This window comes from Anolis sagrei, chromosome 3, assembly GCF_037176765.1.
Source record: "Anolis sagrei isolate rAnoSag1 chromosome 3, rAnoSag1.mat, whole genome shotgun sequence".
Classification (NCBI taxonomy): Eukaryota; Metazoa; Chordata; class Lepidosauria; order Squamata; family Dactyloidae; genus Anolis; species Anolis sagrei.
Window position 1 is genome coordinate 250,052,006 of NC_090023.1, and position 72,089 is coordinate 250,124,094.

The 72,089-nt window shown below is 38.2% G+C and overlaps 1 protein-coding gene across 1 annotated transcript; it reads right to left on the reverse strand.

Annotated features, from left to right (window-relative positions):
- Positions 1–3,385: 3,385 nt before the first annotated feature.
- Positions 3,386–52,159, reverse strand: ZBBX (zinc finger B-box domain containing). Its single transcript, XM_060767577.2, has 20 exons — positions 52,031–52,159; positions 41,972–42,077; positions 41,415–41,528; positions 35,239–35,329; positions 33,357–33,405; positions 32,623–32,738; positions 29,326–29,421; positions 25,559–25,738; positions 24,953–25,130; positions 24,294–24,414; positions 23,672–23,811; positions 21,880–21,983; positions 19,314–19,390; positions 18,188–18,336; positions 17,215–17,489; positions 14,104–14,263; positions 12,517–12,669; positions 11,149–11,385; positions 9,889–10,018; positions 3,386–8,101 (listed from the first exon to the last, which is right to left on the reverse strand). The coding sequence occupies exons 2-20, from the start codon at positions 42,037–42,039 to the stop codon at positions 8,029–8,031; spliced, it is 2,511 nt and encodes an 836-aa protein (XP_060623560.2). The 5' UTR covers positions 42,040–42,077; positions 52,031–52,159; the 3' UTR covers positions 3,386–8,028.
- Between the last annotated feature and the right edge of the window lie 19,930 nt (positions 52,160–72,089).

Consider the following 72,089-nt stretch of genomic DNA (forward strand, 5'->3'; position numbering starts at 1 on the left):
GTATGCTCTTTTAATTTTTACTGCCACAGAATCAAAATCTCCTCCATCTACCCCTGTTGTGCTACCCCATTCAGATAATTTGGGAGGGGCACTGCAGCAAAGAGAGTACAGATGATAAATTTATTACAATCAATATTCCCAGTCACTGGCAGGTACTTTTGCTATTTTAAGAAGATGATGACATTAGGTACTATTGTTTTCAGAGACTTTGTGATAGTAGTGGAAGTGTATGTAGCCAGTAGTCTCAATGAAGACTGCTGGTAATAACTCTTAAGATATGCATGACCACATGAAACTTGATCAGGAAATAAAAAAATAAAATACATTGAACTGCAATCTTTTGTCCACCACTGAGCTTGTCTCCATCAAGACAGAAGTTATCATCAGAGAACTCTCAGGTCTAAATATATAGCTACATGCGTACACACACATCACTAGGCTTGTGCATTTCGGCTGAACCTCAATCTGTTTCTGCTAGCCAGATTCCAATGGACCCCCATATTCATTTGTGTGTGCCTCCCGAAAATGGGTGGATAGCCGGATAGCTGTTTTTGGTCCACAGCTGAAAAATGGGTATTCACAGGGTGCCTTGGAACCAAACTCTAGCAAAAACCAAGAGTCCACTGTATATAAAATGACATAATAAAATACCATCCTTTACATAAAATGGCAAATAATTCAAAATGCTAGATAGAATCAAAGATATGTTTGCCAGTATTTCCATGCTGTGGTTGGTTGAGTTCACGGATATAGAATAGATATGGAGGACCAACAGTAACAAGCAAATAAATGAACATTTTAATAAAAAATAAATGTGACAAAAATGTGCATTTCCTTTGTCCCGAGCTTCTTTCAAAAAGGTAAATAGCTAATTATTCAGCAATCTTGTATTTCTGTAGTAACCCTTTACCAGCATGCATCAGTGAACAAAACAATTGCATACCTAGAAGGCAAAATAAGGCACTTTGTTAATTAGCACACTTAATCTCCACACCTAGATAATGGTTTCCTGCCATGTTCCATTGGAAAGGATGCAAAGTGGGTTTCATAATTCCAAAGTAGCAAACCAACTAATTTATGTGTTTTCAAACACTAAACACAATGGGAGTTTTCCCAACATGATCAAGAACTACCTCATATCTGCTCTTGGCAACTTTACAGAGACATTAAGCAACCCTGAGAAAAGTGATTTGCAGGAAGTTTTATTATGCTTAACTTTTGAAATTTGCTGTTCCAGGTGAATTTTACAGATATGACCAAGCAAGTACAGTCTCTATACATTATACCATGCTGGGTTTTGGCTGTTCAGTAGAAAGGAAACTGATTCAGGATTATACAGGGAGGAGTGATGAAAAAAATGTGCACCATATGCTTAAATGCACATATATTCCTAATGCTTCTGCATGCAAGCTAGTGCAGTCCAACAGAAGAGACTGGATCTCTATAGAGCAGGGGTTCACGAACTGTGCTCTGTGGAGCATTTGAGGCTCCATGAGTGATAGTCAGGGGCTCTGTGTTGCCATGCTGCTTCCCGACAATTCCTCTTTCCTCCTCCTCCTGAGAAATGTAGGGAAATTAAATTTTGAAGCTGCCAAAACAGAAGCAGCAGCATCCTTCCAGAGCAGACCCTTTCGTCCCTGCTTCCCTTACTGCCCACACTGTTTTCTTTGCTGCCCAGACCCTACCTGCCCCCTTGCCTTTCTTATGTTGGTTAAAAATGTTCTTCATTTTAAATATTGTATTGTTTTATTTTTCTTTTGCACTACAAGCAAGATATGTGAAGTGTACATAGGAATTTGTTCATTTTTAAAAAAATATTCACACAAATACTCTCTATCCATCTGCCAGTGGCCCCGCCATTCTGTCCAATTTTAAAATGCAATGTGGCCCCCATGTCCAATATATATATACATAACATATAATTAAAAAAAAACATTTATTGGGGCTCCATGAGAAACTTTTGCTTCAAAAAGGGCTGAGTGACTGAAAAGGTTTGAGAACCCCTGCTATAGAGAACTGATTAGACAACTATTGACAACTTCCATCTCTCACTTTCACTTTCAGCATATATACACTAACATACAGAGACATCTTTTGAAATAAGACCAGACACAGAAAATTGGATTGAATAAGGAATACTTTATTTGATCTATCAATTCTTGCCAGCCTAATAAACAGTTGAGAAGGATAGGAATGCATCAAACATCTGGAGGATCACATTTCCCCTTCCTGCTATACACTTACTTTTAAAGTGACTGCATGTAATTAATTAAATTGAATTTTTAGTCTCATGTAGAATAGATCTATTGAATTGATTCCACTGATTCCATGGGTGTACATAAGGTGAGACTAAAATCAGTAAAACCTACTCATGAATATAGCACTGTCATGTAAAAAACCCAGTAATGGTCCCCTTGGAACTTTGTGAGACCTCAGTGAAAGTGTTGGTATCTATTCATTCCAGAAAAGTGCAATATTGTCAAGGCTGAAAAGTTCAAATCAACAAAAAGTTTCTAAAGACTGCATAATCCTCCCCTAAGAAACTAAGAACTCAACTGGACCACTAACTTAAATCCAATTGTTAGACCTCAGTAGAGTAGGTTATTGAAATTTTGAATAGCAAGTCAACAATGATATAAACTTTATTTATTCAGTTTCAAGTAAGTTCAATGCTTCCCAACTTGGTTTGGGAAGGCAGTCTTTAAAAATATCTTGTGCTTTGTTTAATCTTTCCCTGTGAATTATCATTGTTTATTGTTCCCCTGTGTGTGTTGGAGAGGTTATTCACCACTGAATCTCCAGAATGCACAACAAAAGAACACTAATTTGAAACACATCAACGCAACTAGAACTTTCACTCACCAAACAAATTAAACCCATTTGCCAAGGTCCCACAAGGTTCAGGGGCTTCAGCCAGCCCTTCCTTCCTGTTAAGATTTGGAAATTACTTGACATTTTCTAAATCATATCAGAGTTAATACCTCTGGCCTAACCACATGTAAAGGAATTAAGCCACTGTATTTATAGTGTGGTGGATAATGCAATGGGCGTAGTATATAGGTTGTAATTATACTGAGATTAATGAGAGATGGGGGTTTGGAGATACTGCTGCAGGTAATGAGGATGAAGAAGTTATAAAGTTTGTATATTTTGCATATACTTTGTGTTGTCGAAAGCTTTCATGGTCGGAATGCTTCTGGAACATGGTCATACAGCCCAGAAAATTCACAGCAACCCTGTATATTAGTGTTTCTCAACCAGGGTGTCAGGACTCCTGGGGGTGTCAGATGGGTCACAAAAGACCATCAGAAAACAGTATTTTTTGCTGGTCATGGGAGTTCTGTGTAGGAAGTTTGGCCCAATTCTATCATTGGTGGGGTCCAGAACACTCTTTGATTGTAGGTGAACTATAAATCCCAGCAACTACAACTCCCAAATGTCAAGGTCTGTTTTCCCCAAACACTCCCAGTGTTCACATTTGGGCATATTGATTTGTGCCAAGTTTAGTCCGGATTCATCATTATTTGAGTCCAGTGTTCTACCTGGATGTAGGTGAACTACAACTCCAAAACTCAAGGTAATGCCCACCAAACCAGTCGCCTGCACCAAGATCCCTCCCTTCCTTTCTTCAGCCCTCCCTCTGAGCATGGCCTACCTTCGGGGCCGTCTTCAGCTATTCTGACCACCATGGAGGCTCCCCTCAAGCTCCCCCAATGCCCTTGCATTGTCTGCTCCAGGCCTAAGTGACAGCAGTCCTTTGGTGGGTGGGTGGAGAGGACAATACTCTGGTCTCTCTCTTTCTACCTGTATCTCCTGGTATGGCCACTATCTTGGAAGGGGCTTATAACTTGGATCTGGTTTGCATGTTGAATAAAAAATCAGACAAGCGGTGGCTTGTTACTCGAAAAGCTTGCAAATTGAAATGGTCATAAGTTCAAATTCCACTGTATTTAGCTTTGGATAAACTAAATGCAGGGAAGGGTTAACAGCCCTGCAGTGTTTGTTTTGCTGTCTGTGCCGCTCTTAGAAGATTTCACCTCCCTTTCTGTCCCTGTGATAATTGGATTTTGAAAAATTGGTTTGTTGTGTAAATAAGGATTGGTGATAAAGCTTCAGTCGAGACACCTTTCCCACATCATAACTCTCAGAAGGAATGACTTTCCCTTCTGAGGGGTAGATTTGTCACACTTGCTTTTGCCTAACCCCTGTTCTTAACTTTGAGTCATTTGTAACTCAGGGACTGCCTGTAGTGATATTCCCTCCTGCATCCTACATTGTACACCTGTGTGTGCAAACACATCACCTGGTCCCTTATTCCTGATGCTGCCCAGGGACACGAGAAGAAGCAGCAGTAATGAAGGGCACGGTCCAGTATGAACAGGATCTTACAGATAGTATTTTGGTTACTTTTTTATTCATGGATTATCAACTTTATTCACAAAGCATTCATAATTTTGAAAGAATGTTGTATAATCATGAATAATTAAAGTGAAAGCATACAATTGAGCCAGGGGAAGTAATCTGAGAAAGGTTAATGACTTAAGAAAAGGGAACCACTACTACTCAAACCCATTTCATACATTGTTTAGAAATGTCCTTTGTTCTCACTAACAAGCAGAAAATATTCCAGTCTTGCCTTTTTACTGCAAGAGATTCAAAGGCAGCAAGCATCAGCAGGAACTATATGTCAACTCTTGCATGACAGCAGTGATTAATTTCTTTAATGATACATGTAAATGAAGCCCAACACTACTGACAGGAAAACAAACACTGACAAGAAGAGAGAGCTAATGTTGGTAACAATCTCAGAAGTACAGGAAACCAAAAAAAATGATAATTAATATTCACAGGACATTCAAGTGATTGATCATTCTACCATTCTTACATAAAACTGCATAGATAAATGAACTTTTGTGTCATTAACTTTAGCCAATGAATCCATATTTGTCAATAAAACAGCAAAATGTGAATCAAGTGCCACTGATCACAGAAGATTTTTACTATGGTGCTTGAGGCAAATGTTGAGCACACTAGAGTCCCTTTGTAAAATACACTCCGTATGAAGAGAGCCTGGTACTGCACTGTGAAAGGGGCAATGGGGATAACTCTGGCAATGAGATCTTGTTGAAAGTTAGAAAGAGGGGTTTTTGAAGCAGACAGCTGTGACCTCCCAGATGCCCTAGCAGTTACATAAGATCTAGCTAGCACAGCTAAGGTTTAAGAATTACAAGAGTTTGTCTTGGCAAATCTGAAGAACCACAGTTGTCTACTCTTGCTCCGTACTGGAAAAGTGACAGGCAAGCATTTCCACATGTAGAACTATGAACATTCATCCATTTCATAGTTCACCAATGTGTCTTGCTGACAGCTGCTGTAAAGTAGAAATCTGATCTTTCCCTCCAACAATCACTGGAAGATAGTGGTATCAGGTGATTGTCAATGACCTCTAATATGAACAGCTAACACTTAAAATAGGTGTGGCTATCACATCAACAATAATAGACTTGCACTGGGATTTCTTTGACCTGTTGTTACTTGATAAACAAGGGACCTTTACTCTCTGATGCTGGTAGTGATTTCCATTAATGAATTGTTTCATCAGTTACCAATGGTGAGGATGAGTTCTCCTACAATGCATCCTAACTTGCCCAACTGTTGGCTACAATTGAGGTCAAGAAGAAGTGCTTCTCCAGATCAAACATTCTATTTTTCCAAGCCCTAGCAATTTATAGTGAATGCTCTATTCTGGAAAATACACAGCAGCAGATGAAGACGTTCTCTCTCCCCTCACTACCTGTGCTTACAATTCTGAAGGCTCTCTCTTCACACACACACAATGCTTCACTTATCTATTTTTAAAGTTTGTCACAACATAGCCCACCAGGAATTCCCAGTAATCCTTTCTCCACACCCTTAATTTGGAAAAAAAATCAATTTAAAAAAGGTATTTTTTAAAAAAAAACACTCTTTTCTCAGGCCTTTCACAGGCTGATGGTGGCTTGCTACAGGTCACTTACATGCTGGAGAAGAAAAAAAAACAGCATGGGGAGGTCAGGGCTTTTTTTAAAAAAAAAAATGGGCAGTCGTAGCCTTGAGAGGTCTCTGGATGACAAAAGTGGCTCTTACCACTCCAGAAATGTACATCCCTATTATAAAGCATCCAACCACATATAGCCAACCATGACCTCTTTTCTATAGAGCATAATCAGGACGCAGAAGTAGAGCTGGCTAATGGACTAACAAGAAGGTATCTGTTAGTTACACAGTTGGATATAACTGCAATTTAAATATGATTAATGGGAGGCAGAAAATGGATTGCAATGAAAAAAGTGCATTTCACCAGGAACTTTCCAAAAATGTGTTTTAAAAGGCCATATGAACGCACCGGAATACATATACCAAGTCAATGGTTTAATGGTTTCCCCAGCCCTTATAACAATGACTTTTGAATCTGAGAGGTTTTTAAGGGGTATGTTGGGCAGAAACTGCCTACTTGTGGAGCTATATGACAGTACTAATGAGGAATTTTCAATGCAATGCAATCTTGCAGAAAAAATGCTGGAAATGTTACAGGTAACTTTCTACAGCAAATGTCAAGTGGCTCAATATAGCAGGAGGGAAAATGTCTGTGAGTTAGGTATGTGCATTTCCTCAAATCTACAGGTTTAATCTAATCACATTCTCTTTGCAACAATTGCCCATGGTCTCTGACATTACTACTAGAGGGGGACCCATAGTAATACAGTAACATTCAGAGAAAATAAAACTATCCTGTTTTAAACAATACTTTATACTATTTTATATGTAATGCTATATTGATATGCTTTTACAGTACAATCTTACTTTAAAGCATATATTTTCAGAAAGGATGTTACGCAGTTGTAAAAATACAATTAATAAGATAAATAGCTAGTGAAATCCTGCTCCAAAAATATACTTAGTGTCTTTAACCTGACATTTTCGTTTGGTGAAAATACAACTATTTCAAAATGATGTTTTTTGGTAGCTGAGTTTTGGTTAAATTTGATGATTTAGCTATCCTTTTTATGTTCTCTTTTTGTTCAGTTTCTGTTCAGTTCTTTTTATTGCTGATATTTTATGTATTATTATATTTTCGTATGTTTCTATTTCACCTCAGTTTCTTTCTGTAAAATAAATAAAGGGTAATTTAAAATAAGACATGTGACAGTGATGTATCACTAGATATCTAAAGAGATCTGGCTGGCCTCACTGTAAGATCTATAATGTATGAGTGCTACATTTCAAAAATTAAGGAAAGAAAAAAATATTGTGTCTTTCATGAAACAACTGTCCATTATCATGAACAATATGTATGCCTGAAGTGGTTGACTAGTCCTGTATTATGTCCTTAACCACTACTTGTTTAATAAAGATACTGCTTCTCCTTTATCCCATCCACAAGTTCTAAAGAAAGTTTCAAGGATCTGGTTTAAAACTGAATTGAGTCCTCAAAAGGAATACTTTGCTTGTTTCCAAATCAAAGGCTCCTCCCTAAACTACAAACCCCAGAATTCTGCAGGAGGCAGCAACCGGATTTAAAGTGGAATTATTCTCTAGTTTGATGAGGTCCTTGGAGGTTGGAAAGCACTGCAACTGTAGATGTTCACTTGTTACTTATCGGCACATTTATCTACTGCATTACACTAATAACTTGACAAGTTACAGCTGAAATAACAGGTCAAAATCCAGACAGCTATCTCAAGGAACAGGAAAGCTTCACAACAGCTAATCTTCTCTGGATGAACATTCTTCCTTTCCTTACCCAGCATATACAAGGTTAACTGATTGTTTACAAGAAGAGGTCATCAGAATAATGAAATAGAAAAATCCACTCTTTTTGTTGTAGTTGATGCTGCTGCTATTTTGTTCCAGGATCAACATGCACTTTATCCAATTACTTGAGATTAATTTTCTCTCAAATTTAGTTAATCCAACACCTTGGCCTGTTGACTCAAATGCAAAATTGTACCAGATTACGATTCCTCTTTCTGTAATCATTTTCTCTTCTCAATGTAATTCTATCACCTCCTGCTTGTCCCTTTGGTCTTCCTCATCATCTGTATGGCTTTCATCATACATTCTAGAAATGAAACATTATTACAAATGCTCAGTATCTCAGAAAACACACATGTAAGAAAGATAAAAATGCAAATACATATTAAATAATGCTCCAGAAGAGATATGTAATCATTGCTCTTTCTGAAGGGCTTGTACTGGTACAGATCATGCAATCAATGGCTATCCACCAAAATGATCCCAAAAGATGCAAATTAAATTTAGATGGTGACTCATCAGACCTCCTGGAGATCTAAAATGATGATGCTTTTTTTTTTTATGTCTGGCTACAGAAATGCCAGACACTGTGTGGCTACCCCTTAGTGTCCCCTAGCTACTAAATAGCCATGGCAGGAGGAAAGCATTTTTTTGGGGGGGGGGGCATTGTTTATCAAAACAATGCCAGATTTGGTCTACTGTCTTCCACAAAACAAGGATCAAAACATTTTGGAGAAGTCTAAAAAAGCAAACATATACCAAAAAACCCTTCATGATTTCAGCCAATGGTAGGAATCTGAAATTGTTCATTCTTGCATGAACAAAATAAATTGACAGTGGCTGGATCCTAAAGGGTGCCATGACTTTACAAGCCTAGAAGGCACCAGTACTATAGATGGCAATGCAGTGTCAGGGATAAACAGACTAAAAGAACCATTGAATATAATGCACCTCAATCTTGAAGGTCTGCATTATAAAATAATGTAATGTGAGGTGGCAGTGGCTGATAAAAGGCTGGTGAGAAATTGGCAGAAGGTGTGGCTTCCCACCAATCTTTTTGTCTTTTGTGACCACTGCTGGTGTCCCATTAGCTTTTTGTGACCAATGTCACTTCTCCCTCCTCTGTGTACAGTCAGAATCTCTTGTGCTCACTAGGCAGTCCTTCAAGATTAGGAGCACAATATGAGAGGAAGAGGGCTTAACATTTCTACAGCTCTGACACCTATCGTGAATCTGCAGTATTTGCCCAGCATATGCCTTTGCGTATGAGGCAATCTCCCATGACCAATAACAGCTTAAGAAGTAAGGATTTATTTTCAGGGTTGAGATGGGAAGAAAAGATTAAAATCCTTAACATCTCAATCTAAATTTCTCCCATGCTCCAATATCTTATATTTCCAATTTTAAAACCAATGAAATTCTGAATGACACCTTTATGTCCTACAACAGCTTTACAACAGGAACAAGATTAAATCACAAGTGGTTTTCAGCAGCTGTTGAATTCACATTACAAACCAGACAGAGGAACAACCACAGAAATTCCCTAATCATAAACACATGAGATTTTGTTAGAGACCTTTTAATTCAGAGGCATCCAACAAAGAATTATTATGTGCTGTATAACAATAATTTAGTAATTTCCTAATAGTTGTGGAATGTTGTCATGGGCATGTGAGAGGTTGGTAAGAAGTAACTCAAGCAGACAAAGGACTGGACGCAGAAAAAAGTGCTTGTGGTGATCTTTGTAGGCTTTGAAAAAAACTGGCTGATTTGTTATTAGAAGACAGACTCTATTTTTAACAAAAACTGAAAAAGGTTAATGCTGCCAAACCTTGCATAATTAAGCATTTCTCGGATGAGCTAATAATTGGGAAACAAACTATATTAGCCAATAATTAGGAAAAATAAATTAACCTACAGAACACCGCCATTTATCTGCCAACCACGGAGAGTAGTCATTGTAGAGAAAATTCAGCACTAAAACACCAGGCACATACAAAATACTTTTCATGTTACATGGAAGGTAAAATGCTATCCTTTATTTTTATCAATTTCTTGCATCTTTGTTTGAATTCAATAGGAAGGTTACTTTACCTTATAGCATCACCTTTGCTGTAGTTATTTATTTCATGGTTATTATGGAAATCAAGAAGGTTTTGATATGTCATCTTTGAATGTCTGTTGAAGTCATCAGAAGTTAAGCCATTCAGTTTTTCCCAAGGATCTGAAATTTTGTAAGATTCAGAAACAGGCAATGAAATTCTCGCAGAACATGAGGAATCTATCAAAGTGCGACAACTATGTATTTCAGAAATGAGAAAAATATTCCAGCTTGAAATATTGGTAGAAGCTCTCCAATGCAGTATCAGTCTGTAGTATATAAATGCCTCTATTATTATATTCTCACGGGAGCAGCCCACGCTGCCAGTTCAGCACTTTAGTGCTAAATTGGAAGTGACAGTAGAACTGCATAAAAACCAGGAAGCATCACACTGCACAAGGCTGTACACAATATCCTTATCAAATGACTGTGCCACCCTGACTGATCCTGCAATTCTCCCTATCTGCTGCATAGATTAACAGAGAACGACACAGCTGCTGTGCAGCTTGGAAATGTTACATATATTGAAGGATTTATATTTATGATCCTTCAAAAACCTGAAGTAGAACTGTCTATGCTTTGGCTTTATTTAAGACTTTATTGCATAAAGGAGGCAAACTGGCATTGAAGGAGGGCCATCACATTTGGTTCTTATTGCACAATGCCATGTAAAACTGGTTGCCAATCTGCCCTCCCTGCAAGAAATCTATCCTTTCGGGAAAATCCATCAATGGTGTGCGATTGCAACATGGTTGTGGCAATGTCTTGCAGAATGAGCCCAGCTTCTTCTGTGCAGGCATGCCAGCACAGAAGTGATGTCAGGGAGCAGGACTGTCCTGCAGCCCCACTCTCCCCCTTGAAGTAATTGATTTAAAGGGTTTTAGGAAAAATATTATTGTGAAATCACTTGTAAGATAGTTGAAAACAAAACCTTAAAGGAGCAGCAGAACTGCAGGAAGGCAGAGTTTAATTTCTAACAGGAGATATAGCTGTGGGTCTACAAAGCAATGAATTGTTACAACTGTGCAACGATAAAGAAGTGTGATGGTGGAAGTGATCATCCCAATAACTTGTCAGTATTCCTGAATGTGCAAATGTTGTGGGATAGCAGCTTCATGTAATAAAGTCCTTAGACTTTCCTAATGCTTAGGAGCTTTATTTGCTCAGAGCAATACAACCTGTTGAATTGGTATTCCCCCCACGAACACTATTACCAAAGTAACATTTCAAGATGTACATTTAAACATAATTACCTGAGTTACTTTGCAATTCGTCTTCTAAATCTGCTAAGGCTTTTTGATCGATACTGTACTCCCAAGAAGGATCATCATGCTCACTGATATCAATGCCTTCAATTTCTGAAATTTCAGAAGCAGCTCGAGATAAAGGCAAGCTATCTGGGCTTTTGGGCCATGCCTCGAGGACTGAAGAAGCACAAAAAGTGTACTTAATGGGAATGTTTGCAGAAAAGGGTCTTGGAGAAGCACTTCCTGAAGTAAACATGAAAGAGAATCTGCTGTTAATAACTTTTTAATATTTCCTTTTATACATAACTCTGCTCTAGTTCATTTTTAATTTCTGATAAAAGGTCTCATGCTCAAAAACAGTGCAGTAACTACTGTACTCTCAAAGCTAGCAACCTCAAAAGTAATCTGGACAAGTCAAAACAATATTTCAGGGGATCCTTCAACACATTAGTATAAAGCATGAATGCGGCAAAAGGGTATCTGGGAATGTGTACGTACGTGCACATGCAACAAATTTGGTTGTGGTGAGAATAGATGACAAATTTGTCATTAGTGTTGTACAATTTCTTGAACAGCTTTCAGTTTCTATTGAACTATATACAATATTTCAATCACAATGGTTTTGAAAGAGATAAATGATAGCCACAGCAGGATGTTCAAGTGTGGTGGGTTCCTGTTCAGGATTCTGGCAACCTACACATTTCCTTTTCCAGATTATTCCATTTTAGTCTCTATTATTAATTGGGCTACACAAAAATACATGTTCAGAGTATGTGTTCACTGTAAATATATATACATTTTTAATGTAACACATTTGTTGATAACTACTTCTTTCTTACAAGCTTGTCCCTGTTTTCTTTCTCAAAGATGATCAGGAATCTGAGGAAAGATATACTTGTGAATTAAGTAAATGGAAGACTTACTGAGTGAGAAAACTGTGCCCTAAAATATACTATACCAGGTATAGAGGGAGAACACAGGGTCGCCGTATAAAAATGCTGCCAGAGACTTCAATTCTAGAATAGTAGGACAGGAAAGTAGGACAATGTAGCAAAAATCATTGCTGTAACCAGGTTTGTGACAGTGCGAAAAATGTGCAGAACACTGTAAATTGATGACACTGTTCCTCATAAAACAGAGTAGAGCTATAGTTCAGTACTGAACTTTCCAAGAATAAGCTAGGCCAATGAACATGACATTTCAGAATGGATCATTCAGAAAAAAAATCTGCCACATTACTTTCAGTTTCCAGATTGCAAGATAGTATATTAAGAAAGGACTGTTGTGGCATGTACACCTTTGCGTCAAATGATAGATTTGTCCCTGGATAGTTCTGCATTTTGCTTTCAAACAATAAACAAGCAGTACTCTAACCCATGGATAAGACTGAAAGAGAAGCTCCAGGGCTTGGGCTTTGTCTTCCGCATCTACTTAATGGTCTGGTCTGCTCAATTTTCAAGACATCTTGCACAACACACTCATCAGCACATTCACTTAAGCTTAAGTGTTTCATCCACTTTTCCATCCCTAAAGTTGAAAAGACATGCAATTAAGAAGACCTTGAATATTCAGCTTAATTAAACATTTTCTACATTTGCACAGCATATAGTTGTCTTTAAACAAATCAACCCAGAATATTTGACATCGTTGCCAATTCCAGCAAAAGTATTTCTGAGTATCACTAGGGTTTTCCTTCTCTTGTCCAATCCACTCACTCTGTTACCTTAAAGACAACATGATATGAAGGGATTAAGAAGGTGCCAACAACTAGACTCCAAATGAAGAAATTTTTCAGTTTCCACATTTACATGTGTCATCTACTGATGAAATCAGTTGCCCAGGGCCAATAAAGAAATACAGGATGCACACTTTCATTCAATATATTAATCTTTTGTTGTATGCAACTACATTTTTTTTGATTATTTGGAGGCACTTAGTTTAAATATTAAACAAGTTCTAATTAGTTAGTACTTGTTTAATAGGAGCTGGGGGTGATGACGGCCAACAGGGAGCTCTGGCGTGGACTGGTCCGTGATGTCACGAAGAGTCTGAACAGTTTATTTTTAGAGCTCCTGTTGCTTTCTGTAGTAAATAACAGTGGCTAACACAGACCATATGCCATCTACCTGTCACCATTTGCTTGCCCATAGAAAATCATGATCACCATATCTAAGAAATAGAGTGTTGCAATCTATCTGATGCATCTTTCTGAATCAGCATCCCAAATAACACCAGGAACAGGCCTAAAAACCAAGCTACCAAGATTTTTTTTTTGTTCAGCTGTATAATAAAAAATAAAATGTTGCCCTTCTGAAGGCAAATGGTAAAAGTATCAATTGCAAACTTTCACATTGTCAAAGAATGCAGATGCAATGTATTTCTTCATGCCTAGTTGAAGCCTGAAGTCCATTCCATGGTTAGTCTGTATTACACAAACTTTAACTTCAAAGGTACACAAAAACAAAATACAGATCTGTTTTAAGATGGCTAAGTACCTAGCTCATTAATTTTCATTTAACAATTGGGCTGTTTACCCAAGCAATTAATGTATCCCTGCTAATGGTTCATTAATAATTTCCCAGAAAGCTTGATGCACCTTGTTCTTAAAAAAGAAACCAGGTCTCATCAAAGCTTAGCTTCAAAGAAAAATCAAGAAATCTGCAGGTGACTGAAAACAATTAAGTATAACATGGCACTACTTTCAACTTGAACATAAAGGAATGACATATTTTGTCTCCTTGCTTTTACTGCTGTAAGTTTTTCTTGTCTTTTCTCAGCAAGTCAGTTACACCAATTAATGCCAAATTCACTGATACAAAATGTCCCAGACAAAACACATGCAGATAGAGATGCTCCTCTGTACTTAAATATGTAGCTAAGGCTACCATGCCCTAAAGTAAATGTGCTCCAGATGTAAGGTATGTGCAACTGGAAAAAATTCATTCTAGATTATTACTATACCTGAGAATGAAATGTTGCTGCTTGTAGAATGCCTCCCTATATATGGAGAAGGAAATGAGTCCATCATAACCTGCTGGCAGCTTGTACCCACAGTAAAAAATCCTTCAAGTCCTTGATATGGATGATGAATAGGCTTTTCCCTCTGGGCTACCTTTAAGAACTAAGAGAGCAAAGATTGAAAAGATAACATATAAAACAGTTGTAAAGCCACCTGCTATACATTCTGCTAGGCCAGAAAAAAGTGCAGCCCATGCTGACATTATGTGACCTCCGAGATAGTTCCACAAGGACCTTCAAATTCACTTAAAATTTTAGAGCACTTTAAATGTGACTTTTGCTCATGGGGTAATCTTTTTGTTTTCTATTTATCCTTTCTAATGCACAGAGACATGTGAATAAACCTTTGCTAACCCTTCAGAATCACTCCCCCTCAATTTCCTCTCCAAATGACAACAGCAAGTTGTATTACACCATTTTGGAGTAGAAACAAAGGAAAATGGGTCTTTTGACATGCTGGGGTGTACAGCCCACATAGGGTGAAAAGTTGGTTTTCTTGACCACCTCTATGCTAGCATATTCTATCTTTCAAAATGTGAAATATTCTGCCACTTGGTGCAGAAAGAAAACCTAATCATGGTTAGGGTTAACCAGGTTTTGTTGCCTTAACTTTGAGTAATATTGTATTCTACTGAAACATCCAATTGTCATATTCTGAGTCAAGCCATCCATAGGGTGGACATGGAAATAATAACTACTTGCTTATATTTCAAGACTTCAAGCATCGCTTCATATGATTTGTTTAGTACAGAGGAAATTCAATGCATTCTTAATCTAAATTAGAATAATAGAATTATAGAATTGGAAATGACAAAAAGGACCATCTAGTCCAATCCCTGTCATGCAGGAATACACAACTATAACATTCCTGAAAGAAGGCAATCCAATCTTTTTTTAAACATCACAAAAGGGCAGTCCATTGCTCTCCAAGGCAATCTATTTCACCGTCACACTCTCTTAAGAGTCAAGAGGTTCTTCTTAATATTCAGGCAGAATTTATTTTCTTGTAACTTGTTTGATCTCCTGCATTATATCTCTTCAGATCTTTAAATATGGCTGCTCTTTTCAAGGGCTTCTGTCAGATAAGCAAACTTAAAATCAAAGCTTCTATGATTTGCATAGTTTAACACCAGTTTTACATCCTGGATGACAGTCAGCTCCTAAGCATAGTATAACATGCCGCTATTGATCTATAGCTTCAACATTAAGTATATTGTTTAGTTTTCATAAGGATATTAAAAGGCTAAATTATATCATATGTATAGTCTTGGTCTTCTTCACATGTCACATAGGTTTCAGCAGCAGATGTCAAGATACAGAAATCTGCTTAGTTGCACAGATTGAAAATTGTGTATAAAAATGAAATATACAGTATATATAATTTAAAAGGTCACAAACTTGGAAAACCACAGCTATGCTAAGCTTCCTTACATTTGGGGGGGGGGGGGATACTGTAATACATTCAATGCCACCTATATCTTCAGAGATTGTACTAAAACATTTGGAATTGCTTTTGGGCATCAAACAGTGTTGTCCTGCTTTTCTTCAATATGTCCCTAATAATATTCCAAACTCCTCAACAGTTGGATAAGACCTCATCTTATCTATTTAAGGGAAGGAAAAAAGTCTCATAAAGCAGAAAGGTTAAAGTAGACAACAAGTAGTGTGGCTTCTGTTTTTAATTTTTACATTTGTGCAAAGGTTAAAGAGGCATTATTATAAAGTTTAGGACAATTTTTGTGTCAGGACTAATTCTGAAGAAGAAAAGCAATACAGAACTAAGAAATCTGAGCCATCCAGATGTTGACCATGTTCTTTCACCACTGGTCAATGCGGCACTCCAGTGACACCTGGATGGCTAGGGGATCCCTGAGAACAGTAGAGCAAATTATTTATCTGATTTTTTTCCTAATGATCTCACCTATAGATTTGTGGTTCCACCCAGACAGAACATACCTAGGTAGACTTTTTCAGCATGACCTAACTCAAAGTGCTGTTTTGGGAATAAAGTGGGGAAGGAGGAGAGCCAAGCATGCCTCCTTCAGTTTACTGAGTTTGGTGGGGATTAATTGTAATAACAAAATATTCCTATTGCTACCAATGGAAAGCACTTATAAGTAACACAGAATCAGTCTAGTATTGAATAAAGATGGGCACATGCTTCAAGATGGAAGGGGAAAATGTGGAAAGGGACTAAAGGGAGAATGGGTGTTGCTTCTGATCAGTCAATATCTTGGTACTTCCCTGAACAACTAGCATACAACCCTTTCTTACAAAAAAAAAATCCAATAGGGAAGGTAACCTTTAGACTGAAAATGTATCTCCACCATACACTAGGACAATTTGAATAATATATTCTATATTCTTTCTAAAAGCACACTCTCCTAAAAAGCTTTTGAACATCTATTTGTAAATTGGAGGGGAGCATGTCACCATTCTTTCTTTCTCTTGACAGCTGCTATTTTAGAATCCTGAAAGAAGATTTCCCTCTCAAATGTTTTAGGGGACAGACCACATCTCCCATTTTCCCAGTGATATTCAGCTGAATTTTGTTCATAGATGCATTCTGAGAAAAATATGTGAACGCTGGATAAACCTGTGCAATGGGTTTTCTATTTGTGATCACTTCTAGCACCTTTTCAAAAGCCAGCGTGTATAAAAATGGGACAGTATCTCTGTTCTACCTCCTTTAAGATCCTTGAAAAGACAGGGCATGCTGACAAACAATACGAAATAGAGTCACTGCTTCCATCCCCTTTGCCTCCATGCTTACAGTTCAAAGCCTTTTCAGAGACTTGAGAATATTTTCTCCCCTTGCGTCATGCCCTGTCCTATTTGACACCCCTCTTCCACACGCCCTGTGAAGACTGCAGAGATGAAAGGATTTGCGGGTTCCTTTGGAACAAATATGGCCTAATTCTTAAGATCAGGCTGAAAACGCAGCGTGCCACTCCAAGCCCAAGATGTACTCTACTACTGCAAGAAAAAGTGCCACAATAATGATTTAATGCATCCCAGAAAAGTAACAGTATAATTCTTTTTTATTCTTTTTACCACTGAGGACTTCATAGCAAGTGGTGAAGCTTCATTCAACTCCATGGGTGTCTTGCAGTCCTTGGGCAATTCCACTGCAGCAAAAGATTCAGCAGGAGCCAATTTGAGAGGACTAAATGTTTGCTCAGATGACATGCAAGAGCTTCTCTTTTTTTTCTTGGCACACTTTTCTTTCGTTATAGCTCTTTTTAAAGGGGTGCTGGGAAGCATTTCTTCTGCACCGGAACAGCCGCAAGCATCTTCAGTTCTTTCAAACCGAGAAAAAGGTGTTCTTGCTAAAGAAGTGGGCAAAGTGGGGTGGAGGGGTGGGACAGTATCAATTAAATCCTTGCATGTAGTCTCTGAAATAATTACTGTAAAATAGGCAAATTACACACCAGTAATGTTGGCTTACATATAAAACCAGGGTCGGCATTCACAGCAGCTATTAGGCAGATACAGCCTACATCATAAGCTGAAACTGTTGAATTACACGGACAACTGAGGACAAGGTTTCTATCTTCCCTCAGGCTCTATCTTATAAATTACAAATTTCTTAAAGGGTTAGTAAGAAAAAAATAGGTTGAGGTCACATAAAACTATCTTAAACTCTTAAAGCCTATGTGTTGGTTCATTTATCTATTTATTTCTTGTTAATTCACCATAATCCTCTTTTTCTTAAATGAGCTGTTTAGTCCATTTGTATTTCTAGCCATATATCCAACAGAAACACATCTAGATATGTTCCTGTCTCTTCTAGGAACCAGTAATATACTTCTACTTCTATATCCCATTTCTCAACTGGACACATTAGCAGCTTTTGTGAAGACATGTCCTCAGATATAAGTGAAAAATGCTTCTCAGTACTGGAATCCAGGAGCTAAAACATTAATTGAGCTTGCAAGTTGTGAACAAATTCAGATTAAATGCACTTGGAAAGGCAATGTTGACACAAGTCCTCCTTTAACAATGAAAACCAATGTTATAAGCTTACCTGTTAAAGTTTCTTCACATTTATTATGAAGAAAAGTTAAACACTTTTCACTTCTTACTGAAGAAGAAATAGGTGACCTTGTGGTAATATTGCTAGCTTGTGCCAGAAAAATGTCTGGTTCAGTTTTATGGCTTTTTGACATGGCACCACTTGAGATATGAGACAAAAATTGGAAGAGAAAAATGATCAGATTGCCACATTTAAGCATCTTCCTTTTGCATTCATAGATAGAATACACTGTATCTATATCTACAGTTAGCCCTTCATACTCATTGGAGTTAGGGGCACAGGACCCCTGTGAGAGTTTAAAAAAAAACACATATGTTTCTTTTTTAATCTGAGAAAACACTTCTCTAGGAATTCTAGGTTATCTAGCACAACTCTTTGATCAACTCCTGCTGGAAGATAATCATAGACTGACACTGGAGGACTTCAGAAATTCCTAAAGAGAATATTTTAATAAAATCTACAGAAGTCAAACCCACAAGTGAGGAAGGCCAACAGAATGTAGGTATATCTATCTATTTACCTTTCTAACCAACTACATTTCAGAAGGCTTATAATACTGTTAATATTGATTCTATATGAACAATTACATACCCATTTTGTAATAATATAAATGATTTTGATTAGTATATAACTAATTTTGTATTTGTACTCCATGAATATTGATAATAAATGTTTTCTTTTAAAAAGAGAATACAGAAATATTGTTATTCTCTTTAAAAAGAAATCAGTTTATGATGTAAAACATGTAAGCTACATTGTTTAGAAAAGAAAAATAAAACTAGGCTAAACATTCTAAGTAAGCTGCCCAGAAAATCATGACCTTTTTGCCTCTTCAATACTAGTCTTTGGCTATCACTCCAATACTTGAAATTTGGGTATGGTATTGATATATATATATATATATCTAATCATATATATATGGAACTTCCAAATATGTCCCTTATCTGGATTTGATTTGAATAAAAACGCCAAAAGACTAGGGCAAAGAAAGAACTCAGGATGCATATCAACCTATATTTGTGTACCTACATTTAGATAAAAAGCTGCACGTTAAGAAGGAGGAGGAGGAGGAGGAGGAGGAGGAGGAGGAGGAGGAGGAGGAGGTTGGAACAATTACCTGCTATCAATCAACTCATCAGATCCAGCTTCCATTACTACAAAATTAGTAGACTCTTCTGTCTCCACTTGGTAAGCCTTAAGAAGAAAAAAATGTCTCTTTGAGGGATGTATGACAGATTTAAAAAATGTTTCAAAAGTCATTACAAAATGGGGGTGCTAACACTTTGTTTCTAAAGTGTTTCTACAGTATAAGTGAAAATTTTGTTATTATAACTAGACTAATGAAATTTTGTTACTATTTCATTATCGTAAATTGAGCATAATTACATTACTATAATTGGGGAAACTTCAAGGGCTCCTTTCGCTTTCATTTCTAAAGCTATTGGGTGAAACTTGATACAATGATAGAACACATTTACCACTGTTAGTCCACCAAATTTCAGAATGTTTCACTAATCCACAGATTTTGTGGAATTTTCAAAGTGTTTATAAACAACATTTTAAATAATAAAGAAAATATGTTGCTAGTTTGAAAGTATTATTTCCTGTTTAATGGTCTAGTCCTTATATTATACTTCAGAAACTTTGTTTTTGTGGCACAAAGTATGTTAAATTGGTGGAAACTCAGCAAAGCAAAATGTCCTATAGTACAATGTCCCTCCCACAAAGACAAAGTTTTTGCAGTTTAATAAACTTTCCCCAAGCTTCTAGGATAGAACCAATTAGGAACTGACATTTATAATCCAGGAACAAAAATCATAGTAAATACACCATCAAAGCACCCCTGACAGATGGCCATCCAGCCTCTAAGCTAATTAATATGCTTGCCCATTGAGTTGGAGGGGACCACCAAGGGTCATCTAGTCCAACCCCCTTCTTCCAGGCAGAAGGGCACCATACAAACTCTCCTGACAGATGGCCAACCAGCCTCAAAACATGAATATGCTTCCCCTATTGAGTTGAAAAGGACCCCCAAGGGACATCCATTTAGGATTTCTTCCCAACCAGCACAGAGATTTACTAGAAATATCAGTCCTACTCTTTGCAGATTCAACAATTTATTGGAACTCAGGCTGGCAGCTGCTACGGGGGGACAAATCTCTCCCCCCCCCCATCCTGTTTGGGGTTTTCTGATACTGATGCATTCTGGGAAATGCAGTTTAAGGCCCTGCTACTTCCTTTCCTGCTCCTAATGGCAAGAGGCCAGTAATTTACAAAGGAATGGGAGCTTTTTTCACTTTGTTTTTCTTGCTTGCCATGAAAAAGAAGATCAAGCTGACTTTGGGAAGGAGACTTTCGAGATTTACAAAATACAAACAGAAATGTATTGGGTAAGTTTTGATTCTAAAGTTTTTAGTGCAGGTAATACAAATGTATCAGATATCACTTCGGATGTACAAAACTTCTGAATTTGCTTCTAACTTACAAAACCTTCAAAAATTATGCACATGTCTAATCTTTATATAAATGTATGCATAAGCCTGTTAATCCAGGGCCAGATGTGACAATGCACTCCATCCCCAAACTACAGAGCACAATTTTTCAGCCATTTTAATGAGGCAGAAATCACTTCAGCCCCACTGGACCATCACTTCACTGCCTGTATCATCATCATTGCTGCTACTACCTGAGGAAGACTCTACACAGTCGAAACTGATCGCTGTTTATAAACTTTGGGTTTAAAAAGGACTTACAAACTTTGATTCATTGAATTTCATTTACAATCTGTGGTTTACACAGTCCTCCGTGTGGAACATGAACTTTGTATGATATTGGACTCACAAACCTTGGTTATTAGAGAGATGCCTTCTATGTGTATGTTTGTTTATAATACACTGATCATATTCCTTTGGAGTCTGCTTTAGGAATTTTCTGTCTTTCCTATATAAGGAAGATTTTGGTTTAGAGACTTGTATTTTGTTAAGTGTACCTTGAATCTTCGACAAGCTTTGTTTTTACATTGAATGTTCTATGACTATAGCATATATATGAAAAAAATGCTTATGGTTTATATTATTGTATTATAATCTTGAATATAGTGGTCGTTTGCCTTTGAAAGTGAAATATATCATCTTCCTTAACATTATTTAGCACATTCCAAAATACCAAGAAACCTGGGTGAGTCTGGATTCAAAATAGTATTAGCTAACCTTTTGGTATACAGGAATATCCATGGAAATCTGCCACATTGTAATGCATTATATGTAATAATATAGAAATTTCATACAAAAACAGCTCCGAAATGTTTGAATAAAAAACATAAATCATGTCTAACCACCTTGACTATTTTAAAAAAATACAAGTTATAAATGCTGAAAAAAATGCATTCATCATTTAACTACTGTTCTTTCAAAACAGTTCAGTCCTTCTGAAATTATGGAGGCTTTTCCTCTCACCACTCATTATGTCCCTCTGGGTGTTACTGCAATCATATACTGTAATATAGGTCAGATGTGACTTGGTGATAGAGTCAATTAACTGCCATTGTGATACATAGTGGGATTGTATAGGTGGACAATAACATTGCAAACATTTCCATTAAAGATATAGTCTGATGGTTATTAAGCACAACACATTCAAACAAATAAAACCTGTATGGAATTGAACAGGTAGTATATACTTACATCTTCAAGAATTTTGATTTTCAAAGACGGCTCAGAATTCACAAGGTCAATCTGAGGCTCTTCTTTTATAAAAACATCTGTCCAATATTTCTTCATTTCTTCAGCTATAATAAAAAAAGTCCTGAAAGTGTTCATCTTTTGCATGTGTACTAAATAACTGCTCATGTGCAGCTGTATAGTGATTTTGACAATAATTTCACCTTGCCAAAGATGCACGCAAAGCAAGATTTCCTTGGCCTCATATTACAGGATTGAACAGCTGGAATAGTTAGGATGATATACTTGGCATTCAATGGGAACATCTCTATGTGAAATCATCATTTGCCTGGTAATGGTTTCATGAACAGAAAAATGTTGGAATGCAAAGAACCATATGGATAAGGTGATAACTATAGCAGTATAACTTGACAGGAAGGGGTGTGGGAATAGAAATCAGGTCAGCAATTAAAAAGTGGAGATGGAAGCAATATTTTTAGAATGAACCTGGATAGAATACTCCAGTTTTATATGAAACCTGTTTCTTTCCCCCCAGAATATGTAGCTGTATCTACGGACAATATGAATATAAATATTGGCTTATTTTGCACATGGCAGTGTAAAAATATCAAAACATTTCTCCTCACTTAGCAAGATTTTTCAATTATAATATACCATGGTTTTGCATATAACCATGCCAAATCTTTTACAAAAAAAGTTATAAAATGCAAACAATGTCATGGTGGTGACATGCTTTTCCCAAAGAGTGTCCCTTCATGTTAAGACACTTTTGTTTGGTGAGGACAAGAAAATTTGTGAATATCCTTTAGATTCCTATAAGAGAGCACCAAGCTTATTTAATTCAGTGGTCTCCCATGACTTAACAGCTAGACAGATTTGGCAAACAGGGATCTATTTTTTCCACTAAGTATCTTCTCAAAAGCAGAAAAAAGCAATTTGAGCACTTTTTTATCTCATTCTGGAAAAGTCCTCAATATGTTGTTGACTGCAAGTCCCATGACCCATAATCATCGAGTGTGTTGATTAAGATTGATGGTATTTAAAATCCAACCAAAAATATACAGAGCCAAAGGTTGCCCCTGCCCCCATCTACTACCACCTCTTCCCCAAACAATGCCTCAGTGTTATCAAAATTAGAGGTCCACAATATTATTGGCTGGTTCTCTAGACACCAGTGTCTTTGTGAGGTGAGATGGCATCTTCAGACTTTTACTTCTGATGAGAGAAACAGGCCCTCTCCTGCTGTATCTTTCCTTAAACAAACATGTGTGCAACTAAGTCATGATCCAAACCAGCAGGGAGCTGGAGAAGCAGACTCTTCTTTCAATTTGCAGGGATTTGGGATATTAGAAGATCCAGAAGGCCTTTCCTTCTGCCGATGTTTTCTCTTTTGTTCAGAATTCTAAGTGAGATAAGACTCCACTTCCTCTCCTCTATTTCTGCTAGGAACTGGTATGTAAACAGAACATCAGGCTGATGTTTATAGATCCCCAGTGACAATTTTCTATATACTGCATCTCTCATGACTAGCTGATACAGTCATTTTTGGTTAGTCAGGGTAGGCTCAGCAAAATGTTTGGTTGTCTTTTCTTGTCTAGGCAAAGGATAAAACAGCTGTATGATTGCTGAGCCCCACATTCTAGTTTTCCATACCATCGCAAATCTTTGTGTTGCACTGCTTACTCTTGTTTTACAAACTGCCCTTCCAAAGACCAATTAACAAATTGAATTCTTTAAATGCTTGCCTGCTGAAGAATATTGCATGCTCTATAATGTACCAAGAAGGTTTCCCAACCTGCAAAATGTACACTTGCTATTTCATCTTCGTCTTCTTCATCTTCTCCCACCCAACTATCAGGAGTTTCATTTGGCAATGTTTTTTCAAGTTTCAGTTCATCTGCTATAATGCTATCTGGTAATTTATCAACTGGAGTTCTAGGAAAGCAAAAAGGAAGTGCTAAGAACTATAGTCTTATTATACTTCATTAGCAATTTTGTCTTTACCGGCAGTATTCCAGCTATTCAGTATTCAGTTATTTCCAAAAGAGTGTTTCTGTTCTTACTGGGTTTCAATCAGAATGTACTGAACTATATTAGAATGAAAGAAACCTATAGGTCTTCCCAATAACAACAAAAATGCATTCAAATAATTTTCTTCTACTTAACACACAAATTGAAATCCACTGCAATTGCTTGCTAGTTATATTAAAGTTCTTCATCACATTATGCTGGTAACATAATGCCATGAGATTTCATGACATCTATCATGTCATTTGTAATAAGCGTTTTACACCAGTAATACTGGAAAAGAGTACTTTCATACATTATTGCATAGCTACTATGAAAATACTATCTTAAATAGGCAATTAAATTAGAAAATACATTTCCCTCATGTATTTCAGAAATCCAATGAATACCTTCTGTGCTTCTTAATCAATAATCTTTCCATATATTTCAAACTATCTTCTTTGAATTCAATTTCAATAGGTTTTTTCACAAGTGGAGGACTTGTCTGCACCTGACAAGTACCTGAATTTTCTATAACACAAAGAAAAGGATTAACTACCATTCAAATAACTCTATGACTCTAGCAGAAGTAATGAAACAGCAAAAAGTCTTATGGCACCATAAAGACTAACAAGCCGTATTGGTATAAACTTCCAAAGACTCCATCTCACTATATCAATACAACATTTTTGCAATGAAAAAAATGGAATAAAACACTCACAAAGAAAGTAATTTAGAGTAGTAATATTTACTGACACAAAATATAACTCTTATGAACACGATACTACAATTTGTGGAAAGAAGCTACATACTGATGTTAGCTCCCTGTATCTCCACCAAAACAGAAAACTAGTGTAATATCATCACCATTTTCATGCACCACAACAGATATATCTGTTTCGCCATTTTTGGGACATAAAATGAATATTGATATGACATGTGCATGGTTGCCAACATTTACAACTGAGACACTATCCCATTTTTTTCCTACTGACCATTTGAATGTGTATCTTAATAAAGCAGATTCATCTTTCTTTTCAATTATTAAGTAGCAATTAGTAAGCCATACCTGAACCAACTTGACAAGAACGTTCTTCCTTAGATTTCTGAGAACAACATCTATTTCTCCACTGATTTAGAGCTTCTTGAAAAGACTTTGCTGATTCTTCTTCATCATAAGTACCATCAAATAAAGACCCACCACTCTGGCTGTCAGACCTAATCTCAGAAGGTACTCTAGAAGCTTCCTGAATTCAATTCAAAAATTAATTTTGATTAAATTACAAAACTGTTTTCTCTCTATATATTTGTATCTATATGTAATTTATAAACCCCCCCTCTCTAATGGAACTGACAATATAAATTAAAAACAGAATAATGAAGCAATATGAAGTATTCAAGTTCAAAAAGAATTAAACCAGATTTGCAATCAAAACACTAATTCTAAAATATTAAATATTAAAACAAAACACTTAAAAGTACTAAAAACAATACACTTCATCCAGATATGTATAGAGATCTTCAGATACAGGATAAAAAATTGCCCTATTCCTAAAAATTAGATGCATTGAACCTAAAATGGATTACAAAATGAATTATGAGGTCAGTTTCGACAATGTATATGACAGAAGGTTTCTAGTGCTCAACATCTCTAAGAATAGATGTCTCAAATTACCTCAATATTACATGTTGGCATTTTTTGTAAAGGTGAAGGAAGGTGTAATGTATCTTCTAACATATCCTTGGTTTCTTTATTTTGCTCATTATTTATCCCGCCATTGGACTGTTCAGTATCGGTTGTTTTCAGGAAGTTCTGTGCAGCTTCAAGTTTCCCAATTGGCACACGTGTCGTTGTCTATGGACAAAAAGAACCCACACACTGAAATAAATACACACACACAAGTAAAGGAGGAATATCATTGCATTTTCTCCATTTTCTATGGCAGCCAAAAATTTCTAAATCCAATTATCACATGAATAGGAGGCAAGATAAACTCTTCTGAACAGGGGCACAGATAGCAAAACAAACACCACAGGGGTCTTAACCATTCCCTGTGCTATCTAAAGCTTATATAAATATATTTGGCTGGAATTACATTGTACCCGTTCCGACATATATACAAATCCAACTGAAGAACTAACCTACACAACCTATCTTGTTTGTAACTTGGGGACTGGCTGTACTTGACTTCTATTCTATTCTGCATTTATTCACAGGTGCTATATTTTCAATCTTCCCAGATCACAGTTGGCTCTTCATCTCACTTCTTCCTCCTTTCAGGCATTAAGAGTCAATTACTTAATTCCTGGTTTTCTTACATGTGGCACGACATATATTTTATTGTTTGCACTCTTCAAACTAGCTTGGAGAAACCAGTTTCAAGGAGGGATTTTCTTTGCTGATCTGGACGGCAAACCCACTGCAGTGTGCCAGATCAAATGTCATGACTAACTTTGGTCAGACTGACCCAGAAAGAAACTAACTGGTTAAGTGAAAGAGTGAGTATGGCCACACAGAACATCCCCAAACCACAAACTATGGCTTCTGTCAAATCAGTGACACAAACAGGATTTTTCAAAGTATATCTGCTCAGTATCTTTTTACAATATTTGTTACTTTCTGCACATGTACACACACAAATAAACGAACTTGAGAATATCTGAAGCAATTCTACATGCAGTTTCTTTGATGCAGCACTTAAAAGAGAGAGAGAGACTTTTATTGCATATCCATGAGGCAGATGATGTACCTGAACCACTAGTAATTGCTCTTCTATGCTTCTGAGAGCACTACTCCAAACAGATGCTCCAGCAGAATCAACAGCCGAAGTAACACACTATGTAAATCCACTAACCCTTCTGCAGGAATTAGTGAATACTCTTTTATGTTATAAAGAGGCAGTCTAATTGCTTTGCATTGCATTGCTTGGGATGTTCAGCATCTGACATTCTCTACTCCATTGCCTTTTAGATTCTGGCTCTCTATCTTTGTACATCTGTTCTCATTCTTCGCAACAGGCATCCAAGTATCCTTAGCTACTTTTTTTGAGGATTTGATTCTAGCAATAAATAGCAAATAAAGTACAGGAATCGGTTTTAGGCCAAGTAGCTAGCCCTCACGGATATGTTCATTCATTTATGTTCCAAAAAAAGTGAAAATATCTGAAACGATATTTTCAAGAAATGATTGATATGAGTCTGATATAAGCAAAGAGGGATTAAATACAAATGTTGGGAAGGAGGATGGAGCAATAACTTAAAGAAGTGGTTTTCAACATGTGGGTCCACAGATGTTTTGGCCTTCAACTCCCGAAATCCTACCAGCTGGTAAACTGGCTGGGATTTCTGGGAGTTGTAGGCCAAAACACCTGGGGACCCACAAGTTGAGAACCACTGACTTAAAGCCTCCAGTCAGATCACACGGTGACATAGCTAAAAAGTAATAGTTATTATTTGTAAATGGGGGTGGGGGGATAGAGAGAGTGAACAAATCTAAAATCCAAAAAGTTTCGAAATGTATTCCCAAAACAAACACAGCTCAGGCTTCACAATTATCTGTTTCATCTTAATATTTTATTTTCACTGTTGCACAATGGGCTGGACTTAATCACACTTTTATAATATTTACTGAAATGAATGGTTCCATTCTAATCATGACAATGTCTGGACCCAACCTGGGGCCTATTTTCTATATTTTTTCTTGTCCTACCCTTGATTGTTGCCATTTTCTTTTTAACAAGGATCCTAATTTCCTTTCACACACAAAAAAATGTTCACTGCTCAAAGGAAATGAATATTTCACAGTGTAGACAGATATTAAATATCTTTGATTATCTCTACGTTAAGACCTTTACATAACAGGACCTTTGCATTTCAGTTTCCAATTTTCCACCAAATAACACACCATTCTTTCCTATGATTTTAGCTATAGTTCAGTTAATGATATGTTTTTATCTTAAAGCTTTTCCTGCCTGCCATTAGCCTATGGTTTATCATCCTAAGTTACAAACATTGGTCTAAATTCTCTTTCAGTGCTGACTTGCATAGACTCATTGAATCCATTATATTTCTTTACATGTGACTCACCATTCAACATTTGACAGAATGGACCTACTCCAGTTGGAACTAACTATTGATAACTTTTGTCTCTGCAGTCTTTCAGGTTTGAGATATATTTAATATAACATTTTACTCAATAGCACATCATAACTGTCTCTTGCAGTATTCACATGTAATCTAGCAATGCCTATGACATATTTGAGACATGTTTGATGGACTGGTATTATGGGTACTTCTGCCAATTACAGACTGCAGTACAGACTGATAAGAACCAAAACCCACTTTGAACTCACCATCTTGCTTTGAACAATGTCTCTCCCATTGCTCCTCAGCAAAGGCTATTCAGCGGCATGCCTTCTCAAAAGCATGGAGCGATTGCATTTACAAGATGGTAACAGATTCCCTCCCTATAAATGTATCCAACTTTCTTCTAAGGTCATTCCTCAATATATCAAATAAAATATTATGTATAAATTAATGTTATATGCTGACTGGTTGGGCAATTGCAGGGGGGGGGGGATGAGGCACAACAGGGAGGCCACAAAATCTCCACACTTTCAAAAGTACTGGTGTCTTGTCTACATGATCAATCTCATAAAGGTGCTTAATTGTAACCTAAAAGATCCAGTTATAATTGTTCAACCCTCTAGATGTTTTTTGAGTTCCTTGAATTTCAGGGCTAAGGTTGATTAGAAGTATAATTCAACAATCGGGAGAAGAGCATAATTCCTATCCATAAATGGTTTAGCGGAATACATGAAGCCCAGAAACTGAATCAAAGCTTTGTCTCTTTAGCACAGTGAAAAATTTACTATGTGTAAGAGATCTCTTACACATTACGGTGCTCCATGCAGTCATGCCGGCCACATGACCTTGGTGGTGTCTACGGACAATGCTGGCTCTTCGGCTTAGAAATGGAGATGAGCACCACACCCCAGAGTCAGACATGACTGGACTTAATGTCAGGGGACTACCTTTACCTTTACCTTTAAGAGATCTCTGCTGTTCTGCTATGCCACTCTGTGACAAAATCCTCAGATGTCAAGATTACTCCCTGAGAACTGCAACCATACAGTAGAAGCAAACACAAACACAGTCATCTCAAGCATTCACAAGCAATGATAATTATTTGCATTAGCTGAATAAGGATGGGAGCTTTAAAATGCAAATCTGGACTTTCATTCCTAGTTTATCCTCTCTGCTGTGCTCTGATTGTTTCTATATAAATAACTTCAGTGGGAATAAAATGCAGAACATGATCCCATCCTAACAAAAACATTCTACATATGGCAATAAAGAGAGCTGCTAAAATTGCTTAATGTTCTTGAGAGGGAAAGGTTTCACGATTATAAGAACAGGACCTGGGGAAAAATGACAGCGTACCTTGATAGAGGTTGTTCTATGGAGCTTCAGTGCCCCCTTCTGGTGTACCCTGGCAAAGCAGGCAGGACAGTAGTCTTCTCCACACTCCAAGCACACCTAGAGAAAAAGGAATTAAGGACATAAAAGCAACAGAGCAAGGCCACACGTCTTCGAAGAGGTCAGCACTATTGAATTAAATGGGAAAATGTGTATAGGATTGCTTATCATTCTCTGACCCCCAAATGGAAGAAAACAAATTACATTCTCATTTCTATTAAGAAAAGCATTGCTTCCATCCGCCTGCAGAAGGTTTGTGGCAATGCCAGTTTGAATTTTAAACAGATGAAGACACAGTATCAGACATTAGGTCCAAAGAGGCACGGAGCAATGAATTCAAACTACAGGAAAGACAATCCACCTAAATATTAGAAAGAACTTCCAGAGGGCAAGATCTCTTTGCCAGTGGAATAGGCCACCTCAGTGTGGCGGAATCTTCTTCTCTGCAGATTCTAAAAGAAGCTGGATGGCCATCTGTCGGGAGTGCTTTGTTTGAATTCCTGCATAGCAACTCTATGTTTCTATTATTTAATTTTTAAACTAAGGGTGAATAGCTTGTTTTACTTAGTTAACTTTTGTTATCAATGGCTCAGATCAAGACATCTTGCTCAGAATACAATCAGTGAGACCTCAGTGAGGCATGACTATATTTACTCTAAGTTCCAGTGAACTATTCTGAGCAAGACTAAGCCTGGATTTTCTAATCAATGTAATTTGGTCACATGAGAGGTGGGTTTGCAAGCCAGTCTTTCCAAGTACTTTGAGCTCTGAGAAAACCCCACCTCCACCAAGGCAGGCAAATTTCCTTATATTGTGGCCACTGTGGCCATGACCTTTTTACTACTGTTGTTGATATAGTACTACATTCTACATTGACATAAATGTGTTAGTATAGGTACTCAACAGAATCTTGCCTTCATATTTTACAACTCATTTGATAAAACTGTGAGAACAAATAATTTGTGCTGGTTTCTGGGAAAGAATGGAAGATCATTAAGTGATCCATTACAACACCAATGTCCTTAGTGTAACAGGTTGAACATCCCTTTCTTCCTCCTGCCTATGTCACAGGGAAGGGAGAAGAAAAGAATGGAGGGAGGGATGATCTCACCTCTCCTTATTTCTACAGAGACCAGTATCCCATCCTCTGTCCTCATCCCCCCTTGCCGTAATTGGCAACAGCGGAGCTAAGAAGTCATGATGACAGTGCATCAAAGCCACAACCATTCACCACACCTACAGTGCTGAAATGATGCAGTGGCAGTACAAAACCAGACACGTTGCTTCCCCACTTATTTACCTGTTGGGGCTTCTTCTGCTTCACCACCATCATTTACAGTGATACTCTTAGCAGCACCCAAGGGTACAAAGGGTAAAAAGTCATGAAGTATGCGTATGCATGGAATGAGAATGAGGGAGAGTAAGAATAATACCAACATCGGCACCAGTGATGGTGACACAGGTATTGGTGATGGTGGTGCCACTGCCATGGTCATCATCAAAGGCTGGATGTGTCTTAGGTGGGAAAGGGACTTGTTATCACGAACACTTCTTATTTTCTTTTTCTACTTTCCACTACACAATGGTGTTCCTACCCCTCCCCAGCATACGGGAAGATGCATGGGCTGTGAGAAAAGGGAGTTGTGACTGTTAGAGACATGCAGTTGTGTGGGCAGGTAAGTACAGAACAAGCTGGCAGTTGAAACCAGGAATTTTTTTAAAATTATATGCAAACAGATATTCCAAAATCCAGAAAAATCCAAAATAATACTGGTCCCAAGCATTTCAGACAGGAGAAACACAACCCATATGATCTTTGGTTGCAGCAGTCATCTGTAAGTGTTGAAATGTAGAATACAATCAGTTGTATGGCACAGAGATCTTGCTAACATCAATGATGTAAAATTAGAACAGCTGCGCCAATGGTAACTTGGGGGAGACTTTGTTTGAAAGATAACAAATACTCAGTGTGAAATCAGAGAACCCTGGAAAGCTGATTTATTGGTTTGAAAAACTCAACTGTCCTGAAAGAATGTAAGGTGACTCTCTAATTTTAGTTACCACTTATGCTTGATAGTGTAACAACTATGCTGAACAGGCAGTAAGTGTAGGAAACACATTTGAAAGGTTGTCAAAGGCTTCCATGGCTGGAATCACTGGGTTGTTGTAGGTTCTTCAGGCTATATGGCCATGTTCTAGAAGCGTTCTCTCCTGAAGTCTCACCTGCACCTATGGCAGGCATCCTCAGAGGTTGTGAGGTCTCTCAACCTCTGAGGATGCCTGCCATAGAGGCAGGCGAAACGTCAGGAGAGAATGCTTCTAGAACATGGCCATATAGCCCGAAAAACCTACAATCACCCATTTGAAATGTTGCCTGCAATGGAGCAAAACCATTGTGAATGACCTATCTAATCTGTTGAGAACAGATTGATCAAGTTGATCAGAGAGACAAAGCAGGGAAAGGTGTTGTTCAGGATGTTCTACACAGCGTAACTTACTGTACTGTCAAGAACTTCACTGGTATAAAGAATGACATTAGTGGACAGATGTAAGGAAAGCAGAATGAAATTCAAGGAAGGGAGTGCACAAGACATAATCACCTCACTACCTCTGAGGATGCTTGCCATAGATGCAGGCGAAACATCAGGAGAAATGCCTCTAGAACATGGCCAGATAGCCCGAAAAAACCTACAACAACCCAGTGATTCCGGCCATGAAAGCCTTCGACAATACATAATCACTAACATTCTAGCTTATAAAACATTGAAATTGAGATCTTCTTAAAATCTGACAAAAGTTCTATGACATTTATTTCCGAAATCCCAACCTTTATGTGTAAGGAATAATTTTGATTTTATTCTTACACAAGAAATATACCTTGTTATGAAACAACTGCTCTTAAATGGAGTATGTTTTAATTCATCTAGTAATTAAAAAATTGTTTCTGTGAATTACACACTATGTGACATGAGTAATATTTTTAGCAGCAAGTTCTCTCACTATTTTAGACCTATTTCTAATTGCAGTGGCAGTTGTTCATAATATCTTGGATATTCTAAAATGGATGGAAGATAATCTAGTTCAAGACTTGTTACTATGACGGTAATACTGAGATGGCTTTTACAAATATTCCGAATACAAAGCCTGATACTTAAAGACATATAACGGAGTTTTTTGTATCTTTTCTATCAATCGCCCCTACATCTTTCAGTCCAGAGTCAAAATATGACTATTTTTAATTTGTTTTCTTTACTTACTTACCAATAGTGCAGCCTTCATTTCACATTGACCACATGGCTTTCCCTTAATTTTAGGCTTTTCGGTTGTTGAAACATTCACCAATTTATGTGCAGGTGTCTGTTTAGCCGGTTCTCGAACTGGAAAATGTAGCAAAAACTAAGCAATGGAAGTCAAACTGCAGGCAACATAGTACATGGCATTGGCAGAGAATGACAGAAAAGAGGTTCTTTAAAATTTTACACTGAAACTAATCATGTCCCACAAGTGGATTGAGAAAAGCAAAATGAATAGTTTATATTCTAGCCAGAGCATTAAATAAAACTGGAAAGAAGAGAGGATCTCATTTCTGTTTAATAAAAGCCTCCAACTTAGGTGACCAAAATCTCAGTTTGTAATTTTACTATAGGGAATTGTAAACACAATGAATCTTTTAGTATGGTATAGTTTTGCTCATTTAAAGCTGTGAAAATTATCTTATGGTTGTTATTTTATAAATATATTGTCAACTGTCAATAATATTATTGTGATTAATATTTTTACAGGATGCTTCTTAGTTCTTTGGCTCTCATATGTCAAGACCCAAATTAATTATTTTAACTGTTACTCCAAGATTTACCAAAACCAAAATGGAAATGAACAGTTCCTGATTTCAAATATATCATGATGATCATAGAATCACAGAGCTGGAAGAGACCTCGTGGGCCATCCAGTTTAACCCCCTGCCAAGACATTTTCCAGAATCAAGATCACATTACCTTGAATTTGTTCTTTGAGGACTCTCAGTTTTACTTTTCCTGAAGAAACCTGAATTTTTAATAGAGAATATTTCAATTAGATTCATCAAAACACTGAGTTATACTTAGTAAATGTAAAGGTTTTCCCTGACATTAAGTCTCGTCGTGTACGACTCTGCGGGCTGGTGCTCATTTCCAATTCTAAACATAAGAGATGGCTTTGTCCATAGACACCTCCATTACCTTCCCTACAAGGTGGTACCTATTGATCAATCACATTTGCATGTTTTCTAACGGCTAGGTTGGCAGAAGCCAGGCCTAAGAGCAGGAGCTCACCCCACTCCCAGGATTCAAACCACCAAACTTTCAGTCAGCAAGTTCAGCAACTCAGCAGTTTAATCTGCTGTGCCCCCAGGGTGCCTGAATTATGCTTATGCTTATTTCTGTTTTTTTTTTTTTTTTTTAGCCATACTGACTTTTTATTTCACCTCAAAATAGGCATAAAAGTTGAAGTACGTATCCAAGCAAAAACAAATTAAGTAGCACATATTTCAAACAGAATACTTCTATGTATAAAACATATGGACAAAATATATCCAGTACAAAAAAAACCCACACATCTAGTACATTATTCCACTAGGTAGACAACTATACGGGGCTGGCTTCAGTCTAGAGTCTGACAGGAACTAGAGTTCTTCAACTCAATTAAGAAAAAATGAAACTACATAAAACATCTGGTATATATCTATTCATTTTCTCCACATTATTTAGTGTCCTTCTTTAGCTTTTACTGATTTTTAATTTTTATTTCAGCAATTCAAGGTCTTGTTTCTGGAAAGTATTGAGTTTCTCTATCTTCTGCTTCCAATTAAAGTATGTTTTATGTAGTTTCAATTTTTCTATTTGCCATACAGTTGCCTCTGGTTTATTGAAGAATGTGTTTGCAATGAACAAACAAGTTGGACAAAATTCAAGCAATCACTCTCGTTCTTCGTGTTTGATCTTAGGCAAAATTTCCCTACAATCCTTGACTATTGTTTATCACGTTTGCAAGGAATCATGTACTTATGATTAATCAGAAGTCCTGTTTTAGTGTGTATAAATTTCCTCCTGGACTACAGCACAGATCCTTTCAATTTCTTTCTTCTTCTGGCTTTGTCATTGGAGCATAGGCTTGGATTAGGGTTTCCCTTAAGCCTCATTGATATTACTTGGTCAGATTTTGCATTATATCTTTTGACTGCTTTTGCTACATTCTCATTCCATGCTACATCTCTCCTCATTATTAATACCACTCCATTTCTTCTTAGATTTTCATTTCCAGAGTGTAAAACACAATTTATTGATTTGACTCAAAATGTCCTATTCCCGTCCACTTTAGTTTGGTCACCTCAAGTCCTGAAATGTTTACATGTTCCATGTCTTATTTTAATATAACTAGCATCTTGTGATTTGTGCTTCTCATATTCCATGTTTCTATGTGCAGAGCAGAGTCAGACCTCACTTTCACCACTGTTAACAGCACAATGTTCTTTTGGCTTAAGTCCCGTTGAGTTATTAGCCATTGTGTTATACATAGTTGTTCTTTGCTGTATCCCAGTATCTTGCTAAATGCCATCTGGCCTGGCAATTTTATCTTCTAGCACTATCCCGTTTCACAGTTTTAGCTATAATGCTACTACTGTTGTGTCTGAGAGATCCTCTGCAAGTGTCACCTCTCAATACTGCTCCCCAGTAACTGTTTGTAATGCTCAACTTATCTCCTCAGACTAAACAAGCCTGGCACAGGAGACCCTACCAGAAGCACTCCTGCCATCAATATGGCCTTTTGCCCCTCAGATCATGCAATTCCACCAATAAAAAGTAGTGCCATCGCTTATCGAATTTCTAACAGCGTTCTTACCTTTCCAACATTTTCTTTGTTTTGTGACAACAGCTGCGGTTGTAAACTCACACCAGCCTGACCTGACTTCCAATGATATTTATTTGCTTGTCTACAAAAAATAGGCAGAAAAAGTATTTTTACACAAATTTACAGTACTAATAAGAGATTTTACAGCTCCACTTTCTCTTGCCATACCAATACCAAAAATAAGTTTGCTAAAATAGAAAGAACAGAATAGAGAAGGTGAAAAATAGAATGTTCACCATTTAGATTGATATCAAACTAAACTGAGTTGAAAGTGAAAGTTCCCAAGACATACATGGAGGTGTGAGGAAATCATTCATTCATTTGAAGTTATTCTAAGAACTTGTTTTATTTCCACTACTGAAGAGACTTTTCTCCTATTTAAAAAATGACAGAGAAGGATGCAGAAAAGAAGTCCGAGAGGAGACTGAAGAAGAGAAGGTTGAAAGGAGACATGATCACTATGTATAAATATTTGAAAGGATGTCATAAGGAAGAGGGAGCAACAGGCTTGTTTTCTGCTGGCCTGGAGATTAAGACTCAGAGCAATGGGTTCAAATGGATTCTACATGAACATGAGGAAGAACTTCCCAACTATAAGAATGGTTCAATAATGGAACTCATTGCCTCAGAGTGTGGTAGAAGCTCATCCATTTAAGCAAAGGCTGGATAGCCATCTGCTGAGGGTGCTTCGATTGTGCTTTCCTGTATGTCAGGGAGTAGGAATGGGGACTTGATCTAATGCATGTGATTGTGAACTTAGATAACACTACAGGAATGCTTTTGGTATGTCTGGAACAAAGCATGCAATCAACTGCTAGTTCTAAAATTCTGAATATGCTTGGTTCATTAAAAAAGAGAGAAGTTTATCTTTAATAATATTCAAACCTATAGTGGAAATGTTGCAACACATGCAAAGCACCATGTAAACTTTTTGACACTTTGTAAAATAACAATAGAATCATTTGAAGAGTTCACATCAGGCTACCCAGTTTGAAATATTCTGATATCCCTGTCATTCTTTCATATGGGAAGTGTAGTTTAAAGATATTGGATTGCAGCAGGTTACAGAATCCATAAAACGGAGACCCTGCAGGCTTGGTCAACATGCCGAGAAAAATGCAATCAAGGAAATCATAATTGCATCTAGTAGCATGGACTTTTTGCTCAGCAAGCAAACAACAAACGAATTATTTGGATTAGAAATTTAAAAGCATCATTTAAAGAAGAAAAACAGACAGAGGGATCCTCACCACTTCTCAGAGCTGGAATCTAGCATTAAATGCTCTTAGAGGAGGATGTAGAAATTAATGGCTATGATCCAAGACAATTAGCAACACTTAACACTTAAATAGAACTATATATCTTGCTAAGTGCAGCAGAACACTAATGACTAAACTCTTACAAAGCTCTTCTGAGGGAGGAAAGTTTGCATTATTATTCACATTATGAGGGAAAGGGAAACAGATATAGAAAGGTTAATAACGTAACTCTCAAAAAAGAAGGCAGAAGAGTTACAGATATTCAAGGTTGTGCTTTGTCTGCAAAACAGTCTGACTTCATAAATGGAGTCTATCAAATACAGAGCAATTACAACTTTCTTGTGTTTTTGTAAATGCATGCATATGCACTTAGCACTCATATGGTACTGAGATTCTATTAAAAGATAATAACCTTCTCATGAACAATGAAGTACTATGAAAGAATGCAAAATGAAGTTCAGTGGGTGAGAAGGTACTTGAAACTGAATTCTGATACTAGAAATGCAACAGAAGAAATAAAGGTTGTAGTTAGAGATGTAAAGCCCTAGGGGGAAAAATGTAGACATCTGGGAGTAGAGGAGCATTCCATCAAACCAATTTTCAATTTTACTAGCACAAAAACTAGAAACTTCATTGTTATTTGTTATCAAACTATCTTTGAGTTATGGAAATCCTATGGATGAGGGAACTAGTCATCACAGGCCTACTTGGATTTGCAAGATCAAGGCTGTGACTTCCTTTATTGAGCCAATCCATTTAAAGTGGGGCCACCTTTTACTCTGTGTCTATTGCCTTCAATTTTACAAAGGATTATCACCAATTAATTATATCTATTCAAGGTATGTTTAAAGATAACTTTCATCATTTGGTTTCTAGTGATGGTTAGCCTTCATTTGCTCTTCATTCTGTTTGTCTTTATCCAGTCCATAGTATCCACAGAACAATTTCGGAGCAACACTGTTTAAAGGAACTTTGAAGGAACAACTACATAGAAAACACCCCCAAAATCCTGGTTCAACTGATACACAGGACAATACTGGAATAGGGGCCGGAACCAAAGGTAGTGAGGAAAGCAGAAGCAAGAAGGTCCCACTCCATCCCCCACTCCCAAATAAAGAAATACAGCTCTTCCTCCTTCCTCACACCTCCCCCTTTTGGTCTGTAAAAGCTTGTTTGCCCCTATGAAAAATTGCCACTGCAGTCTCTATGCAGAGAAGCTAATACAGGAAGACTTTATTAAAAATGGTCACTGGCATCTGCTGTACCCTTAATCTCCCAAAACAGCTCTAGGACTTTTTTCCAGCCTCCATTCTTATTATTTTCCCTCCTTTATATTCCTTTCTTTATCTATATTTGTATAGCTGTACACATTTTAAGATCATCAATGTAATCCCCCCCCCCCCGCGCGCACTTTGCAATCCCACAAATAAACAGATCTAATTCTTCTTTTTAGCTCTTCCTAAGTATGTTCCCTTTATGTTTTGTTAAATGAAGAGAAAAAGAATTATTACATGTCTTTATCTTTTAATCTCAATTTATCTATGGTTCATAGCAAAAATGCATCATTTTGGCCCTTAAAGATGCCTTTGACTTCCATATGAAGTTGACTTATACATGAGTTTATAGGGTACTATGACATGAATAGTTTTGACTTTGGTATTTAATATCTTTATACTCATGAATCTCATTGCTTCCCTGCTGTCCTTCAAAGTCTTAGTCTTTCATTGATCACAGGCAGTCCTCAAGTTATGAATAAGATGGATTCTGTAGGTTTGTCTCAAGTTGAATTTGTATGCAACTCAGAACAGGTATATTTTATAAGTGTACCTCCAGCCATATGTGTGTGTGTGTGTATGTATGTATGTATGTATGTATGCATGCTTTGGATAGCATAGGAAAGCTTTAACACCCTTGTGGTTTTAGATTTGCTGTTTATGTCCCTGTTTAGAAGATTTCACCTCACTTTCTGTCCGTGTGATAACTGGATTTTGAAAAAAAAGGGCTTGTTGTGAAAATAAGGATTGCTGCTAAAGCTTCAGAAGAGACAGCTTTTCCCCATGATAACTCTTTCAGGAGTGAATTTCCCTTCCGAGTGGTAGATTTCTCTCACTTCCTGTTGTCCCACTCCTGAGGCATCTGTAAGTCAGATGTTTGTAACTTGAGGACTGCCTGTACTTGGCTTCAATCTATTTTGATTTATGATTGGTCAGTGTATTTATATTATACTAGCCGTTCCCTTCCACGCTTTGCTGTGGCCCAGTCTGGTGATCTGGAAAATAAAGTAATTAGAAACTGTTGGTTTCTAATATATGTAATTTCTTTATGTTCGTGGGTAAACAGTATTTCTTGTTGTTTCTTTGTCAGTGTTAATGTGGAGATTGCCTGGTTTGCCTACTCTGGAACATGCAACATATAATTGTCCTTCCTTAGGGGTCCCTTTCAAATCTATGGTACTATATCTATGTGTGTGAATCATATCTATCTATCTATCTATATCTCTGGCTGGATGGCTCTTTGTCAGGAGGGCTTTGATTACATTTTCTTACTCTGGTGAAGGGAGTTGGACCGAATGACCTTAAGTATTTTCTGATGGTCACAGGGGTTGTGTGTGGGAAGTTTGCCCCAATTCTGTCATTGGTGGGGTTCAGAATGCGCCTTGATTGTAGGTGAACTATAAATCCATTAACTAAAACTCCAAATTGTCAAGATCTATTTCCCCCAAACTCCATCTGTGTTCATATTTGGCCATATGGAATATTTGTGCCAAGTTTGGTCCAGATCCACCATTGTTTGAGTCCACAGTGCTCTCTGGATTTAGGTGAACTACAACTCCACTAGTGTTTCTAGTGTTTTCTGTTGGTCATGGGAGTCCTGTGTGCCATGTTTGGTTCAATTCCATCATTGGTGGAGTTTAAAATGCTCTTTGATTGTAGGTGAACTATAAATCCCAGCAACTACAACTTCCAAATGACAAAATCAGTTTCTTTGAGTGATGGTCACTCGTTGGTTTAATAAGTGTCTTGTGGCCAAATTTAGCGACAATTCGTCCAGTAGTTTTTGTGTTATGTTAATCCCACAAACGAACATTACATTTTTATTTATATAAATTTTGACATCTTCATCATCCACTTTAAAGTTACATAAAACATATGTGCTCATGATTTTTGCCTTCTTAACAATTTACTGCAGCCCTGCTTTTGCACTTTCTTCATTAAATTTCACCAGTAGTCATTCCTAACTTCTTGCTATTTTCTGCTCGTAATATAGTGGTGTCTGCACATTTAAACTGTTCATCTTCTTTCTCCCAATTTTAACTTCTCATGTCTCTGAATCTAATCCCGTTTTCTGTATAATATGTTCTGCATATAAATAGAGTGATAAAATGCAGCCTTGCCTTGCTAATTAGAAACTATTCTCTTACTGCATGTTCTGTCCTGACAGTGACCTCCTGTACAGAGTATACGTTATGGACCAGGACAATAAAGTGTTGTAGCACTACCGTTTGTTTTAAAGAGATGAATAGTTTTTCATGATCTGTGCAATCAAAGGCTTTGGCATAATCTATAAATAACAGATTTAGGAATCAATGGGGGGACAGGGATGTACTCCAGCAACTATTTTCATGTTCAAAATGAGTAAAATGCTTTTAAATGTATGTTGTTCTTTTTCAAGCATAATGCCAGATGGTATGTATAAAGAACTGCTTATAAGAAATGGTAATTTTTTTTTGTATAATGAAATCAACAACTGCTAAATGTTGGAGCCCACTGTATATTTCTACCCACTCTGCTCCCCCCCCCCCCGCAAAAAAAACTTATTTTTTAACTACTGTAAGCACAATTGCCATGTTTCTCTCTTGTGGCTGAATTATGCCAAGGTGAAGCATTAGTAGTGGTTTTCAACCTGGGGTCCACAGATGTTTTTTGCCTTCAACTCCCAGAAGTCCTAACAGCTGGTAAACTGGCTGGGATTTCTGGGAGTTGTAAGCCAAAAACATCTGGGGACCCCAGGTTGAGAACCACTGAGTTAAACTAATCAGTAAAGTGAACACACACCCTATGTGTGTGTGGAGAGCTTTTCAAAGTTCATAAAAAGCTGTAAAAATTGAGGAGAAGCTTGGGATCCATATGGGCCACCTCTGCCGTAGATACAGAAAATAAATCAAAAAAGCATTTCTGCACATAGTGGACTTAGCAGTTCATACCCCAAAAAGTAATATTCAGATTAATTCCTGGTTAGAAAAAAAGGTCTTTTCTGGGTTTGAAATACTGCAGAGATTGCAAATCTTGATAAAATTGTCTCCACAGAATACATACACATGGCAATTTGAAAGAAAGCAAATCCATAACAGTACAGGTTGAATATCCTTTATCTGAAATTGTCACATCATAAAAACTCCAAAATTCAAAATTGTCCACATTGGTGGCTGAGACACTGACACTTTCCGCATTCTAATTTGCTTCATGCACAAAATTATTTAAAGTACTGTGCATAAAATTACCTTTGAGCTATGTGTACAGGTACATATGAAGCTTAAATTAAATGTGTTTTTAGACTTCACTACCATCTCCAAAATATCTCATTATGTATTTGAAGGTATTCCCAATGCCCCCCCCCCCACAAAAAATATCTCAAAATCCTAAAATATATAATACTTTGTCCCAAATATTTGAGTATGGGATGCTCAAATCTGCATATATTTTGGAGAGAGACATTATGATGTAGTGATTTGCATATTGGGCTAGGGCTCTGGAGACAAGGGTCTAAATCTCAACTCTACCATGGAAACCCACTGGGTGCTTTGTCAGTGTGTGTTCTGTAGCCACCACAATTTGAAGCTAGCTTTAAATTGGAGTACATGGTGAGTGTAGATATACCCTTAGTTTCAATGTTTAAAATTCCACCTACTCTCTCTCTTGTTTTTCTCTGCTCATGTTTGATTGCAGTTGCTGCAGTTTCTTTTCCATTTCCTGATTTTCAAGCTCCAGGCGAACCTTCTCCAACTGCAGCTCTCGCATGCTTCTAAAGAGGTAACATTCAAATACTAAATTCGGTGATATCTTATACGTTTCCCCTTCCATTTAATGGAAGCATAACATACAATCAGCATTGCACAGAAACAGGTAAGTTCATATTTTGATGGTTAGAAACGGGATTATACTTACGATGTTTGTCCTCTGGGTACACAACTTCAAGAAAGAAATATGTTTGTGCCACTCTACCTTAAGGAATTTTATAGCAATTTTAAGACTTCAAGCTAAGAAGGTAAAAGGAAAGAGATATTGCAATGTTTGAACAGTGTTAGTGCTACCGCAATTCTAAACACATTTACATTTGTTTCAATACAATTAATTTCATACAAAGTGGTTCGAGAATTGTAGTCTCACATTGCATTTGAAAATAGTGTACTAAAACACAAACATTATAAAATCACTTGAGACACGTTTAGGAGGAAATGTACTTACTTTGCTTTCAGTTTTACAGACACTCCAGTTTTTGAACCAGGGAGTATGACAAAGTCATTGACATTCATAATTGCAAATTAAGAAAAGGTTACAGCAATCTTTCAAACTATAAGAGAAAAAGAGAGAAAAAATGATTATGAGTTAATCAAGGCAACAGTATAACATTCCATTCTAACATACTAATATTCTATGATGTATTAGTAAAGGTAAAGATTTCCCCTGACATTAAGTCTAGTCATGTCTGACTCTGGGGGTTGGTGTTCATCTCCATTTCTAAGCTGAAGAGCCGGCAATGTCCATACCCACCAGCATGACTGTATGGAGCGCCGTTACCTTCCCACCAAGGTGGCACCTATTGATCTATTCACATCTGCATGTTTTCAAACTGCTAGGTCGGCAGAAACTGGGCCTAACAGTGGGAGCTCACTCCACTCCCTAAATTCCAACCTGCCAACCTTTCTGTCAGCAAGTTCAGCAGCTCAGCAGATTAACCCACTGCATGTAGTATGATAAATGAGAGGTTGCTTACCTGTAACCGTAGTTTCCCAAGTGGTCATCTGTGAATTCGCACATATGGTAATATCTCTGTGCACGTGGACAGAGATATTACCATATGTGCGTATTCACAGCTTACCACGCAGGGAAACCTGAATATTCCTTCAAAGGGAACAAAAATAAAGCCAACCTAGTCACCAATGTCCATATATCACTATTTGAAAAAATATTTCTGAAAGCAGAATTATTTTCATTAATCACATAAGTTACATGTTAGCCTTAAGTCTATATCCTTACATTGCATCTGCTGCTTAGCCCTAAATTAAACCATTTTGCATTTAGGAAATCTGTAGTTCACAAGTCCTGAGAATGTGCTAACTGCTGCATTTTGTTAGAGAGATGTTGCCAATTAGCCCTGAATGTTATATGCAACTCCTGGAACAATTCCATCAGCGTTGCTTCTGAAAAATCCTGCAAATCTCTTGGGGAGACAGGCAGACAAATGTCAGCATGCTGGAAGAAGCAAAGACCATCAGCATTGAAGCAATGGTCCTCTGCCATCAACTCCGCTGGACTGACCACTTTGTCCAAATGCCCTATCACCGTCTCCCAAAGCAGTTGCTCTACTCCGAACTCAAGAATGGAAAACGGAATGTTGGAGGACAGGAAGAGATTTAAAGATGGGCTTAAAGTCAAACTTAAAAACTGTGGCATAGACACCAAGAACAGGGAAGCCCTGGCCCTTGAACACTCTAGCTGGAGGTCAGCTGTGACCAGCAATGCTGTAGAATTTGTAGAGGCACGAATGGAGGGCGAAAGTGAGAAATGTTCCAAGAGGAAGGGGCATCAAGCCAACCCTGATGGGAACCGAATTTCCACCTGGAAACCAATGCCCTCACTGCAGGGGAACATGCAAGTCAAGAATAGGGTTCCACAGCCACCTACGTATCCACCACCAAGACACATCACTTGGAGGACCGTCATCTTCGGACTACAAGGGATCACCTAAGTCAAAGAATGCTATAACCAGGCTCTTTGAATTTTTATTGTCAGTGACAAATGCTGCTTCTTAACATCTAACATGTTGCCTATGTACAGATAAGCAAGCAGGACATATATATATATATATATATATACACACACACATACACTGTGCATGCCCTAAACTACAGAATATATAATAGCTGGTGTATATGTGTGTGTGTGTACACACACACACACCAGCTATTATATATTCTGCAGTTTAGGGCATGCACAGTTAGGGAAATGGCTGTTTTTGCTTTGGGCTATAAAAACTGGCCTCTAACAATAGAGTGAGGTCTGGTCAATTCCTTGCTGCACAGCAACTCAGAACAAGGGCATTCTCTTTTTATGAAAGCTTTGTGGATTTTATACAAGACTTTCTACCAAGTCTGCACCTCATTGGAGGTGTGGCAAACTGATTTTAATAGTGTTCCAACAATGTGGATTCATACATTTGTGTAATGACAGTTACACAATTAGCAACTGTTAATGTGCACACAAGACCGGTATACTGTGTGAGAGAAATAAAGTTGAACACTGTGAAAGCTATCCACGGCGTGGCTATCAGCCTTCTCCCCATAGACTCAAAGCAAGGCAACATTTCATGAGAATCACCACTTCTCTTCTTGTTCCCCTAGCAACAGCAAGAGTATCCCTCTGAGCAACTAAACCAGGAAATCCCAAATTGATGGCCCCCCACAAGGGTCTGCCTCCGGGGGCAAATCAAGAATGGGCAACTTGGAAGTCCCTGAACACTCAGAAGTGGTGTTGTGAGAAGAAAGGACAACATGGCAACCTAGAAGAATCTACCACCTTGTGCGATTGTGGAGGAGAACAAACACCTCAGCATATGTATGCTAGTCCACAATGCCCTGCCTCATGCACAGAGGAAGAACTGTTTAAAACTACAGACAATGAGGTCGCTGTTGCCCATTTTTGGTCTAAAATTATTTAGCTGCTTGTGTTTCCTCTATTTTATCAGTTTTATACTTATTTATTTATGCAATGCTTTTGACACAAAATAAATAAACCTGTACATTTTTCTCTCTTCTGAGGTGTGTGTGTTTGTATACACACATTTTTAATGTATACATATGAAAGATTACCATACAAGAGGCTACATTTGAAAACCAGATAACATAATACTCTATGGCTACTAGTACTAGGTATAGTCTTATCCAAAGCATTTTTATTTAGATGTAAATCCCAATATATTAAAGGAAGCTTCTTCCAAGCAAGTAGGTATCACACCCCTATAGTGTAATACAATGCATTTTACTCAGGAACAAGCAATGCTAAAATTGTGTATTTGCTTAAGGGTTAGAATTTGTGCAGATGCTGTTGTCCTAGCATCCTAAACAATACAACCAACAATGAGAGATTCTCACTCAATTCTCATTCCTGAGGCAGGATCATACCTCAACAAACTTGGCTTGCAATTGCCTAAATCCTATTCCCAAGAGGGTATAATATTTTCTTTTCTTGTTTTTTTTAAATATACATGAAGTTTGTCTTTAAAATGTTGTACACCTCTTGCTTTTGTTGCAATAGAGATTACATGGTTAGCTACTCTTGGGTTCCTTTTCATATTTGGTAAAGGCTTCATTCAATGAAAGACGACATACCCTGTTTCCCCAAAAATAAGCCCTAGCATGATTTTCAGAGTTTTTCAGGATTTTTGAGGATGCTCAAAATACAAGCTCTACTTCAAATAATAAGCCCTAGTTACAGTTCATATAAAAACAATTTAAATTGTGTCCAGGCAACTATATGTAGGCCCTAATAAATCGTTTAGAATAAAAATTAATGTAAGACCTGTCTTATTTTCGAGGAAACAGGGTAGTGTACTTAACTATACAATATCAACAGTTAACTATTGATATAAATAAATAAGTAAATAAAGTATAAAACGTAATGTATCCAGCTATCTTAAAGGTTACACACAGTATTTCTTGTAATGGGAAATGGTTTCAGAAATACTTTCTCATGAATTTCCAACAAACATCTGGTAGGATGGGGAAATATGGAAGTTCTGATGTTTACTGATGTTATTTTGTGCTGTTTTGACTTGTGTGTTTTTGTTGACTATGGCATTGAATGTTTGCCTTTCTGTATGTAAATTGGCCTGAGTAGTAGGGCATTTGTAGGGCATTTGAGGGACTCTTTGGGTTGGGGGACTCCTCCAACTCTCACTCCCAGAAGCCTCCAGAAGCAGCAAAACATATTTTCTTAAGCAAAACAAAAATGGGGATGAAAGAACTGATATATTCTGTACCATAAGTGACCCACAGACTATACTTTGTCCACTCCTGTACTAGAAACAAAGCCTAATGGTGCCAAGCCAACATTGTACTTTCCTTGATTGTTTTTGCTGTCTCTGTTGCTATGAAATTTGTTTTTTTACTGTAATCATTTGGGGGGGGGGAGTTGTGGTTTTGTTTGATTTTTTTTAAGAAAAAGAAAGTAAACAGATGCTCTATAATGAATATACAACCAAACTGTTTTGAATGCACAGATTGTTTTCATATTTAAGTCTCATCTTTCAAAATATGTTTTTCACACAGGAATTAAAATGAAAATACAATATAATCCAGACAATACAAAAATATCATAAGCAGAAAGCAAACAAGCCAGGATTTATAGAAACATAATTATTAAAATGTTTTCAAAATATATTCAAAAGAGAAAAGACAGGGGCTTGACAAATCTTTCCAGGGAAAAAAGATTAAAATCTTCTGGAGCATAATCACTCAGCAAGTATATTTTAACAAACACAGCTGCTTGGTAATATAACAATGCAATATTATAGTGTATGGATTGTTAGACAATGTCCCATGTCTAGCATATGAACTACGGACAGGATCCTCCAAAAATCCTACTCCTTCTCTATCTACATCAGTAGTTGTCAACCTGTGGGTTCCCAGGCATTTTGGCCTACAACTCCCAGAAATCCCAGCCAGTTTACCAGCTGTTAGGATTTTTGGGAGTTGAAGGCCAAAACATTTGGGGACCCACAGGTTGAGAACTACTGGTCTACATGAAACTGAAAAGTATGTTTGTCACACAATAAACAGTGGTTGCTATTGCAGAAGCATTGTTCCCTAAACAACTCTGAGCAACTTTTTTTAATGTTGGAAAGGGCAGGGGTGATATAGTTGAATGATACTGTGGTCAGTAACTAGGAAAACCCTGTGAAATTCATTGGTTTGCCATAAAGTGACAGATAACTTGTAGGGAGATACATGACCACAAGCAACCATGCTTTCAAACACCATTTAACCATGCTGGTATTCCTTAACCACAGTGCAACTGAATACCAAGCTCTTTACCTCTTGGACAGTAAAAGATCATAATGTAGTTCAACTGAGATGCTGACCTCACAGGGTTTCCAAAACAACCATTATTCACTACTGTCTACAGATCAATCTTTTGGCAAAGATGCTGAATCTGTATTGATAAATCAATCTAACTCAGTCTGTCTTAGGTAAATAAAATTAAAATATGCCCCCTGAGGCAGACTTACAATAGAAGACATATGGATAAGGAAATGACTAATGAGAAGAAGAGATGAGAACCAAGGTGATAGACTCTTCATTAAGAACACAGACACTATGGAGACTAAATGAAAAGAAGAAAGCTGTGGTAGAAGAGGAGAAAGAGAAAAAAAGTTGACATGGTGCGTAGTGTAGGACTCTAGTACTAGATTAGTACCTCTTATTGGAACTACAAGAACAGTTTATGCAAGACAAAAATATGAGATTTAAATTTAGTTCAAGTCTCTTCTCTTTTCAGAGAGCCTTCTTTTTCTCACAGTAGAATTAGCAGCTGCTGATTTCAAAATCATCATACCAACAAGCACCATTACATTTCCTTTGGTTGGTACAAACATATCTAGAGGAAAATAGGTACTGCTATACAAAACATTTTTTCCCCTGAAAATTCAAAAGATCCCCCCCCCCCTTAAAAATAACTTAATGGAGTATTAATCACTTCCCCCTATTTAAAAACAAACACTAAAATGTTAAGACTGGGTTGGTTTTCTTTCTCTTGACTATGGATGCCAGTTCACCTCTAATCTTTAGCACATCTCTAATACTGAGCTTTGGGACAGCTGATAAATTATCAGCAATGATAAGATCTGCCAACGAAAAAGTTGCCAGTTCGAAGCCTCAGGTCTGTGAGAGCTCCCGACTGTCAGTTCAAAAACAGCTTGAGCTGTAAATAGAGAAATTAGGTACCGCTGAAACAAGGAGGGGAGGTATTTTATGACACCATAAAGAAAAAGATCAAAACATGCCTAGCAACCAAAAGGAAGGAGGATGGCCCTTTGTCATAGAGGATGGAGTGACAGCACCCCCCTGTGGCTGGATTCGAACACAACCTTCCAAGGTGCCAAAAAGCTGGACTTAAACACAACATACTTCCTTTCTGTTCTCTTCTCTGTACTGTCTATCAAAAAAACTGCATTGAGTTTTTGCCATGCATGTGTACTGTGATCCACCCTGAGTCCCCTTGGGGAGATAGGGCAGAATATAAATAAAGTGTTATTACTATTAATCTAGCAGCCCAAGCCAATCACCTCCCAACAAAACCTATTTCAGTGGGGGAGGTGATTAAAATATGTTTCCCACGAACTCTTCTTTCAAAGAGAACCTCACATTTCATGACGTTCAGGAGCCACAGGCCCTGTTGATTCACACAGAATAGTAGAGCGATAATACCACTAATTCTAATTGCCCATAAAGACTAACAAAACTTAATAAGTTGTTAGTTTTTTCTAACCTGGCAGTCAACAGAAACATTGAACTACAAATCCTGTTATGCTTTGAAAACGTTTTAAAAGTACAATCAACCACATTTAAAGGAACAAACAACAGATTGACCCACTAGGGGGCAACAGTGTCAACCAAAGTTATGATTAAATACTATCTTTGATATAGCTTCTTTCAAAACTACCTAATATACCTAATATAACTTCAAAGACTATGTTCACATTAATTGTATATATTATAAATATACCCAGTAAACATAATGACAAAATGAATTAAGATTTGAAGCCCTCTAAAATCTTAATGAATTTGACTTTTTGTACAAATGTTCCAGTTCTGCTATGAACCAACTATCATTCTTTGGTTCACAATGCTTATTTGTGACCCTAGAATTGTAGCACAATTAATCTAATAATCACTTAATTTTTCTTGTGGCTGGTTTCTATCTAATTTTACAATTGAGTCACCAATAAAATTCAGCAGGGATTTTTTTTTCTGACATGGAGACAAAATTAAGTGAGAAAGAAAGTCTTATCCTGTAGATTTCTATTTGCTTTTGTATAATTGCAGATATACATTAAACTCATATAGGGCAAGATGTTGGGGAAAGAGCAATGGACAAGTTATTATTACCCATATATACAAAGTATACATGGCTTTTGAGAGGCCACTATAAATGTTAACAGTAGAGTAACTCACAAAATAAATCAGGAAGAGCTTTTCCCACTATTGCCCCAAATATGACAATGGGAAGCTCTGACTACTAAATGGTTTTGTCTTCAAGCTACGGCTCCTGTCCCTTTAATGACTATACAGAAGTGGAAAATTCAGGAAGTTTTGCTTATTACCTAGTTGCAAGACAAGAAACATCTGCCAAATCCCCCTATTACACAATTATGAAAGGGACAGGGACCCTTGCCAGTTTTCACTCTGCCATCCTCATCTCAGACAGGCATTCAAACGGACTGCTTACAGGGAAAGATATTCCACCTAACCATTAGGAAGAACTTCCTGATGACAAGAATTGTTTGACAGTGGAATGTGATACCTCGAAGTAAAGTGGAGTCTCCTTCTCTGGAGGTTTTTAAGCAGAAGGGATAGATTTCTCTCCTTTCCTGGTGTTCTTAATTATGAGTTATTTGTAAGTCCAATGTTTGTAACTCAGGGACTGCCTGAATGTGGCTTAGATCCAGGCCATCTAACAAACATCTTCCAAAATCAGCCTGAGATGAACAGAAGAGACCTTCCTCTCATTCCCACCACCTTTGGGACTCCCTTCCCAGGAAGACCTGAATGGCACCCTCCTTGCTGTGTTTCTACTAGCCTTCTAGAGCGTATTATTACTATTATTACTATTATTATTATTATTATCTTTATTTGTACCCCGCTAGCATCTTGATGCATCTTGATGCAGCTTACAAAGGCCAAGGCCTCAAACACAATATAACAAAACACAAACTAAAGCAAATCAAAAACAGTTAAGCAATATTAACACCAACAAGCAATAAAACAATACACCAAGACACAATAAAACTGGGCCGGGCCAGAATAGTGGGTACAGATTAAAAGTGCTGATGTGACAGGTGATATGTAGGATTATAGGGTAAGTCCAGTGTGCCAGCAATCTTAATTTCTACTAAAGTGCTTCTGGGACTTGGTGTTGGAGTTTTCCTATTCTGGAAAGGCACATCGGAACAGCCAGGTCTTCAAGTTCTTCCTAAAGACTGCCAATGTAGGGGCCTGTCTAAGATCTTTGGGGAGGGTGTTCCAGAGTCGGGGGCCACCACAGAAAAGGCCCTGTCTCGCGTCCCCACCAGACGTGTCTGCGACACAGGTGGAATCACGAGCAGGGCCTCTCCGGATGACCGAAGTGAGCGCGTGGGTTCGTAAACGGAGATGCGGTCACGCAGGTAGGATGGTCCCAAACCGTTTACTATTGTTGTTGTTGTTGTTGTTGTTGTTGTTGTTGTTGTTGGCTTTGAACAAAGGGCTATAAATACCAAATTCATATAAATCACATCATACAGAATTTAAATTGTTTATTACTTTGAACATGGTTATAATACTGGTTTTAATGGTGATTTATGATATGTTTTAACTGTAGTTATCTTATTTTCTTAGGTGGGGAATACTCAAGAGGTAGCTCAGCCAGTTCTTTTTGTTGAAACAGAACCTAGACCTGACTATGCTCTAAGTGAATTACTTACTAGAGGGGGTTTTAAGCTATTTAACCTATTGAAGGACAAATAATAATAATAATAATAATAATAGCCACGATAGATCCCAAATGTAGACTCTGTAAGGAAGCAGACAAAACAATAGATCACATCCTGAGCTGCTGCAAGAAGATCGCGCAGACAGACTCCAAGCAGAGGCACAACACCGTTGCTCAGATGATTCATTGGAACTTGTGCCACAAATACCATCTGCCTGCGACAAAGAACTGGTGGGATCACAAGCTGGAAAAAGCTACAGAGAATGAACACGCCAAACTACTCTGGGGCTTCTGGATTCAGATAGACAGAGTTTTGGAGCATAATACTCCTGATCTCACAATTGTGTTAAAAAACAAAGTATGGATCGTTGACGTCGCAATCCCAGGTGACAACAGGATTGCAGAGAAACAACTGGAAAAGTTGACACGATATGAGGATTTAAAGACTGAACTGCAAAGACTCTGGCACAAACCAGTAAAGGTGGTCCCAGTGGTGATCGGCACACTGGGTGCAGTGCCTAAAGACCTTGGCCTACACTTAAACACAATCTGTGCTGACAAAATTATCATCTGCCAGCTGCAAAAGAGCACCTTACTGGGATCTGCACGCATTATATACAATAACAATACAACAAAGCAAAGTTCAAAGAAACAAATTAGCATCAAAATAAACACATGAAATGGCAAAATAAAATAAACAGTCTCAAAATAACATGATAGAGAGATGAAACACGGGGCGGGCCAAATGTGCTAACAATAAAATTGGTAAAACCCTGGTTGAGATAAGAGGAATGTGTGACTGGGGGAGAATGTGTTACGGAGAGAGGAGCTCAGAAGGGACAAAGAAAGATCTGGCGTTGTGCATAGACACCTCCAAAGTCATGTGGCCAGAAAGGCTGAATGGAGCACTGTTACTGTCCCGCAGAAGTGGTACCTATTGATCTACTCACATTTGCATGCTTTTCAACTGCTTGGCTGGCAGAAGCTGGGGCTAGCAGCGGGAGCTCACCCCACTCCCCAGATTCAAACCTTCCAACCTTTCAATTCGTAAGTTCAGCAGCTCAGCAGTTTAACACTGTGCCATCAAGTATTATTATAGCATCAAGTATTATTATTACAGAGTAATAATAACAATATAGCAACAGCAACAATGTAACAACAAAAACATAGTAGCAATAGTAATAACATCAATAGGCATTTAAACTCCTTCTTGCTAACAATCTTTGACCCGTCGAAGGCTTTCATGGCCAGAATCACTGGGTTGTTGTAGGTTTTTTTCGGGTTGTATGGCCATGTTCTAGAAGCATTCTCTCCTGACGTTTTGCCTGCATCTGTGGCAAGCATCCGCAGAGGTTGTGAGGTTTGTTTTTCATGCAAAGAGTCATGTACCTTGGATAAATAAGGAATAGTCATAGTAACACACAACCACACAACCTCTGAGGATGCTTGCTACAGGTGCAGGCGAAACGTCAGGAGAGAGTGCTTCTACAGCCTGAAAGACCTACAACAACCCAATCCTTGATCCTTTGGTAGCCCATATGGTCAGCGAAGTATTACCCCTACAAACACCCGTCTCGTCCACACTCTCTGGGAGAACGAAGGGAAGAAGGAGCCAAGCCTCTGATCTTCCTTCTTTCCTGGAGGACGCGCAGCAAACGCGCCTCCTCGTCCCCATGGCAACGGCTCCTTCCATTTTGCACGCGAAAAGGGGGGGAGCCTTTCATGCAGGCGAGGTTCCGAACTTGGAAAGTTCCATTCTGAGAACCGGGGGGGGGGGAGGGGGGGGGAGGAGAGAAGGAGGAGGAGAGAGGAGAGTGCAAAGTGAGCCATTCCAATGCGATGGTGTAAATTTCCCTCTTGAGTTCTGTAGGGCCTTTTCCTTCTTGTGGATGGATGTGATCATACATTCTTCTGTTTGGAATTGTGGGAGTTGAAGTCCAAAACACTTGGAGGGCCCAAGTTTGCCCATGCCTGATTTATATGCATGTTAGCCACACAAAAGGTAAAAAGATAGTCCCCTGACATTAAGTCCAGTCATGTCTGACTCTGGGGTGTGGTGCTCATATCCATTTCTAAGCCGAAGAGCCAGCGTTGTCCGTAGACACCTCCAAGGTCATGTGGCCGGCATGACTGCATGGAGCACCGTTACCTTCCCGCCGGAGCGGTACCTATTGATCTACTCACATTTGCATGTTTTCGAACTGCTAGGTTGGCAGAAGCTAGGGCTGACAGCGAAAGCTCACGCCGCTCCCCGGAATCGAACCTGCGACCTTTCGATCAACAAGCTCAGCAGCTCAGTGCTTTAACCCACTGCACCACCAGGGGCTCCTAGCCACACAAAAATATGTACTTATTTCCACATATTTGTACAAGTAGTTATGAGTGTGCATTGTGTGTGTGTGTGTGTGTGTGTGTGTGTGTATATATATATATATATATATATATATATATATAATCGACTCTAGAACTCACTCCCCAAGGACATCAGGCATGCCCCAACTCTGGCAGTCTTTAGGAGGAGCCTGAAGACATGGTTGTTCCAGTGTGCCCTCCCAGAATAAGGAAACTCCCAGCAATATGTCCCTAAATGCACTTCATCAATGATTTAGGATTGTCTGCACGCCCCTTTCCTCTCCGAAATTCTATCCTCGTTATATATTTCACCTCGTCATGCTCAGCATTATTTTTTTCAAAATTTTAATTATTACATTTGGCCCAGCCATAGGTTTTTAATGCGTTGTTGTTCTATTGTTAATGTTTACTGCTGTTTTTTGTTTATGAGTTTCATATTGTTTTGTATTGCTGTTGTTGTTTTTGCTGATGTATTGTGGGCTCTGCCTCATGTAAGCCACACCAAGTCCCTTGGGGAGATGGTAGTGGGGTATAAATAAAGTATTATTGTTATTATTATTATTATTATTATTATTATTATTATTATATACTCGTGAATGCACTTATATATGTGACCCATATGCACATTTATGCACTTATAACAAGCATATACCATATGTGCATTTGGTGCAGTGGGTTAAACTAACCCACACGATCTCTCCGATCATCTGGAGAGGCCCTGCTCATGATTCTAGGTTTGTATTGTTTTACTGATTTTATCATTTTATTGATTTTATTGGATAATGCTGAATTGTGGGAATTTGTACTGTTGTACTTTTGTGATGATTGTTTTGTGTGGCAGGCGTCTAAGTGCGCCTTGCAGCTGTAAGCCGCCCTGGGTCCCCTTCGGGGTGAGAAGGGCGGGGTACAAGAACCCCAAATAAATAAATAAATAAATAAATAAATAAATAAATAAATTCCCTCTGCATCGCAAGCACGTTTGGTGGGGACGAGGGACAGGGCCTTCTCTGTGGTAGACCCCCAACTCTGGAACTCTCTCCCCACGGACATCAGACAAGCCCCAACGTTGGCAGTCTTTAGGAAGAGCTTGAAGACTTGGCTGTTCCGGTGTGCCTTCCCTGAATAGGAAACTCCTAGCATCATGTCCCAAATGCACTTTACTAGAGATTTAAGTCTTCACACTGCACCTATCTCCAAAAAACCTATCCACTTAACCTGTCATGTCCAGCATTTTTTAAAATTTTATTCATTACATTTGGCCCGGCCTTAGTTTTAAATGCATCGTGGTGTTATTGTCTAATGTTTATTGCTATTGTTTTAATGTTATTGATTTGCTTTATGAGTTTATTTATTGTTGTATTTGTTATACTGTTGTTTTATTGATGTGTTGGTCCTTGGCCTCTTGTAAGCCGCACCGAGTCCTTCGGGAGATGTTAGCGGGGTATAAATAAAGTTAATAATAATAATAACTACTGAACTGCTGAACTTGCAGACCAAAAGGTCAGTGGTTCAAATCTGGGGAGCAGGGTGAGCTCCCACCGTTAGCCTCAACTTCTGCCAACCTAGCAGTTTGAAAACCTGCAAGTGTGAGATCAATAGGTACTGTTCCAGCAGGACGGTAATGGCACTCCACGCAGTCATGCTGGCCAGATGACCTAAGAGGTGTCTATGGACAACGCCAGCTCTTCGGCTTAGAAATGGAAATCAGCACCATCCCCCAGAGTCGGACACCATTAGACTTAATGTCAGGGGAAACCTTTACCTTTACCTTAAATCATCCATGCACACATGCATTTATTCGTATATAAATTATCCATGTGCACATATTTGCATCCCAATTTAGCAGACCATCCCTATTAATCCAATAACCCACTTTTTTTTTGTCATGCCAGGAGCGACTTGAAAAACTGTGAGAGAATTGGCTGTCTGCAAGGATGTTGACAGATGCAACTGTCTTTCAGATTGCAAAGGTCGACAATAGGCTACACAATTGGTTGGAAACCCACTCCAACCCGGGCTGGCTTCGAACTCATGACCTTTTGGTCAGAGTGATCTTAATGCAGCTGACACTCAGCCAGCTGCGCCACAATCCCGGATATGCTGATCCATGGGCACGTTCTTTGCGGTACTCACTGACCCACCAAATTTCTAAAGGTCTTGAGTTTAGACCAGCCCTATGAAATGTGGTTACTATTGTTCTGCAGGCCTCTTCAGTTTGCATAAACCATCTCCCGAGCTTCTCATATGCTTCTGCAAAGGTGTTTAGAGTGGTTTGTAGGCCTTCTTCTAGATGCATACAAACTATGTTTGTCATCAGCATATTGGAGTTCTATAACAGGTGTTGTTGTGGCCTTGATTTTGGCTTTCAGTCTGCTGAGGTTAAATAGCTTACCATCTGCCCAATAAATGATTTCCACTCCAGTGGGAAGCTTCTCTTCAATAAGATGAAGGACCATAGCGATGAGTCCCCTTTCGGAGAAGGTCAGGGTATAAATATAGGAGATAAATAATAAATAACTAAGATGGAATATAAGTTTGGAGTAATAACAAATCCCTTTTTGACACCCGATTCCACCTTGAATGGGTCAGTTTGGGAGGAGCCTCTATCCAGTGCAGTTGTTGACTTCTGCATTACATCAGACCGGATTGTTGTTTTCTTTACAATTTCTTTACCTTGCGAAGGACTGTAAAAGCACTGGAAATCTCCAATGAACTCATATAGAAAGGACATATGTGCACACACGCCTTACATATGTATTGCCCCCTTCCTCTTTCTCTTTGACTAGCCCTTGAAGAAGGCCATAACTTTATTTTCTGGCTACAGCACATTGGGCTAATTTGAGAAATAAAATTGTCTTTTACTCATCCTGAGAAAGTCAGCTTCTCCTTTATACACCTGACAAGCCTAAGCAGATAAATAAAGCTTCCCTCCCCAAGTAGCTTTAAATTAGGATATATTTCACTTGCTAAATGTCTGTCGGCTGCTATGAATGGTACTATAGAGCAAGGACAGAAAAAATGGCAGCCTTATTATCCCAACCATTAAAGGGTATTTACCATCAGGCACATTAGTCACGGTGAAAGCAATCCCCACATCTTCTGTGTGTAATCCTGACATGGCCTTAAGCTACGAAATGAACAGACAGCAAAACCATGCAAGATAAAGACGTTCATTTCTAAACATGGAACTCATTGCTCTTAAAAAATGTTATTTCCTTCAAGGTGAGGCATGGCCATTTTTCCAGCAGACTATAGTATTTATCATTGTGTTGTATTTATCATTTCATAGCTTGAGGGAGATAGGATGAACTGAGCCTTTACAGAAAAGTTGCCATTGTAGGGCTCATTGTTTTTAATCAGAAATGCAACTCAACTTTGATGGATACCAGAAGCAAAAATCTCACTACAACTAGAGGGATAGATAGGCACACCAAATATTTTAAAAGTCAATTTCTCCCATATGTTGAATGGCAGAAATCAAATGATACCATTTCCCCCCACCGTTGAACACAGGCCACTATGTTGGAGCATGTAAAAATCAGTTAGTGAGTGTGTTAACTGGAAAATGCAAAGAACGAAGCTGATTGGTTGAGCTATGCTTGATGAGCTACCTGAGCCTGGGAGTTTTGACAACAGTTACATGTTTAGGTTTTCTGTGCAGGAGTTTACCAAGACAGTTAGTGTTTTTGCTTCTGGGCTGCTGGAAGAAGAGCCTTCATATGGATACTTAAGGACCATTGAATCTCTCTCAAAGAACATTGTGTGCGCCGATGTAACTGTTCACATGACTGTATGTTGCTCTGTATATCTTTTCTCTACCAAGAAAGCGTGGATTGGTAAAGACGTGAATTATCTGTGATTTTCATTCCACCACACACTATAGGCACATGGTACTTGCAGAGATCATCATTTCTTGACTGAATGAAACCTACAAGAGTTTCCCATTTCACCACAAAGGTATTTGTCTGTAAGCACCAAGGAGAGATCAGAAACCAGAAACTTCAAAGGCATAGGAACAGTTTGACAGAACTGAACTATAGTTTGGAACCTTAGACGCTGTGCTTCTGAACAAATGAGCCTAGAACTGTGCAGAACTTGCTAAGAAATGTCCAAATTGGTGAAAATTGCACCTCCTTCTTCTCAGCTTGCTTTTGTGCTGCCCTCAGCTGTTGGTCCAACCACTGTTAAAATATGAGTTACAAGCTTGGTGGATGAAGAGAATGCTGTGAGTGTCGCATATCTTGATTTCAGGCCCTATATACATTATATGGCTGTGTATATGAGGCCTCAGTAAGGCCTTCAACAAGGTTCCCCATGATATTCTTACAATAACGCTAGTAAAAGGTAGGCTACCATAATGTCAGGTGGATTTGTAATTGGTTGACCAACTAGGTACTTATCAGTGGATCTTCTTTCCTGAACAGAAATGATCAATGGGGTGCCACAAGTTTCTGTCCTGGATCCAGTGCTATTCAATATCTTTATAAATGACCAGGATGATAGAATACAGGACATGGTTATCAAATTTGTTAATGACACGGAATTTGTTGATCTACTCCAGATTAATTAATTTCAACATGGAGAAATGTAATAACAGCCAAGTTGTCACTTGGTGCCTAAATGAAATGATTGCTGGCACTGAGGGTAAGGCAATTGAAATGTCATGGCTGAGAAAGCCCTCTCCTATGTACTAACAAAGCATGTTGACCTTATTAGTTGGATACTACACCCCAGTAGACCTCAATACTCATGCAGAACAAGTATCGAGTCCAAATGCAGATATCTTGAATTAAGCTCAGAAATGTATTATATGCCGTCTGTGTAGTGTTCTGTTCAGCAGCCATGCAATCACATTTATCACTAGTTGCAGCTTTTAAGCCTTCTCCCAAGGGCACCCCATGTAACATTTGGCCAAGTTATAACATTTTCAGGGTCATTTTGCAGAGTTCCACCATCTTTACAGGAACATATGATGGAAATGTGGGAGATACGAGTCTTCTCTGCGGATGGACCCAGTTCTGGAATTCCCTTCCTAGGGAGGCTGAGCTGGGTTCAACTTTGCTTCCTTATTGTCAACAGGTAAAGATTTTTTATTCAAGCAGTTTTGGGGGGATTCAAGAAAGGGGCTTTTTTAGCATGCTGTGCTGCTTTTATTCTTTAAGGTAAAGGTAAAGGTAGTCCCCTGACACTAAGTCCAGTCATGTCTGATTCTGGGGTGTGGTGTTCATCTCCATTTCTAAGCCGAAGAGCCAGCGTTGTCCGTAGACACCTCCAAGGTCATGTGGCCGGCATGACTGCATGGAGCGCCGTTATTTTATTCTTTAAAAAAACATGAAAATAATTTTGATTTTGTTGATCTTCAGTGTTTTTAATCACATGTGTTTCTATTTGTAATTTTGGCCCCATCTACACTGCCATATAATGCAGTTTGAAACTGCATTATATGAGCAGTGTAGACTCATGTAATGTGGTTTACCTGCATTCAGCTGCATTATGTGGCAATGTAGATGGAGGACTTTTTTCTTATCAGGTCAGCTTAACTAGAGTTTCAAGATGCATCTGCGCTATAGAATTAATCTAGTTTGACATCACTTAGCAGACTAGGCCATGGCTGATTACTATGGAATCATGTCAGCTTTGGTTTGGCTGTGTCTGTAGTCTTCTCTGCCAAAGAGTACCGGTGCTTCACCAAACTACAACACCCATGATTCCCTAGTGTTGAGCCATGACAGTTAAAGTGGTGTCACACTGCATTAATTCTACAGTGTAGATGCACCCTCAGTCTGGGAAAATATAAAGTGATCCAGATTGGCAGACATATAGGCAATTTGATTGTGTTTTGATAGAGAAAAGGAGGACTACAAGCACCATGTGTAACCCTTCTTGGCTTCTCTTTCTACATTCTATGAGTGAAGAGGAATCAAACTGTATTGGGGTAGTCTCCCACCATTCAAATAGCTGGAGAATAATTATGCTGGTAGTTTTCCATTAATTTTTGCTTTTGAACATGTGAGTTAAGCAGAAAAGGAAAAACCCTGAAATTCAAATAAGAGCCATTTGGTGGAGTTGTGCTCTAAGTTAAAAGCATTCCAGGTTTTGCAAGACTTGAACTTCTTCTCAACTAATTTTTTTTCCTGTGCTCACAAATAAGTGGGGATTTTATGCCTTTCCCCCAAAGCACATTTTCGTGTCGATGTTTCTGAAAATGAGTTTTAATGCAATTTTGATTGGTGTCTAAACACAAACACATAAACACACACACAACCTTTTGCTTGAAAAGGGCAAAGGTTTGTAGGAATGCAAGCTGCTGTGTGATATGTATATGTCACACCTGCAGCCTTTTTGTCATAATGATGAAAAATTGGCTCTGGAGAAATAAAAGCAATCTCACTGAGCCAAAGAGGAGTTCTCACATGCAAATATTCTTTTGTGGGAGAAAAAAACTGCAGGCTTGTGCACAATTTATCAGTCCCCTCCAGACAGGATGAATGTATCAGGAGATTGTGTTATTAGTTGCTGTAGTTTTATCTTTTTAAAAGGTAAAATAAACCCAAGTAAGATTTCTTTGTCTTAGATTATTTCCTACCATTTTTGGTACCAGCATACTCTCAGTTGGGTTTCTTTTGAATTCTGAGCCATAAGGGAACAGCACACTCTCTTCTCCTCTCTGGGCCTTTCACATTACAAAAATAATCACATTTTATTCCACTTTAATTAACATTGATAGATTCTGTGTAATCCTGGGACTGGCAGTTAAGGAACAGCATTTAGAATTATCAGACAAAGCTCTCTAACAACTCATCAAACTACCATTCTTAAAGATTTCATAGGCTGGAAACATGGCATGTAAAGTGGAATCAATGCTGCTATAATTTAGCAATGTGAATTGTGTCCTCTTTACTCTCTCATGGCATCTACACTGTAAAATTTGACACCAGTTTAACTGCCAATACTATAAAATCCTGGCATTAGTGCTCTTTTGGAATATATATATATATATATATATATCCAAGCCATGGATGACTATATCCATGGATTTGTACTGTTAAACCCAGGGTGAATTTTGTGAGAATATTTGTGAAGTTAAATAATAATAATAATAATAATAATAATAATTTTATTTTTGTACCCCGCCTCCATCTCCCCAAAGGGACTCAGTGCAGCTTACATATGGCACAATGTTCATGGAACAACATAAGAAAAAAAAACCCAGATACAATAAGAGATAAAACCACAGCATATAAAAATTATTTAAACTTAAAACAGTGCCTAAATGACCTATGGTGACAGCTATCGTAAAACATGTCCAACCGTAACTAGGAGCAGGGAAATGGCATAATGCAAGTTGTAGCTCATGAACTAGGGAATGGGACGAAAGTGCAGTGCTGTCATGAATTGTGTCATTGAGTTTTTTCCTAGTTGAAAAGAACAATCACATTAAGAACCAGCCCTTGTGTAGCTTAGTAGAATCAGTACATTAAAGAATGTGTCGAATTTTCCTCCCAACGTACATAGAGAAACTTAATTTGTGCATTGTTTTGAGTTAATGTATTATAATTACTTCAAATGAATATAAACTCAGCCATGTCATGGGTGAAATGTTACCACAGAATGATGAAGGGAAACTCAAAATATGATCCTGCTGCAAGTCTCTTTGGCTGTTTAATCAGCTTTTCCAGCAGCTGAGTGGTATAGATTTGTGTTCTAGCAGACACCACTCTGGCAAATTATATGGTAGAAGTCCTGCTTTGATAACTGCTTATGAAATAAATAGTGAAGCCACCAACTGACAGACAGAGGTGCCATTCACTGATCTGTAACCATCCTGCAAAGGCCAGGTTCACACAACCATTTGTCGAGAATACCCCACGATAGATTCACCTTAGCATTGCCATACTACAATAGATTATAATTATTAACTATACAAGTTTTCTTGGGTGGTTTTATTTTCTGTATAGAAAGGTCTTGCATTGAATAAAATGTAAGGCATTGCTCTTTTTTACTCCTGTCCATTTCAAAATAATATTGCAGAATGCCAGCCCTGGGCTTCCATCCCAAGAGAAATGTATGCTACAAAAATAATGACAAAGACTACAGCAGTATCACTCAGCCAAACCAGGTAGTGTGGCAGCCATACCACAACTGGTAACCTCAACTGGAGTATACCTATTGAATCATAACTGGGGTTTATACATGTAAAGAAGCGTTAATCCCACCGCTTGTCAACAAAAATGTAAAGAAGCAGCGCTAATCTCACTAAAATGCCACCAAAAATTATGTGAGGAAGTATTAATCTTCTTTAATGCCACCAATATTCTGTGAGGAACCTTCTTTTAAATATCAATTAAGCTGCCACCAATATGTTTAGAGACGCTGGATTATGTCTCTGTTTATCTTTAGTTGTGTTGTGAGGTGACTTTGGTAGTGTGGAATGCACCAAGCATAAAAGCAATGGAGGAGGCAGGTTTGAAATACAAAGAGAACAAGATTTATTGTTAACAGAACGTAATTGTTGCAGTTTTGAGAATTTGAACTTGGCACAAGGCTTGATGTTACAAAATGGCTGGTTTGAGATACATGCTTCTGATGATACAATTCTACAAACTTCTTCTTTAGTGAAGTGCTTATACTACTTCAGAGTTCCCTATTGTGAATGTCCACACTGTTTGCCCAATACTCGGAACAAACCACTGATCACCAGTCTTTCCTTACTGGCAATCTTGAAGACCCCCTCTGTTAGATTCCTTTAACCTAAGCAATCTAACAAGGTAACACCTTCAGCTCTCTTGCTGAAGAAATATTCACAAATTCTAGGAACTACTGAATTCTCACAGCTTCACAACAGAGCCCTAACTGGCTCTCCTCTTCCCCGGGTCTCATCCACCGGACTGGAGCTTAACTGCCACTTTCAAACCTTTTTCTCCTTAAGCTCCGCCCACCTTCTCTGAGGCTTTGTCTTGTCACCATGGCAACCTATCCCTCACAGCTAGGCCATGGCAATAAATGTAATACATAAATACAGTTTAAATACAGTATAATAAACACTCTATAATAAACATTTCTCTACAATACACAACTGTTGATTCACCATGAAACAATTGATTATTGAAAATTGTGTTCAGTTCTGGGCACCACAATTTAAGAAGGATATTGAGAAGATGAGATGTGTCCAGAGAAGGGTGACCAGGATGCTCAAAGATACTCAAAGATCTAGAAACCCAAGTCTTACGAGGAATGATTGCATCTACACTGTAGAATGAATGTGGTTTGATACCACTTTAACTGTCCTGGAATCATAGAAGTTGTAGTTTAACAAGGTATTTAGTTTTCTCTTCCAAAGAGTCTGGGGTCCACAAAATTAAAATTCCTATGATTCCATAGCACCAGCAGTTAAAATGGTATCAATGTGCATTCATTTTACAATGTAGAGTCAACCTTTAGGAACTGGTTTTGTTTAGCTTCTGGCAACTCTAGGGCCCTTCCACACAGTCCTATATCCCAGAATATCAAGGCAGAAAATCCCACATGATCTGAGTGTAGACTCAGATAACCCAGTTCAAAGCAGATACTGTGGGATTTTCTTCCTTGATATTCTGGGATATAGGACTGTGTGGAAGGGCCCTAGAGTTGCCAGATTCTGTTATTTAAGACCCAAAACCTGAGATCTACAGATAATCCTTTGTGATATCATAGGGCAGGCCCAGGTTGTTACTAGAAGTAGTCCCTCTTGGTGTCATTAAGTATGATATATTAAGTACCAACCACAGGGCACCAAGTTCACCGCATTCCAATTGATCACATGAAAACACCAAAGCAAGAAGGCACCCAAATAGACACTTACATACTTATAAGGCTGCACTCTTGCTTGAGGTTTTCCCCCTTGCCCTAAGGACTGGAAAATAAGCCTCGGGGTCAGAACTTCTGATCTGGAAACACTATTCACATCAGGATAGCACCATTACACATCTGCCAAGTAGGGAGGAGAACATTATTAATCATTAGAATTCCAAACCTGTCATAGGTCCTTTTTATTGCTCCCTACTGGCTTCAGTTGTTTCTTTAGCCCAGTTGTTCCCAACATTTGATTCTCCAGCTATTTTGGACTTCAGCATCCACAGTTCCTAACAGCTGAAAAGCTGGCTGGGGTTCCAGCAAGTTGAAACCCAAAATACCAGGAGAATCATAGAATCATAGAATCATAGAATCAAAGAGTTGGAAGAGACCTCATGGGCCATCCAGTCCAACCCCCTGCCAAGAAGCAGGAATATTGCATTCAAATCACCCCTGACAAATGGCCATCCAGCCTCTGCTTAAAAGCATAAGCGAGCCACAAGTTAGAAGTAAGAACAGATATTGCACTGTAGAAAGGCACATAGGAAATAACACAAAGAATATTCCCCTGAAACTTGTCTATTCCTCCTTCAGAACTATCAAGTAGACACAAAGAAAAATAGTATGTACACTCACTCCACTACATGGGGATGAGATGCTTCTTGTGATACAAGAGCTCCTTTGACTTGAGGATATTTGCCAAACCTACCACTTTCAATGTACAGTTCTTATCCATCAGCCAATGTTGTTCTGAATCATCTGTATTCTGGATATTATCAGTGGTATATAATATTTTGCCTTACCCAGCAGAATTAAAGAGATAATGACCTATGAGCAAATTGAAGAAAAAGCAGCCCAGTCAACACACAAAGAACCACAACTTTATGATGAGGAAAAACGGGGAGATTAACTCTCAGCTTTTGCTGAAATTCCCCTGCTGGGATAGAGCTTAGCTTGTTCTCTTGGCACACAGTAAAAAGAACAATAAAAAGAGCTCATCTTAAGGCATTCACATTTTGAACTAGGGTTTGTTAGAAACTTTTCCACCTGCTTTGAAGCAAAAGCTCTCCCTTAACACCTAATCACAACCATATCCATTAACTATAATGTGTAAGCCTTCAAATTATCTGATGTCTTTTAATGATGCAGAAAGAAAAGATTTAAGGCAACTGAAAGTAGGAAAGGGCAAGGAGGGAGGGCAATGAGGAAGAACACACAAATCTGTGAAATTATCTGCAGAGACTAGATAAGATATTGCAGCATTGGCACAACTTGAGGATTGTGCACAGATTGCTGCACTTTTCTTCAATTACTATTTGTTCCTCCCAATGGAATTGATCTAGTTTCTAGCAAACAGAACTTTGAATTAAACACAGTACGACCACTGTAAATACAGAACTCATATCCATAGTTCTCTTACCTATACCTGTGGTGAGGGATAGGGAGGAATGGTCTCCTAGGAATTTGCTAACTTTTCCAGGCAATTTCATTGTATATTTACACTAGACATTACCATATAATTGCTGTGAAGAACATAGCAAATTTCTAGAGAGAATACACCCAATGCAACTCTATGGTATATTTGGACCAAAAGCCGGATTATCTAATAGTGTTTGTTTATAGCCATGGCTTCAAGTATGGTTCCTGGCAGCACTGGGGTCTTACAGTAGTTTCAGTGCTAAGTTATTACTAATTGCTCCCCCCCCCCCAAAAAAAAAGAAATAATTAAGGCACATAAAATTTCTATTATGATTTTAAACAGGGTTGTATGAAGCTACGGGCAGCATTAAAAGGTGTCTTGGGGTTACCTGGATACGCCTACTTAGTGGCAGAAAGCACGAAGGATAGAGTTGAAATTAGCTGTGTTTTTCAAAATATCCCAGGTGGGGGTTCTGCAGCATGGCATGTACTAAACTGATGAATGTGTTATGCATACCAGGGGGCCTATGATAGTACATAATTGTAGTGCTATTATTCCACTTTAAGTACTATGGGTTCATGATATGGAATCTTTGAATTTGATAGTGTTTCCTGTCACCCATCTAACTCAACATTTCTGTAAGTACTGTATGGTGTTTGGAGGAGAAGTTGGGGGTAAAGGTTTGCAATGGAAAGATGCAATACAAGTCAAAAAACAGAGTACAATCAGAACAACTTGTACTGGGCTGAAAATTTCTTGCTAATTCACTGCTCCTCCAGGTGTTTTAGACTTCAGCTCCCACAATTCCTAACAGCTGGTAAGCTGGCTGAGATTTCTGGGAGCTGAAGTCCAGAACACCTGGAGGAACAGAGTTTGAGAAAGACTGTAGAACAGTGGTTCTCAATCTGTGGGTCCCCAGGTGTTTTGGCCTACAACTCCCAGAAATCCCAGCCAGTTTACCAGCTGTTAGGATTTCTGGGAGTTGAAGGCCAAACATGTGGGCACCTACAGGTTGAGAACCACTGCTGTAGGATGTGGCAAACACAGAGGGTGCACCTCCTTCCTTTGAAGATTGCAGAAAGATAAGTACTTTCTCCCTCCTTTCCCTTACTTCCAATTCCCCTGTCAACAGTTATCATTCTGTGCCCATTACAGATGCCCAATTCTCATTGAGTTAATTTGGGGGTTCTATTCACTTGGGTTGGGGGCTTCTGCAAATTTCAGAGTTTCCCAAAGCCTGTTGTCTGCAGCTGATATTGTTTGGTTCACATGAGCATTAGTAGTCAGTGCACAAATTTGTTGCTCAGTGTTCATATATTTCTTCTTCTCTCTTTGACCTATAAAAGAGACAGTTGACAACATTTTGTAGAAGGAAATGGAAACTGAAGTTAGAAGGATGCATAGTAGAGGAAGATACAGAGTAGCCTGGAGTGATTTTCTTCTCTCCCTGAAGGAAGTCACATCACCAAGGAGGTAGAGCCAAATTTTGCAAGGTTGGAGTGTCAAGATCTTTTCTAATTATTAGGGGTAGACTATGATGTAATCAACTTCCATCCCTTCCATTTTTTCTGGTTCCTAAGAGTTCAGCAGCAGTGTACACAGTAATAATAATAACACTTTATTTATATTCTGTTCTATCTCCTCGAGGGGACTCAGAGCAGATTACAACATACACAGATAGGCAAATATTCAATGCCTTTTAATACAGTGAAATAACAATGATACACAGAACAAAGGTAAAGGCTGTATAGCTGTGGATGGAACAGTTACATAGAATCATAGAGTTGGAAGAGAATGCAGGGGCATCCAGTTCAACCCCCTGTCATGCAAGAACACAGATTCAAAGCATCCCTGATGATCCAGCATCTTGTTGTTGTTGTTGTTGTTGTTGTTGTTGTGTGCTTTGTGTGCCAGAGAAGGAGGCTCCACCACTCTCCAAGGCAGCATATTCCATTGTATAGAACACAGATATCTATTACTAAGATACACAAAGTATTATGTTATTGTTGTTGAAACTTCAAATCTGATGTCATGTGACAGGTTTATTACTTATAAACACAATATAATGTTGTTCTTTTCATACATGTAATTATAGTATCAGAGACCTGTCTCCTGCTGAAATATTAAGAAGGATTCATTACCTGAAGGTGTTTTCATCACCAACACCGAAACAAGGAACTACACCCGAGATACCCTGTTGTAACCTGGTCACCATGTAGAACTCATCTGACACAACCTTGGATGCCACAAATAGTCCTTCGAAATATCAACAAGTGACTCTTTAAATCATCAGACAGATTGGACTATTATGTTTATCTACATGAATACGAACATTTATCCATGACAAAGAGAAGTTGTTCCTCTATATCAGAGGTCCCCAAACTAAGGCCTGGGGGCTGGATATGGCCCTCCAAGGTCATTTACCCAGCCCTCACTCAGGGTCAACTTAAGTCTGAAATGACTTGAAAGCACACAACAACAACAACAACAACAACAACAACAATCCTATCTCATCAGCCAAAAGCAGACCTACCCTTCCCATTGAAATACTAATAAGTTTATATTTGTAGAAATGTTCTTCATTTTAATTATTGTATTGTTTTTAAGTGTTTTTTGCATTACAAATAAGATATGTGCAACGTGCATAGGAATTCATTCATGTTTTATTTCAAATCATAATCCAGCCCTCCAACAGTTTGAGGGACTATGACCTGGCCCTCTGTTTAAAAGGTTTGTGGACCCCTGCTCTATATTGTGTTTATAAGTAATAAACCTGTCATATGACATCATTTTTAAAGTTTCAACAACAATACCATACTACTTTGTGTAGCATATTCCACTGCCCAGTAGCTCTTAAGAGGGAACAATGATTCAGGATCTATTACCTGTGAAGAACTTTTGCACAATGATGCTAATTTCAGGGCCTTATTGAGATCTTGTTCCAGATTAGGAGACACTGGTCTGATGTTTAGGTGGAATTTGAATTCACTGTTCTGTATCCCAGTCGCCAGAGCATCCAAAAACAAGCTTACCCCCTGCTCAGTGTTTCTCAACAGCAATATACCGTTATTTTATTTTAGTAATCTAAAGTATTTGGAAGTATCTTCATTTTGTTTCAACATTAAAACCCATTAGCTTAAAAACAGTATTAGCAAGTATTCTTACAGGATTATGTGAGAGGTAGTAGTGTATCCAATTATGCTGGGGAAAGTGGAAGGCAAAAGGAAGAGGGGCCAACCAAGGGCAAGATGGATGGATGGATGGCATCCTTGAAGTGACTGGACTGACCTTGAAGGAGCTGGGGGTGGTGACGGCCGACAGGGAGCTCTGGCGTGGGCTGGTCCATGAGGTCACGAAGAGTCGGAGACGACTGAACGAATGAACAACAGCAGTGTATCTTTCAATATTCCCATGCCGTGAACAAGAGCCAGACAGATATCACTACATTGCACATATTGTGTGTAGTTGTGAAGTCCAACAAACAAGAAATAACATGAATGCATGCTTGTCTGAACTCTCCTTGGGATCCTAGCTGTTAGATTGTACTTCAATAGTTACCTGGCTGAGGGATTCTGGTATTTTCAATGTAGTCTAAGTGGAATGTCATAGGCTAAAATCCTGCTGTGATGAAAAGCCAGAATCAATCCAGCACTGGGCTTTCAATATCAGGAGGGACACCTTGAACTGGCTTACAGACAGGCGACAGAACAACCAGCAAATGCCCTAATATTGCCTTCTGTTGCTAAGCAGATGAGCCATCATCTACTGTCCTATATTAGCTTAGGATTTTTCAGGGTACATGTGGTTTTGACTTTGAATCTTTTGGAGGATGTTACATTTGGCAGCCATGACAAATGGGGCCAAGGTTATGAATATTATCACTGCACCAGGCTATTATGAATACATAGTGCTCTGTAAAATGGCATCTGTGTAATGCAGTCACATTATGATACTATATATCTGACGAGAGAGATGAAGAATCATTTAAAAGACTTCAGTTCATGATAGAATTATAATATAATGATAATATTATTCAGAATTAGAAAAGGTAGGCTCTGTGAATGTCCATTTTGATCGAAAACACTCCAGAAAATGTGTGAGACACACTGGGTAAAAAGAAACTAGACTCAGCAACCTGGACCTGCAACAAAATAACACAAAATTGTATTCTCCACAAAGAGAAGTAAATTCTTCATGTTCAGGATCCTAGTCAACACGCCACACTTTCCTCCTACAAACTTGGTTTTCTATGCCTTTTTCATAGTTGGTATTGAATTTCTTGATTAGGCTTTTTATTTTTAGAGTGAATAGGATATGCCAGATCGCATGTTGAAAATTAAAACAGCAGTGATGCAGCAAGTATCCTTAACAGGTGACAGGATAGTTAGTTATCCCCTGATATTCACCCTGTTCATTTTCTTTAACTGTATCTAAATTGTTGTGCTTACATACTGTCTACTTCTTTTCTCTGAAATTATATCCTGCTTCTTCTGTTTCCTAGGAAGATGGGCAGCACATGGAATATCACTAATGGATATCTAAGCACACTTGCACACATGGAAGTCAGCTTAAGACTTCTCCAGCCAAGTTTAGGGACTGTGCAAGATTTCTCAATAGGTTTCTTAAAATATTAAATATTTAAAAAATACCAATTTGGAGATATTTTAGCAAAATTCGGAGTTGGTTTGTTTGGTTGGGGGGGGGGGTGTCAGGTTCTGTTACCACTTGCCATTATGGTGACTTATTAAAGAAAGCTCAGAAGTTTTAGCACAAGTGCAGGAAATATGTGGATGGATAGTAGTACCATACCACATCTTGCTCCTCCACTGCCATATTATACATCTTTTGAATTAGCTGCTTTGAACTGGATTATATAACTCTACACTGCCATATAGTCTAGCAGATAATCTGGATTCAAAAACTGAATTATATGACAGTGTAGATGGGACCACAGCCTGAATTAACTCCAAGATGTCTTCACAACATTCTTGTGCTTCCACTCAGTATCACAGGTTATAACTGAAAATGTATGCATACAGATATCCCTCACAAAATTCTAATTTCACCCTATTACTAATGAAGCATTTTTAGTATATGATTGAGAGATATCAAAATGAATTTATCTAACTTCACTATCATTGCCAGCTCATATCAGAGAAACATAAATGCATAAAAAGTGTGAAAACCCATTATTTGATGGGCCCAATTAAGTCAATGAATGCAGCCTGTTTTGCCAATGGAAAACTGGTACAGATAATGTTTCCTGCTCCTCACTTCTTCACATAGTGATAGGTCCATAACCACAGGATTCATTTTGGAAGAGAGACTTCAGAACACTTTTGCTATCTTTCAAGTATCTGCTTGTTTGCATATATATTGTCAGAGCACAGTAGAGGCAATTAAACTCCTGAATCAGGTAGCTCAGTTGCTGGTCCTGCATTAGGATTCTCAAATTTACAGATGCTTCAGCTCATGCCAACCTCTACTAAAGAACACTATTTTCTGAATTTGGACTGTAATGAACTGCTTTCTTTTCATGCGTATGCTCCTTTACAACATTGTTTCCAATCCAATGCAACAAACAACTTAGGATGAGTGGGCTGCAGTAGGGTGAAGAACATCTCAAATCATCAGAACTATTATGTGTTATCTGTTATTCAGGCTCTGTACAATTGATGGTAAAGCAATAAGATTCTTAAACATTCCTTAGCAGGCTGTTAATTAAGGTTTGGAGCAGGTTTATTTTGGTCCAAAAGAAGACAGATATGACAGGCCAGAAATTGGGTTGTACTTACGGAGACAGTGCCTTGTATCACTCAGATGAAAACAAGCATTTCCTATTACAGTTGGGTTTTCCTTGAGCCACAGTTACTTACATGCCACTAACTGATATGGCAACATCATATGGGATCCTGGAATTTGCAGTTTAGGAAGGTCAGTCCCCAGAATTCCACAGGATCTGCCATAGCAATTAAAGTGGAATGTAGTGCTATAACGCTGTGATTTGATTAGTATAATGGTCTTTCTGGGCTCTGTTGTACTCCTGTACTATTCAAGATTTTCTGGTCCTGACTCTTGCTTTGCCCTTTGGAATTAATTTGTTTATAGATGCTGATTCCTGGCTTCTCATGGGGCATTTTAAAGTGCTGCCCACAGGCTAACAATGACAAACATTGGAGGATTGTTGGTACATTTCCTCCATTTTAAGAATGAAATCATTATTATTTCACTAGTTCCAAATCTCAGAGATTGGAAAAGTTACATTTTTGGAGTGCACTTCCCTGAAGCCACACTGGGAAGAGAAATTCTGAAAGTTGCAGTGCAAAAAGTATTTTTAAAACTCTAAAAATATAACTATCTAAAGATATGTTAAGTGGGAAGATTTTAGGAGTTGACTTGAAACGGAATTGGTTGAGCCCTCTAACCTTAAAAGGAATCAGTAATAAAAATCAGGACATATGTGGTCAAACATCAAAGGGTGATGAAGATGACAAAGTTTACACATGAGGAAAAACACACAAACTTGGGAGCCTATTGGAAAGGGCATAATTCTAGCTCTTCTTATTCTTTTCCCATAGGGAGCTGATTGCAAACTACTTTTGCAATTTGAACTCGCTATGTGTCCATGCAAATAAGTTTAACCCAAAGGGAGAAAGTCATAGTAGTGCTTCATGAGCAACTTGAAATGGTGGAAGAGGAATAGCGAGCACTTAGGGCACTTAATCTAGAACTTTATCTAGTTCTATGATACAAAGACAGTTACTCAACTTGTAGATATTGGAGATATTATCACTAAACCACAAGTCAGAACTTGATGATATCTATGATTCAAATATTGTGATGACTTATTTATTCCCACTTGACTTCAGTCGAAGGTTTATTGACTGAAATAAAGGCTACTAACTGACTGACTGACTTGACTTGAAAGTGGGGCATTTTAAAAGCAGCCAAAAATGTGGGGTAACAGAAGATTCATTGGGAAAATTGAAAAGTAAGTAATAAATGACATGAGATAAATCCACAATCCAAGCCAGCAGTTTTTCCTTTGAACTAATAATAATTTTAAAAGTGCTAAATGTCATGAGGGACCTTATTTGTGCAAACAGAAAGTTTTGCCGAACAAAGGAAGATGTCTTACAAAGCATATTAAGCAAACTTCACAGGGCGCGTCTGAACTTTAAACCTTTACAAATTCAGTTGATTAATGGATACAAACAAAATAACCATGCCAATGGAGAGTGGGCCTAATATAACCTCAGAGTGTCACTTGAAAAACCTGAATCAGCACATCCCTATTTCCTCACCAACTCAACTGTTAAGTAGTAGGCAGGCTGTGATTAATTTAGCTTTGGCAATGTGAAAATGTTGCCTTTTTCATTCCAATGTAAGCAGCCACAAAGTCCTGTACTACTAACTTCTGGATTCAGATTGCTTAGGGCACATAATAACTTTTTAGGAGAGGAGATTTTAGTAGGTTTAGCTTACATCTCTTCTGTGTGTATGTACCTTCAAGTTCTTGCGGCAAACCTATGGATTTTTTTTTACTGTTTTTAAAGACATGGAATATTCAGATATGGTTTTGGCAGTTCTTTCCTCTGAAATATATCCTATAGCAACTGGTATTAATTTTTTGGCCTCCCATCTAAATATTGACCTGCTTTCCTTCCAAGTAGATATCAAAATGCCCTTTTCCAATGGACCACTTTATTCCATGCACACATTTTGTAGTCTAAGAATGTGCAACTTCAAGAAGATGAGGACCATTTCTAAGTGGCTGTGAAAGACCATAACTGCCATGTCTTGAGCCTTGCCCCATGGAGGGGATGGACATAGCCAACCATATTCCTCAGAAGTTTGGACAAAAAGGCTGGAAGTTTCCAAAATGACTGTTCATGCATTGTAGAGTCTTCTGAAGCTATGACCGGCTCTCTCCCAATTTACAAAAATGCCCAGATGTGTCTGCATGTGATCCAATCCCTGCACTTCGTTCATCCATATTTTAGTCCTATGGAA

What these genes read in the sequence shown, in the direction of transcription:
- ZBBX (XM_060767577.2), bottom strand. Translation starts at nt 42,039, where the DNA reads ATGAATGTCAATGACTTTGTCATACTCCCTGGTTCAAAAACTGGAGTG. An exon ending in AAATCAAAATTCTTGAAGAT is followed by an intron (nt 19,391 to 21,879) that starts GTAAGTATATAC and finishes TTTCTTCTTAAG; the next exon opens with GCTTACCAAGTGGAGACAGA. An exon ending in GATGAGTTGATTGATAGCAG is followed by an intron (nt 18,337 to 19,313) that starts GTAATTGTTCCA and finishes TCATATCTCAAG; the next exon opens with TGGTGCCATGTCAAAAAGCC.